Source organism: Dreissena polymorpha, chromosome 9 (genome assembly GCF_020536995.1).
Source record: "Dreissena polymorpha isolate Duluth1 chromosome 9, UMN_Dpol_1.0, whole genome shotgun sequence".
NCBI classification, from domain to species: Eukaryota; Metazoa; Mollusca; class Bivalvia; order Myida; family Dreissenidae; genus Dreissena; species Dreissena polymorpha.
In genome coordinates, this window is record NC_068363.1 from 76,398,596 (window position 1) to 76,453,418 (window position 54,823).

At 34.5% G+C, this 54,823-nt stretch overlaps 2 protein-coding genes across 2 annotated transcripts; both read right to left on the reverse strand.

The window, feature by feature from the left end:
- Nucleotides 1-8,525: 8,525 nt before the first annotated feature.
- LOC127843587 (magnesium-dependent phosphatase 1-like) lies at nt 8,526-23,385 on the reverse strand. Its single transcript, XM_052373270.1, has 7 exons — nt 23,291-23,385; nt 15,097-15,150; nt 14,817-14,877; nt 14,005-14,115; nt 12,841-12,948; nt 11,769-11,854; nt 8,526-9,961 (listed from the first exon to the last, which is right to left on the reverse strand). The coding sequence occupies exons 2-7, from the start codon at nt 15,146-15,148 to the stop codon at nt 9,861-9,863; spliced, it is 519 nt and encodes a 172-aa protein (XP_052229230.1). The 5' UTR covers nt 15,149-15,150; nt 23,291-23,385; the 3' UTR covers nt 8,526-9,860.
- A 16,220-nt stretch (nt 23,386-39,605) lies between these two features.
- On the reverse strand, nt 39,606-52,919 carry LOC127846516 (uncharacterized). The gene is made up of 4 exons (XM_052377813.1): nt 52,418-52,919; nt 44,144-44,310; nt 41,412-41,513; nt 39,606-40,129 (listed from the first exon to the last, which is right to left on the reverse strand). The coding sequence occupies exons 1-4, from the start codon at nt 52,440-52,442 to the stop codon at nt 39,803-39,805; spliced, it is 621 nt and encodes a 206-aa protein (XP_052233773.1). The 5' UTR covers nt 52,443-52,919; the 3' UTR covers nt 39,606-39,802.
- Nucleotides 52,920-54,823: the final 1,904 nt, after the last annotated feature.

A 54,823-nucleotide genomic window follows, 5' to 3' on the forward strand; every position in this document is an offset into this window, starting at 1 on the left:
GACCACACTGATTTCCTCCCGAACGATTTCACTATATATTGAACCTGCGAATAAAGCCCACCTGTGAACAAAGACCAACGACCACCCTTTTACATTCCCAAATCTCCATTTTGATAGCTTACAACGACGACTGCAATCATAAAAATCAACGATTTAGCAACTTTCAAAAAACAAAAAGGCCGCCATGACGCTGCGTAGTCACGTGATACACATCTTACCAGTGGACTCGTCGGTCGCTATGGAGATATTGACAAGTGACAGTTTATTGCACTCGATAGCAGTTGTTTGTTTATTTAACATGCATTGCTAATTGGTAGTCGCCTGCTTCTTTTATGCATTTGACAGTTTGTCAAAAGTGTAAAAATTTGCCTTTGTATTTAAGTGACTCGCGATTAATGTACTTATTGCCGAAAATATCAAAGACAAATTTGGGGCTTTCATAAACTCATTAAGGAAATTAACGGTTTCATATCATTGACGATGTCTATTTAAGACAAACATTTTGATAGTCATTCTTTTCTTAAATTTCTCCGTAATAAGACGTTCATAGATTATAGAAAAGTAAATTGTCAGTTCAAGTTAAACATCATGGCTTCCAAGCGTAAGTTATTGACGTAGGAAGAACGCGTTAAGGTCATTAGTCTGCTAGGTAAAGAACACAGTTGTAGACGAATGGCTAGTGATCTTGGTGTAGGAAAAACTCAAATTCAGAGCATTTTAAAACGTTAACATGAGATTATGGACGAATTCGAGGAGAACGTAAACTGTGAAAGTAAACGCCCTAAGCGTGAATCGGAATTCGCGTCAGTGAATGACTTAGTTCATAAGTGGTTTGTTGACGCATGTACATGTACGTTTACATGTATGTCAATAGTTATGTATACAGTATATGATAAATTAAATAAATAATAAAACATAGGGGAAATAGAAATACAACATATAATAAATATACAAATGTAAAACAAAACTGTGTTTTCAATCCTTTATTTCATTATACACGCATAAGTATTCAAACATTTAAACAATTGAGCACATACATAGATAAGGTACCTGTTAAAAAAACTACTAGCATATTTTGCAAAGTTTCGATCGACCCTGCGAATAAAGACCACCTGTGAACAAAGACCACAACAACCAAATCCCTTGAGTGGTCTTTATTGACAGGTTGGACTGTATACAGCATTCTTTTATTTTGTGAATGTGTGGTATTTATTTGAAAATGTGTCAATTCTGAAAATGTGTTTTAGTTATGTAATAAAATTATTGCATGACTTTCTGGATACTTAAATGTGTACCATTTTGTGCTGAGAATCACCTGTTAAAGGGACCTTTTCACAGATTTTAGCATGTTTTGAAGTTAGTCAGTAAATGCTTGAAATTGATAAATGAAAAAATTGCACCTAAATAGCTCTATTAAAGAAAGAATAAGATTTCTGATAGAAAAAGGTAACCCTAAACTAGGATCATACCACTGACCCTTGGAGTAAAAGTCAAGAACTAAACCCACTCAACCATCGGTACTCACACAGTGTATGGTGAATTCTATACTTCACAAAAGCAATCCACTTAATGTCACAAAATGTAACGATAAAAAAAGAACTCTCCAAATTATTCAATCGTTTTGTGTTTGTAATGCTTTATAATTTTCAGGTTTTTAAAATGCCACAAGATTCATGTTATGGATATTTTAGAGCATAGTAAGTGTTATGTTGTACTGTTTCCTCGAAAAATATAACTACATGTACAAAGAAAATTCGCAAATCTGAAACCTTTTTTCAATTTTGTTAATTTACCAACACGTGAAAAGGTCCCTTTAAAGACTTCGGACACAATGACTGCCCAATTTTTGTTCAAAAGAATTCCATTTGAAGGTTTTTAATCTTTGTGTATTTAATAAATATCAAGAGTTTTATTCATGGAGTAAAAATTATATTATACACAATTATTTTTAATTTTAATTGGAACTGTTGTTTGTTTGTTTTAAGTATTATCCACTTAGTATTATTTATTATAGCCAGTTTTTTGTTTAATAACACCTTATCATGGGAACACCCAAGCTGGCAGTCGGGCGCAGGGAAATATTTTCCAGAAGCAGCACATTGGATGCATTTTTAAATAACTGTGCAAAAGTGACTAGCATTATGGGGCAGAGTATCACATGAGCAAATTAAGGATTGTGAAACCCCTTTTTTTTTAAGTTTTGTCAGTAGTTGGAAGCATTCTTAGTGACGCACACTATTGCTCAACCCTTGATCAAAGATCATTGTCACAAATAAGGTTAAAGGTAAAGTAAGATATCAATTAAGACTTTTCAATTATGTTCCCCAACTTTATTTTGACTGACAGGCGTAACTTTGTGACAAGTTCCTTTTTGCTTGATATTCAATTGATTATTTAAGTATATATAGCATCTAGTTAAAAATTAACTGAATATTATTCAATATTGTATAGAATCTATTTACAATGCATCCATTGAAATTAATTTTTGAATAATCATTTTAATTTACTCCTTGATTCAAAATATTTACTGTACATTCATGTGTTGTTATTTGTTTTTACTATGTACACTACTTGATCAAATAAATACACAAAATTTTACATAACTGTTATTATTTGATGCCCTGTTTTATCCCCTGGAAACATATGCAAGTGTGTGAAGGCATTGCTTACAGTAGATATGATATTGATTTTTAACCAGTGTATTTAAGCATGATTGCATGGAAAGCCTAAGGCTAACATATAAGCTCATTACATGGGTAGAACCAGTCATTGGTGTGATTGTGTAAATGGTTGAGAACTCTCCCAGATTCCGGATCAAAACCTATAACCTAACTTAGCAGACTTTCATCAGACACAATTATGCAAAATCATAATGCAGAACATGTCCATCTAATGATGAGAAATACAAAACAAACTATAAAAATTCATTTGGGCCGTGCTCTGTGAAAAGGGGGTTGAATTCATGGGCGTTCAGTGTCATCTCAGATTAGCTTGTGCAGTTTGCACAGGCTAATCAGGGATGACACTTCCAGCTTTTTTATATTTTCTTGTTTAAGGAAAGTCTCTTCTCAGCAACAGTTTAAGTGTAAAGTGTTTCCCTGATTAGCCTGTGCAGACTACACAGGCTTATCTGGGAAAATACTACCCACATGCATTAAACCCCCTTTTAACAGAGCGCGGCTCATTTTTAGCTCATCTATTTATTTTTTTTAATTATAAGATATTGTCATCACCTTGGCGTCGGCGTCCGGTTAAGTTTCGCGTTTAGGTTCACTTTTCTCATAAAGTATCAATGCTGTTGCATTTAAACTTAATACACTTACTAACTATCATGAGGGGACTGGGCATGCAAAGTTAGATAACTCTGGCTTGCATTTTGACAGAATTATGTGCCCTTTTTATACTTAAAAAATTGAAAATTTGGTTAAGTTTTGTGTTTAGGCAATTGCTTTCATACTTGTTACACGTACTAACTATCGTAAGGGGACTGTGCAGGCAAAGTTATGTAACTCTGACTGGCATTTTGACGGAATTAAGGGCCCTTTATACTTGAAAATTTGGTTAAGTTTTGTGTTTTGGTCCACTTAACCCCTAAAGTATCATAGATATTGCTTTCATACTTGGAACACTCGCAAACTATCATAAAAGGACTGTAAAGAACAAGTTGCATAACTCTGGTTGTCATTTTTACGGAATTATGGGACTTTTTTGACTTAGTAACTTTGTATATATGGTTACATTTTGTGTTTAGATCCACTTTACTGCTGAAGTATCAAGGCTATTGCTTTTAAACTTCAAATACTTTCATGCTATCATGAGGGTACTGTACCTGGCAAGTTGAATTTTACCTTGACCTTTGAATGACCTTGACTCTCAATGTCAAATTATTAAATTTTGATAAAATTACCATAACTTCTTTATTATGCCCCCCTTCGAAGAAGAGGGGGTATATTGCTTTGCTCATGTCAGGTCGGTCCGTCCACCAGGTGGTTGTCAGAGGATAACTCAAGAACGCTTGGGCCTAGGATCATGAAACTTCATGGGTACATTGATCATGACTCGCATATGACCCCTATTGATTTTGAGGTCACTAGGTCAAAGGTCAAGGTCACGGTGACCAGAAATAGTAAAATGGTTTTTGAATGATAACTCAAGAACGCATACGCCTAGGATCATGAAACTTCATGGGTAGATTGATCATGACTTGCAGATGACCCCTATTGATTTTGAGGTCACTAGGTCAAAGGTCAAGGTCACGGTGACCCGAAATAGTAAAATGGTTTCCGGATGATAACTCAAGAACGCATACACCTAGGATCATGAAACTTCATGGGTAGATTGATCATGACTCGCAGATGACCCCTATTGATTTTGAGGTCACTAGGTCAAAGGTCAAGGTCACGGTGACCCGAAATAGTAAAATGGTTTTCGGATGATAACTCAAGAACACATACGCCTAGGATCATGAAACTTCATAGGTAGATTGATCATGACTTGCAGATTACCCCTATTGATTTTGAGGTCACAAGGTCAAAGGTCAAGGTCACGGTGACCCGAAATAGTAAAATGATTCTCGGATGATATCTCAAGAACGCTTTTGCCTAGGATCATGACACTTCATAGGTACATTGATCGTGACCCGCAGATGACCCCTAGTGATTTTCAGGTCACTAGGTCAAAGGTCAAGGTCACAGTGACACAAATCGTATTCACACAATGGCTGCCACTACAACGGACAGCCCATATGGGGGGCATGCATGTTTTACAAACAGCCCTTGTTTATGATTAGATTCGATTGATACTTTGACATAACAACTCTTACCTGACATACCTCAATAGACTCCACCCAAACCTTCCTGCACGCCCCCGAATCCCCCCCCCCCCCCATTATTTTATTTTTTTAATAAAAGATCATCTAATAAATGACCACTACACCCTCACACTTTACCCCCCCCCCCCCCCCACCCCCAAATAATAATTTGTATGCCCCCAGTAGGGTGGCATATAGCAGTTGAATTGTCCGCCAGTATGTCCGTCTGTGTGTCCGTCCGTTCGAAAAAAACTTTAACATTGGCCATAACTTTTTCACTTTTGAAGATAGCAACTTGATATTTGGCATGCATGTGTGTATCATGGAGCTGCACATTTTGAGTGGTGAAAGGTCAAGGTCATCCTTCATGGTCAAATGTCAAATTTATGGTGTCTGTCCATCCGAAAACTTTAACATTGGCCATAACTTTTTCAATATTGAAGATAGCAACTTGATATTTGGCATGCATGTGTATCTCATGGAGCTGAACATTTTGAGTGGTGAAAGGTCAAGGTCATCCTTCAAGGTCAAATGTAAAATATATGGCGTCTGTCCATCCGAAAACTTTAACGTTGGCCGTAACTGTTTTAATATTGAAGATAGCAACTTGATATTTGGCATGCATGTGTATCTCATGAAGCTGCACATTTTGAGTGGTGGAAGTTCAAGGTCAAGGTCATCCTTCAAGGTCAAAATTTTTTTAAAATTCAAAGCGGCGTTCTCATGAAGCTGCACAATTTGAGTGATGGAAGTTCAAGGTCATCCTTCAAGGTCAAGGTCATCCTTCAAGGTCAAACAAGAGCTGTCACCATAGGATGACTGATGCCCCCTATAAACGCTTGATAGAAGTTATGAGTTTGAACAATGAAGGTTATATCTCAAGAGACATAGAAGTTATGAGCATTTTTCGAAACCTAAACGCAGATTTTGAAACTTAAACGCGGACCCTAAGTTCAAGGTCAAGGTCACAGGGGTAAAAAAAAGTGTGCGTATGGAAAGGCCTTGTCCATACACACATGCATACCAAATATGAAGGTTATATCTCAAGGGACATAGAAGTTATGAGCATTTTTCGAAACCTAAACGCAGATTTTGAAACCTAGACGCGAACCGTAAGTTCAAGGTCAAGGTCACAGGGGTAAAAAAATTTGTGCGTATGGAAAAGCCTTGTCCATATACACATGCATATTCAATATGAAGGTTATATCTCAAGGGACATAGAAGTTATGAGCATTTTTCGAAACCTAAACGCCGATTTCGAAAAACCTTTTCTTCGAAAAGGGGGCATCATTTTATTTTTTTAATTCAAAGCAGCGTTCTCATGAAGCTGCACATTTTGAGTGGTGGAAGTTCAAGGTCATCCTTCAAGGTCAAGGTCATCCTTTAAGGTTAAAGGTAAAAAAAATAAATAAACAATTTCAAAGGGGCATTTTCATGAAGCTGCACATTTTGAGTGGTGGAAGTTCAAGGTCAAGGTCATTCTTCAAGTTCAAGGTCATTCTTCAAGGTGAAAGGTCAAAAAATAATAATTCAAAGCAGCGTTATCATGAAGCTGCACATTTTAAGTGGTGGAAGTTCAAGGTCAAGGTCATCCTTCAAGGTCAAAGTCATCCTTCAAGGTCAAAGGTCAAAAAATAATAATTTCAAAGCGGCGTTTCATAAGGCTGCACATTTTGAGTGGTGGAAGTTCAAGGTCAAGGTCATCCTTCAAGGTCAAAGGTAAAAAAATATAAAAATTAATCAAAGCGGCGCAATAGGGGGCATTGTGTTTCTGACAAACACATCTCTTGTTGTTTTTTTCAAACATGGTTAAAAAACACAAATATTTATTTTATTTTTAAAATACCGTCCAACCATTCCACCCAAGAATCCCCCCCCCCCCCCCAAAAAAAAAATATATTTTTTTTTTGCATTTTGTTTGCATTTTTGGAAGATAATGTAATAAATGACCACACCCCCACACTATACACCCCTCTCCACTCCACCCCTTTGTGATTGAAATTTAGATAGGTCCCTACACCTTTAAAAAGAAAAATAGATGAGCGGTCTGCACCCGCAAGGCGGTGCTCTTGTTATTAATCAATTAAAATGCTTTGATAACATTTGTAGGAGACAAAATCCAAAGTACTTGGAGCTTCATACTGGTTACCTACATTTAATTGTTTGCTTCACTGCAAAAAATCGGAATCAAAAAGAATTTTTTTTTTTCAGGAATAAGTTGGCAAAAAGTGAAGGCTGAAACCTTTGATATAAAAAAAAACGCTCTGAATAGGGAAGCGGACGACAACAAGCGAGACCTGGTATAGGGGAGATAACCCAGGATTATGGCAAGGGTTAGGGGTCGGGTTAGGGTTAAGGCTAACCCAAACCCGACCCCTAACACTACCCCTTACCATAACCCTCTAACCACCCCATGAACATTACAATAGTGGACATTGCTGGTTGTCGTTGTCAGCTTCCCTAATAACTCAGGGGTCCGCCAAGAATTGGGCCGAAAGTCAGCAAATGTCGCTTTGTGTTATGAGCTAGGAAAATCCATTTCGCCCTCATTTTCATTTCAATACAACCTTCTATTTAAATTCCAGCAAACACAATTTATCTAATCACACCCAATTAAAATCCGATTATCCAATTAACTGTCCAATAGCTTGGTTTCACACATGGTATCCTCTAAGAAGCCAATTCATGTATGCTCTATGGGACAGTTCATGCATGCATCATGTAATGTGGTATTGATTAATGCCATTCGAAACTGCCACCTGATGATGTGTTACAAGCTTACAGCTGTAACTCTCTAGGAACTGGCCCCAACTCAGCATTCACATCAAAGGCCTTTGATGTTGACCAACACCATTGACAGGTGTGGATAATAAACTGATTCATGCCAATTCCACATCATCTCCATACGCTTTACATTTGAATAGTTTCATGAAAATTATTCGAAGAATATAGGAGATATGTAGTTGACCCAAGTATTACCAACGGACAAAGGCATTCCCTCTTGCTTTGTGGAAAGGGTTTAAACAATTCAAAGATAACAGCTAGTTGTTTCGCAACTTTTGCCTATAGTTTGAAATAACAATGGCTCTGAGGAACTAATATAAATCAAAACATATATCAAGATATACATGTACAGCTGAAGTTTTTGGTTTTGTAACACTTAATGTAGATAGATGATGTTTAACTCTTTATGCCCCAAATAGAGGACGTGTAGTAGTCGTCCGTTTCTTCTGTGTAGTTTTTCAACGACTGGGACGATTTAACCCTTACAGTGCTGGAACCGAATTTTGAAGGCCTTTGCAAACAGTTTGGATCCAGATGAGACGCCACAGAACGTGGGGTCTCATCAGGATCCAAACTGTTGGCTATTCTGATAATATTCTTTAAAAAAATCGAAGAAAATGCTGATTTTAGAAATTCAGCAGACGACATTTTAGCTGACGACAAATTTCCCACCATGCAAAGGGTTAAATATTATCTTCAGATTATTCTTCCATTTTGCTGGCCAATATGTCCCATATAAGTCTTAGCTGTTCATAAAAGGTCAAGGGTCATAACATTTAGATTCAGCTGTGTACCTTTTTCATCAATTCTCAAAGTGTTGGAGGCTTTTAATTCTATCTCCCAATTACCAGACATTGTACAACTTTTTTGCTTCAATGTCAATGGTCAAGGAGAACATATGCCATGCTTTTTTTTAAAGTAAAACAATACATTGTGTTTTGACTTAGATTTTAATTTAACTATAATTGAATTTAGTACAAGTATTTACAAGCTTCTAGCAAAAGTCTCTTGTAAGACCTTACAAACTTAAATATCACAGCATGATCAAAAATGAGACACATACTTAAATTACATAAATCAGTTGTTCAGAACTGGCCGGTTATTAATAACTCATTCTCAGACTTAAGATTAAAGAATAGACTTAGAGCCAAGAAAAACACTTCAGAGTTTGAACATGTACAGGCCATTAATGTTGCTTATGTCATAAATATGGGCCGTGCTCTGGGAAAAGGGGGTTTAATGCATGTGCGTAATGTGTCGTCCCAGATTAGCTTGTGCATTCCGCACAGGCTAATCAGGGACAACACTATATGTCTAAATTTGATAATTGCTAAGAAGAGACTTTCTTGAAACGAAAAATATCACAAAAGCTGTCGTCAATGATAAGCCAGTGTGGACTTTTTTATTCTAAGCATCACCTGATTTTTTTCACAAGCATGGTGCACTGACCTGATATCAAAAACTCAGCTTGAAACAATAGTATTTATAATATGCAGATACAATGGAGTCACACTTGACCATTGATATAGTGTAAATCACCTCAATTGACTTGTAACAAAGTTGAATATGATGTCGAAAGTCAGAGATAAAAACACCTTGTATTAGGGAAGTGACCGAATATCATACTGGTAGATAAAATGTATCTAAATGTATCTATTTTATCTGTCATTGAATGTGTTATAATAAAAAAATCAGTAGTAGCATAAACAATGTCTTTGAATGTGTTACAATTACAAATGTTTTAATAAGAGCATTTACTCTGTCATTGACTGTTTAACAATTACAAATATTTCACAAAGAGTATTAACTCTGTCATAATTTTTTTACAAAAATAAATATTTCACAACAAGTTTTTATAAAAATATACAATTCCATATAAGTATGCTTTTATTTGCAAAACAATACTTATATATTACAGACTCAGCATCTCTAACATCTTCAGGTGTCAACAATTGACTCAACATTATACAAGTCTCATTATGGGAAAACTGGGCTTAATGCATGTACGTAAAGTGTTGTCATAACACATTAGCCTGTGTAGTCCACACAGGTTAATCAGGGACGTTACTAACCGCTTCTAAGGATTTTGTATTCAGAATAAAATAGAAAATGTAAAATTGTATTCTAGTTGACTGCACAGGCTTATCTAGGAGAACACTTTACGTTAAAGCATTAAGCCCCTCTATTCTCAGAGCACAGCTCATTTAAAGTAAACAATAACAAAAGGTTCTATTAAACACTAATTGTAAGTATTAAAAAACTACGGTCAAGACTTCTTCTTTATTCCATCATCAAACTGCTGAAACCCTTCTGCTATGACACTCTCTGTGACTCCAACATTTTCATCTACGTAGTAGCATGTAACCCCTGAAAGGACATAAATATATCACAAATTGTTGATCACAACTCTGATGAACTTATTTTGACCTGTTCATCTACACAGTGGGTTGTAACCCCTGTAAAGGTTCAAAATCAGATTGTGTGTTACAAATTTCTCCAACATTTTCATCTAAATAGCGGTTATATGTGAAAGCCCTGAAAATATTCAAATTTAAAATTGTGTTTTGCAAATCAAATTGACATGTGACCCATGCAGCCATTAATTCTTTAAAATGCCCTGTTCGCTGAAATGTTCAGAGTTTCAGTGCTAATTGTTTTTGTTTATTTGCAGGTCTACTACCGGTTTGTGCTTGTGGAACCAAATTGACACAAATTTCCTTTCTTTTAAGATTTTTAGGAATGGTAATTTTTCCTCCATTTGGGAAGTGCCTTTTACGGGTACATTATAAAGAAGACAAAAATATGCTGCCCTTTAATGATAAAAATGTATAAATGTGTTTATTATAGGGTGTAAAATATCACTCTTGTGTTTTCGTCAAGATAGAACAATGTAACCCACATACAGACCAAAATATGCATTTAGAAAAGATATACAATTTCATTCAGCATGCTACATCTTTGTTGTGATCTACATAGTAGCATGTAACCCATTTACAGACAAACATATTTAACAAAAGCATAGGCAAGGCGTTGAACATGCCAAATAGGCAGAATGTCACAAATTCAACATAAGTGCAAATTACAAAGTCATTTTCGTTTAAAATTTATAAACCTGTATATACAATTGTAGCTAAATATCATCTGCAAACGTTGGTCATACAAAAATTGGCCTCATTTCAACCGTTTAAGAATAGCAAACTGACAAATCGGACGAAATCGACAGTTTTTGCTAGGTAGGACAAAAACCCGCACTCCAATCTAACCATAACCATCCGTGTAAATACGTGCCTGCAAACAACACTATCACAATATATCCCTCAAAATTGATGAAAGAGAGTTAAATAAACAACTTACCTCTCAAAACTAATTCCAAAAGTTTATATTTTCTTTGCAACATCTGTTTAACCCTTTTTTATTTACTTGAAAACGAAAGTCGCCATTTATGCTCTTGAACCCGGCTTAGCAATGAATTACAAAATGTACACTGACAGAACCAGGCACAATCAACAACAACAACAACGCTTTGACAAATGGCAACCGCTGATTACTTTCACAAAATGGATGTAACTAAATGAAAAATACTAACTCATTCTGATTGTATTGGAATTAGTTTTTATGGGTAAGTTGTTAATTTAACTCTTTTTCATCAATATAAACCGATAAATTGAGATAGTATTGTTTGTAAGCACGCATTTACACGAAGGGTTATGGTTAGATCGGAGTGCGGGTTTTTGTCTTCCCTAGCGAAAACTGTCGATTTCGTCCGATTTTTCACTTTGTTATTCTTAAACGATTGAAATGAGGCAAATTTGTTTATGGCCAACATTTGCAGATGATATTTAGCCACAATTTATATATAGGTTTATAAATTTTAAACGATAATGACTTTGTAATTTGCACTTTTGTTGAATTTGTGACATTCTGCCTATTTGGCATGTTCAACCCCTTGTCTATATATTAAATATCATACATGATTTTTTTGTGCCGGATCCCTATGAACAAAAGTGGAACATATCACATCAACATTTTATATAAGAAGTAGTTTGTAACATATGACTTGTTACAAATATGACTTAAGATACTAGTATGTTTTAAATTTTATAAAAGACTCAACATTATTGAACAATGCTTCTTTTTTTCTTCAAAAACAGAACTTCCATTTCATTATACTCACCAACGTTTGAAAGATCTTTTATATTTCTGTATTCATCATCAAAAAACAGCATATCTTCAAAATCTATGCCACTGTATGACTTGAATCTGAAAAATTAACATAAGCATACATGGTTTGACATAAAATATGAAAGATAATCTAATACTCATTCTTAGGTAAGGGCAAAATGGCATTTCAAGTTAACCCTTTTCATGCTGGGAAATTTGTCGTCTGCTAAAATGTCATCTGCTGAATTTCTTAAATAAGCATTTTCTTTGATTTTTTTTTTCAAAGAATACTATCAGAATAGCAAACAGTTTGGATCCTGATGAGACACAACGTTCTGTGGCGTCTCATCTGGATCCAAACTGTTTGCAAAGGCCTTCAAAATTCGGTTCCAGCACTAAAAGGGTAAATTTCTGTCTGTCAGAAATACCCGTAACGATAATGAGCGCGCTCTGGTCAAACAGGGCTTAAAGCATGTACATAACGTGTCGTCCCAGAATAATCAGCGATGACACTTTCATGCATTAACTGGATTTCCCAAGAGACTTCTTAAAATTAAAAAAACTCATAAGAGCAGAAAGTATTGTCCCTGATTAACCAATGTGAAATGCACATGGCAGTCTTGATGACAATTCATGCACATGCATTTAACACCCTTTTCCCGAAGAGAGGCTCAAACATTGTTTTTTTACTTTTTATAATATGGACAAACAGAAAAGCAATTGATCATCTCTTTTGTAAAGTTTCAGGTATTTTAATTAGGTCTATTTTATGAAACAGTAACAAATGGCCTTAAAAAAAGGCTCCTTCATAAGTAAATTAAGTTTCACCAAAGTTTCTTTTTTCTTAATCCCATGATCTAGTTTTACTAATAGGCAACAAAACAGTGCAGTGACTTACAGTGACAGAAATAAGTCCAACAAAAGATATGTAGTCAGAATCAAGACTAATCTCAGTAGACTTTAACTTAATTAAAATGGTCTCTTAACTATGTTTCTTACAGCTAAAGCCCATACACACAGTCATGACAGCTAAAGGCTACTTCTATGTTGCATGAAACTTTGAAACTGGTAAAACAATGCCTCACTTGTTAAAGTGTGTGATTTTACAACCAGGGTAGATTTCCTTGTATGTGAAATATTTGTCCCAGTCAAACAGAGCGATCAGGCTATTGGCTTCTTTCGTGCATGATGTCCTGAAAACAGGCCAAAACAGGCTCATTAACCGTTTGCATGCTGGGAAATTTGTCGTCTGCTAAAATGTCGTCTGCTGAATTAAAATAAGCATTTTCTTCATTTTTTTTCAAAGAATACTATCAGAATAGCAAACAGTTTGGATCCAGATGAGACGCCACGTTCTGTGGCGTCTCATCTGGATCCAAACTGTTTGCAAAGGCCTTTAAAATTTGGTTCCCGCACTGAAAGGGTTAATTGTATAAGCCTAGCTCTGGAAAAAAGGAGCTTAATGCATTGTGTAAAGGGTTGTCCCAGATTAGCCTGTGCAGCTGCAAAGTCTAATCAGGGAAGACACTTGCCACCTTCATGGAAATTTGTCCCTGATTAGCATATTTGGAGTGCACAGGCTAATCTGGGACAACAGTACCCTCATGCATTAAAGGGGACTTTTCACGTTTTGGTACTTCAAAACAAAATTCAAATTTGCAAATTTTCGTTGTAGTTATGATATTTGCTCTAAAATATCCATTATATGCATCTTTTGACATATTAAAAACATAAAAATTATAAAGCGTTGCAGCTCGAAAATATTGTCATGAATAATTTGGAGAGTTCTGTGTCGTTGTCGTTATATTTTGTGACACTACGAGGATTGCCTATATAAAGTATAAAATACATAACTCATTGTATGAGCACGGATTACCAAGTGGTCTAAGCGTTAGACTTTTACTCCAGAGGCCAGGGGTTAGAGCCCAGATACTAGATTTCTAAAATTAGCATTTTCTTCCATTTTTTTTTAAGAATACTATCAGAATAGCAAACAGTTTGGATCCTGATGAGACGCCACGTTTTGTGGCGTCTCATCTGGATCCAAACGGTTTGAAAAGGCCTTCAAAATTCGGTTCCCGCGCTGAAAGGGTTAAACGAGGTCTCTTCTAAACAAATATCCCAGTAGTGTACTCGGAAAAAGTTGTCTATGTTTAACCTGTGCGGACTGGGCAGGCTAATTTGGTACAACACTTTATAAACATGCCTTATGCCTCATTTTCCCCTAAGGCAACTCATATATTCCTTACCTAGATGCCACCGCTAAAATATATCCCTCTGATTTCAGTCTTTCGAGGATTTTCGGAACATCCCTGTGATGTTTCACTAAACGTCCATGTCTATCTACTACCTCGCCCGATCTGAAATACAGCATTAACAGAACTGGCTAAATGCATGTGCATAAATTGTCATCCCTGATAAGCCTGTGCAGCCCCCACAGGCTAATCTGGGATGACATTTTTAGCCTGAACTGAGTTTTTGGTTGGAAAAGACTTTTTTATAATAAAAGCTGAAAATGTTCTCTGATGCGAACTGCATAGGCTAATCTGGGGTGACACTTTATGCGCAGACATTTAACTCTTTCAGTGCTGGAACCGAATTTTAAAGGCCTTTGCAAACAGTTTGGATCCAGATGAGACGCCACAGAACGTGGCGTCTCATCAGGATCCAAACTGTTTGCTATTCTGATAGTATTGTTTAAAAAAAAATCGAGGAAATGCTAATTTTAGAAATTTAGCAGACAACATTTTAGCAAACACAAATTTCCCAGCATGCAAAGGGTTAACCCAGTTTACCCAGAATGCCGCTCATATAAACTTAAAACCATCATTTTTTGCTACAATCTGTATAGATGAAATGGTAATAAATATAAATATACAAAGACCTAAAAGTTTTTCTTATACAACCATGAAAAAGTCTAATACAAAGAACTGGAAAGCTGGCTCATTGTATTTTAGCCGGTGCGATCATGTCTATTAAATTATGAAAAAAACGATTTCTGTAATATTTATGTCAGGTTAGGTCTGGTGTAAAAGAAAACTTTCTTTTTGCCCACACTTACTTGCGCTTTTGGAATGGTGGATCCACATGTGTGTCAACCCAGAATGGCCACAATGTGTAATCTGAAAAAAATATATGTACGTTAATGTTGTATCAAGTACATTTTTAATATATGCAATCAAATCCAGTCGCCAATTCCCAAAGATTTCTTGTCTGGCAAATAATTCTTTGAATTAAAATAAATTTTCAAACTAATTTTAACATATTGAGCAAATTGGCCCTTTGAAAAAAATCTTAGAAACACATTATTACCATGTATTTTTTTAAGCCATGGTGCTTACCTAAATCAAATACAATCATCTTTGGTTTTTTTCTCACCCTGGAAGCCGCCATTTTCTGAAAATAATTTTGCGGTTACTAACTGGGTCAGCAGTTTATATGCCATAGGAGCATAAAAAGACATGAACTCCGGCTGCCAATAAAGGGATTTAAAGTTTGAAACATGTCATAGAAGTTTAAAAGCATGTACCTGTAATAAATTTTAGTAACTTACTTAATTTATCTATCGTAATATTATTTTTGATGATCCACATACATATGTAGTCATTGTATCACAACAACAGGGCCAAACGTTATAGGTTGTTTAAATGAGACTTAAAAAATTGAACTGTTTTGATCGCGTGTTTGGTGTTTTAAGAACCATTTTAGAACTCTGCCAAAATATAATTAATTATTCCATGATGACTTGGTAAAAAATGAAGCCTATAGTGTTAACAAGCTTTTTATTTAATTTGACCATGTGACTCGTATGACCCCTATGACCCCTCATGAACCATTTCTGAACTAATGACCTAGTTTTGATCCTGTTTAAAACTTTGTCAGGATATCATTGGGACAAACGTTCTTACCATCTTTCATGAAGGTTGGAAATAAATGTGGCCCCTAGAGTGTTTACAAGCATTACCTTTTATTTGAACTAATGTCCCTGTTTTTGAACCCATTTAAACCAGTGTTAAACTTTGTCGAGATGATCTGACCGAATCTCATTAAGATTGGGCCATTAGTACGGCATGTAGAGTGTTAACAAAGTGACTTATATGAAGAACCCACCATGAATGACAAACAACAGTCAACAAACAAAACAAAAACAGTGATCACTAATGAAATTCGTGCTCATGCTAAAATTGAGTCCTCCAAAATGTTCACAGGGTATTTCTATAAGAACAAGCGATGTGTTTGTGAAACACTATGTCCCCATATATTTGACCTTTGACTTTGAAGGATGACCTTGACCTTTCACCACTCAAAATGTGCAGCTCCATGAGATACACATGAGATACACATGCATGCCAAATATCAAGTTGCTATCATCAATATTGCAAAAGTGTATACACTGTATTAAATGAGCGATTTTGACCCATATATTTTACCTTTGACCTTGAAGGATGACCTTAACCTTGATCTTTCACCACTCAAAATGTGCAGCTCCATGAGATACACCTGCATGCCAAATATGAAGTTGCTATCTTAAATATTGCAAAAGTTATGGCAAATGTTAAATTTTGCCCAAACAAACCAACCAACAAACCAACAGACAGGGCAAAAACAATATGTCCTCCACTATAGTGGTGGGGGACATAAAAATTGCTCCCAACATCCAAGTTTTAACAACAGGACATCATCCAATTAATGTGTCTGGTCAAGAAAGTACTAGTTGCAATAATCCAAATCACAGCTATTGGCTTTCAAGGTCACTGGGTGTTGCAACTTGTAAAGGCTTTTTTTCATTTATAAGTAATGAAAACTAATATTAGCCACATAAACTATTTGATTTTCTTGCATAAATAAACACACACAGATCATAAATCTCTAATGCGAAAATTAAAACATTTTACTTGATATGATGGAATAATGATATTAATACAAGTTTCAAACATGTCAATGGTTCATGAAAATTTGTAAGGTTTCACAATGGAAAACACAAAGTATTCCGAATTTGAAAATATGCTTATTAATAAATTGACTATCTTCAGAATGCATGGCAAGATAGATATTGTGTCTAATCAACCAATAGTGATACATAGACCATCTCCGCAACTTCTGTTAAAAAGATTGAATTGTCAATTCAAAACAAGGCTTTTGATTACGGTTAATTGTCAATTCAAAACTTAGGCTTTCCGTCAGATTAAGTTTTTGTCAATTTTTTGTTTTGAGCATTTATCCACAAAAAACACCAAAATTGATGTTGATTGGGCAAAAAAAAAATAGGTTCGTTTCCGGTCACCCGACCGTGTCTCCTGAATCTGCGCCGACCCTCAATTTTGTATTGGGGTCGCCAAAAAAAAAGAAATGTATAAAAAAAAAACAATCGTTCATGTTCGTTCATACATGATGTAATATCAAGCAAACAAAGCATATATATATATATATATATATATATATATATATATATATATATATATATATAGGGTAAAGTGATCGTGAGTCGGACAGTGTTTTCAGTTTCGAACGATTTGAGCTATATTTAGAACTGTCAGGACGGTTTCTTCAAACTGGTACCCAGCCTATTATTCCAGCTAGGCATTTCAACTGTTTTGCAGGCAAACCGGTTTAGATTGCGCCTATATGTGTAGTTGAATACAGCTACTCCAGTTCGATTGTGAGTCGGATAGTTTTGATATTGAGTCGGACAGTGAGAGATGTCAGAGTAAATGGCCATATATTATATGGTTTTATACTATTTTAAGTCAATAATGCAAAAATATTTGTTCTATTAATGCTTTTTCAATATTTGGTTTATATTGAAATGAATTAATCTAATTAAATGATGTAAAATTACTTATATACTAACGTTATCGACCAGTGGTTGCTACACGCGCTTCTAAGCTCGGCAACCCGGGTTCGACTTCTCTCCCGGTGCATACAAGTTCGATTGGTGGTTGCCATACTAGACCAGCGAGGTTTTGCTAAATTTATTTTCACACTATTTAAGAGTATCAGGTTAATATTGGGTAACTATATACTTATATAGTTACGATGCCTTGCTTAATGCACTACGTGTGTTAGCGTGTGTGAACATGAACGTCTATGAAGCCCATCGGGTATCGAAAACAAGTTGAAGATTGAAGATTCGTGTTTTCAAGCTAAAGACAAATACAATGTACAGCATAATTTCTAATTCGTATTTATGAGTAATCCAGTTACAAAACCACTCCAACTTTTTTTTCTTTTGGTGCATTACATGTCATGGCCGTGTGCCTGTTTGCTGCAGTTACCTGAGGGCTTCGAACTCAGGGTTCCGAGCTTTCAACTTTATCAATATCCACAACATATCCGAAGGCCTGCCACGCTTAAACGATGCGCCTTTCTGATTGGCGAAAATCCCCACGTACCTTAAAATGTTACCTTTACTAAACCCAAAACCCCTGGCCGCTTATGAAGTGGCGGCCTCAATAAGAGCCTTTTCATCAGTCGAGGACATTTTGGGCTTTTTACCCCAGGAAGCGCCGTGCTTTACCAGTCACCCTATCAGGCAAAGACGATTTGGGAACATTATATTCATCGCGGCGAACAGACATCCTGATTATATGGAGCCACTGAAGTATCAAAAATTAAGCCAATACGTTTTAAATACATCATTTTATTTATTGGCAAATATAAACAAACATAATGATAAAACATTGAAAATAAGAAACTGTCAACTGTAGCTGCACTGTCAAATTTCACAGAATGTTAATAGATTTTATATATGTATGAACTCTTTAATATCTCAGGCTCAGCTATGGAGTCTGCATTTGTTTCGCAGCAACGAAGCCGATGCTGCAATTCTGCATCGGCCCGCGCAGCTTTGAAAACTTTTCTGGGGACATTTTTGGCCCGAAGGTAACACGACCCTTTTGCAAAATTCAATACAGTCTTGAGCTTTAGGGCATCTTCACTGCGAAGATAATATCGGCCCTGGTGCAGGCGTGAGTCTCCATAAACTGCAATCGCATTACAGTCCTTTCGGTTACCAGGTTCATGACGACAATAATGCAATGGACCGACTTCTTGCTGCTTTGCACCTGTATGGTGCATACCGACAACACAAAACTTGCGGATTATCACATTCTTCATCCTATTAATTAAAAAGTGACATACGACAGCACAAACTATTAACTACAAAGTGCAAACAGTGTAAAATAGTGGTAAAATCCTATTATTACCAACGTAGCCCAATTTCTCACATGATATTTTTGTATGAATAAACATCGTTAGACATCAACAAATTTCGGAAAGCGCAACATGTAAGAATTTGGTTTACGTGCTCATTTTGTGCTAGAAATGAACTTTTAATCAAAAGTAGTAATAAAAACAAACACTTTGCACAAATTAATTAGAACAATCTAGCACAGACCGAGTAAACTGTATGATGAATGGAACATATAAGAGCTATTGGACTTGTCAACATTTGCATTTAGTTCCACGTAAACCCGTAATAGGCTTATTTCTGTATTTTAGACCTATCTATAAACTTTTATATGTAAATATAGGTTAAACATTGTTTATTCAAAACTGACAATGAGTCTGACAGTGTCCGACTCAATATCAAATTGCGTTGTTTTGCTGTCCGACTCAATATCTAAAATGGTTCATGTTGTCGGTGGGGAAATTTGTTGATCAATTCAAAGAAACTACGATTAAACTTAAATTTAGTTTACAAAAGGATCATAAATCTACAGCTTAAACAATGATGTCAATTGCTCAAACAGATTTCAACACTGCTAGACTGTTTCAAACGCAAACAAAACTTACTTCTTTTGCATTGTCAATTTTGAAATTCGCGCCCGTGAAGGTATTTTTAGAAATGAACTTCAGGAATGCTGGGAAGTACGCCACAACAGACAAACGACTTATTTGATTGGTTTAAATATTTATTTCGGTTAATGTACACTTGTTTACATGCTGAACTGTCTAAAATCGACAGAAAAACAGGTCCAACAAGGGACAAAATTGTCACAAAACCAGGTTTTCATTGTGAAAAAAAAATCTGATAAAGGGAGAAAACTCAAACTGAACTTTTGAAATGAACAAACAAAATTAACCCCCTTTGTAAGTTTGTTTTTAAAAAAATCTATTTTTAGTTGTGGCGACCTTGACATTGGAGATATTGACGTGATTCTTTCGTGCGACACACCGTCCCATGATGGTGAACAAATGTGCCAAATGATTTTAAAATCTCACAATGAATGACATAGTTATGGCCAGGACAAGCTCATTTATGGCCATTTTTGACCTTTGAACTCAAAGTGTGACCTTGACCTTGGAGATATCGACGTAATTATTTTGCGCGACACACCGTCCAATGATGGTGAACAAATGTGCCAAATGATTTTAAAATCTGACAATGAACGACATAGTTATGGCCCGGACAAGCTTGTTCCGCCAGCCCGCCCGCATTCGCCAATCTAATAACCAGTTTTTTCCTTCGGAAAACCTGGTTAAAAACGTCCGACTTCAGATCGTGTCCGACTCTAGATCACTTTACCCTATATATATGTGTGCATTTCTTATTATAAGCTTTAGTAGCCTTCCATTTTTGTACCTGAAAAAAAAATTCACTACTTATCGACCCTGTATTTTTTCGGGTGTCAGACAATTCACCCCCAAGACAATTCACCCCCTGGACAACTCACCCCCAGAATTTGATTTCCTTGGACAACTCACCCCCAAAGACAACTCACCCCCAAGACAATTCACCCCCATATTTTTATGAGATTTTAATGTCATTTTCATTTGTCATATTTGAACATAAGTTGTGAGCTGATGTTTTGGTGTTATAATTTTGACTTGGCCGCACAATTTTGACGTAATAATAATAAACTGTAGTATGTAAATGAAAGATGACATTGTGATTTTTGTCAAATGCAATTCAACAAATTTATTTTACTATAAACTGTGGTACAGCATGTTAAATAGAAATAAATAAATTTTTGTATTTTGTATAATATTTGTGCATTTGTTTTAATTAATATTATTAGTTTATTATTTTATAAATAGAACTTTGTTAAATATTGAAGTTGATTAAATAATTTCATTCAATTCTTCGAATTCGAACATTTTCATAATAATTAATGTATTCAGAATGAAAGGATAATTAATTTAATAAAATACAATGGTTTAATTCAGAAAAACCTTAATTACAGAAAGGAATTTAATCTGGTTGGAAGCCTGCCATTAATGGGTATTACAATCAAGCATTCACACCCCTGGCGAGGCTTTATCAAAGTGTCAAAACAGATTTATCAAAGTGTCAAAACAGATAAACAAAGAATTCAGTTACACACATTGACAAATTATTATGTTGGGCTGGGCAATTCAAAAAGTCTATTAACATCTCAGAAGATAAAACAAACAAGTTCATAAATATTAATTATGGCTTTTATTGCAAATGTCTATATAAATTTCACAAACATGATTTTCAATAACATATCTTTTATACATCTTCCAAGAATATTTACAAAAGACAAACACAACACATATAACAAGAGTATTTACATGAAAATACAACTATCCTCAGAAAACAGATATTCGTAATGAATAAATCCTTAACAGCTACAGAGCATTTTTTTTATTGGGAAAAAGACAACAAACTAGGAATGGGCTTCATGATTTTTGTGATGTTTTCTATCAAAACTATATATTTAATAATCTGATGTTATTTGTTTACTATTTGTTCTATATTTCAAGCTTAATAAGCAATTTTCTATGACTTTTTATTAAAAGTAATTGTTTTTTATAATTTAAACTGTATTTCAAATTTTATTAGGATTTAAACAAATCAATCAAAAATCCAGTTTTGTAGTAATTATATATGCAAATTTATATTTTAATTTTATTTAACTGCCTGTTAACATGAGTTTTTCGTAAACAAAATTAATTATTTTAATTGTTATTATCCATTTAGTTGTTGGATTTTCTCTCATAGAAGGATTATTGATAAAAGTTTCGTATAGTAATGTTGTGTATTGAAACATTTCAAGTCCACTTCAATCATACAGTATGTTAACTCATTCCATACTACAGCTTTATCTCTAGGTAACTCCTATCAGTAATAATCTTATCTACACTCTGAAAACCTGACAGATTATCTTTTTATTGTTACTTTTAGAGGTGTGAAAAGGGATATGGTGTTTTAAGTTGTTGTTACTTTGTTGACTGTTGTGACAAATATTTTATTATCATATTTCCCATTTAAAAAAATTAGTCTTCAAAATCTTGCATAACTTATCAAATAAAAAAAATTGCATTAAATAATGTATCCAATACCATAAATATTTATTTAAACACTTTTTACAAATATAAACTGTTTTATTGAATACAAACAATCTTTAATAAAACCAAACACCTACTTTATTATTTAATGACAAATAGACAATAAAAAGATATTGTTAATAAGTAAAACAAACATCAATTGATAAAAAGCACAGTTCTGTTTCAATTGCAAGTAATTTTATGACTGACAAATAAATTCAGAGAATATCTTAATATGCTTTGATTATAACTTTATAAAAATTAAACAGAATACAACTATCCTCAGAAAAGAGATATTCGTAATGAATAAATCCTTAACAGCTACAGAGCATTTTTTTATTGGGAATAAGACAACAAACTGCCTGGGAATGGGCTTCATGATTTTGGTGATGTACCTTTGCAATCAAAACTATACATTTCATAATCTGATTTAATTGTTTACTATTTGTTCTATATTTCAAGCTTAATAAGCAATTTTCTATGACTTTTTATTAAAAGTAATTGTTTTTTTTATAATTTTAACTGTATTTCAAATTTTATGAGGATTTAAACAAATCAATTAAAAATCCAGTTTTGTAGTAATTATATATGCAAGTTTATATTTTAATTATAATTTGAACTATGGTCATTAATAATTAAACGACTTCAAAGACATCTTTTGAGAAAATAAAGCTGCAAACAATGATCTCTCTATTTTGTCTTAATTCCAAGTGAAAGAAATTAAAAATCAACAACGATAATAACAAACATGTTATGGAATAATAGTAATCTAAACATAATGAGAAAATATCTGGGGGTGAATTGTCCAGGGAGCAGGGGTGAATTGTCTAGGGGGCGAGTTTTCTCCTAGGGGTGAATTGTCTTGGGGGTGCATTGTCTTATTCCCATTTTTTCCAAGGAGACCAGAAACGGACCTATTTTTTTGGCCTTATAACAGGTATTGTGTTTGTTACAATGTTTAAAGTTAATAAAACTCGATTTTATAGACATACTTGAAACTTATTTTTTACATGGGATTTGGTATTATCAGTAAGAATCTTGAGCTGTACGTATGTACTCATAAAAGGTCAAAGCATTAAAGAAGAATTACAGAGTGTAACAGAATTTCGGATATCATATTCATCCGAAGCAATCTTGACAAGTGATCAAAAGCTTATATTTATAATTTATGGCTAATTTTTACAAAAAAAAGAGGTAAGTGATACACATATGAAAGTTTTTATAATTAATTAATAAGCATACATAGATCATAGATAGTATCCAAATATGCGATACCAACGGTGTACATCGAGTCTCAGTCACGTTGACGATTGTCAAACAAAGCGTTTGGATGACTATAACACAAGGTTAAACTATACTACAATGAAGGAAAATCTAAACGATGTTAGCTTTAAAGGACGTATAGAACACATATTTTAACTGATAATGAAAAAAAAGAACATGTTTAAGAAAAAGATCACAATCAAATATGTGTTATATGTTTCAGATTATTACATAGGCCATGACACAAACTATCATCATCTCCCGGTACAAGCCACACTCGACTTAGTGATTATTTTGCAAAGTGGTTTGTCATTCAAGAACGAAATCAAAAATGAAATAGCGAAATATGAACAGTGAAAGGGAAATATAATGAGGCGGTATTAAGGCAGAATGTTTACCTGTGATGGCTCTAAATGGAGCAACATAGATGGCAGACTTAAAATATTTTGTCTAGAGAGAATGCTTTCGTGTTTGAAGCTTCTTCTTCCCATAAATTGAGTGCTCCTCTGGAGCATCGACGCAATTAGACTATTCAACGAGTCTTAGGACTGGGTAGAACCAGTAGTTGGTGTATTTGAGGGCAACCTCACGTACACTTCCAGAGTGGGCATCGAATCCGTGACATCCCGATCGCTAGGCGGACACCATATCAACTACATAAGGGCGATCTATTTGAGATGAGTTTCTGGGTTGATGTCAACTTCTTTGTTGACATTATTGTGTAGCAATAAAAGTCTATTGTTTTTCTTGTTTTGAGTCGTATCAATATTAGTTCCTTTTGATCTGTCTTCTCTTTAATTAATATCGACCCATCACGTTGTTCCATTTATCGTTTTAGTGCCGGTTTTGCATAGGGATCCCACACATAGCCTGCGAATCCTATTGTTCTAAAGAATGAATTGTAAGCTGTTTCTAAAGAAGATATTTAGAAAATAGTGAGATTTCCTGTTAAAAAGCTTATACTGTTATATAATATCTGAAACATGTTTCCCTCATTTCCAAGCTTGGAAAATTAACGGAAAGTGGATCAAAGCCCCTCACTAATGTCACTGTTATGTACAAAAAATGTAGAACAGAAATAGGCTTGTGCAGTATGTATTATATTGGACACTGGATATTACCAAGGCCCTAAATATTATATTTTGTTAAACGATGAAGAATATTTATAGGCAATCCCTCATAAATAAGAATTATTTTACTTTCCAGTGGGATTGACCGTAATACGTGGCCTGTGATGGCTATATATACGCCCATTGTTCCCATGTTTTAATAGGTTACTCAAGAGACAGCCAAATATAAGTATAGATAGAAGTATAGAGTGTTTAGACGGGCTTTGGACCGTTCTATGCTTATAAGCCGAGTTGTTAAGGCCGTTCCGTGCGTCCGATCGTATTAAAAACTAACAAGTCGCGAATGAAATAGAAATTTAATAACACCATGCCGTTACGTCTTGGCACGACCTCTCTTCGCATACAGTCGTCCTGAGAAAAGAAATATGCATGCATAGCCGCGCCTCTTCCGTTTTGATGCGGTACGAATCCTGGTCTGCCGTAAGTTTCGGTGACAGCCTTGTTACAACCTGAAGTGTAATAACGACCTGAATTGTAATAAACTTTATTACATTATTACAATTGCGTGACAACCTGAATTGTAATAACGCCCGAAAGTGTAATAAACTTTTTTCTTGCTTTAAAATTGCATCTGGTCACATTTCCAAACACAGATTATTGCAAAATATAATGCATACATGGATATAATATATATATTAATAGGGTAATACGAATTATGAATAACAAAAAGGTGTTCTCATACAAACTCAATTGTAATAAAGTTATTACATTATTACAATCGCGTGTCGACCTGAATTGTAATAACGCCCGAAAGTGTAATAAACTTATTTCTTGGTTTAAAATTGCATCTTATCGCATTTTTAAGCACATATGTTTGCAAAATATAGTGTATATATGTATATAAAAATGTATCTTAATTAGGTAATACGACCTATGAATGACAAAAAATGTGTTTTCATACAAAAACAATTGTAATAAAGTTATTACATTATTACAACTGCTTGTCGACCTGAATTGTAATAACGCCCGAAAGTGTAATAAACTTATCTTTTGGTTTAAAATCGCATCTTATCGCATTTTCAAACACAGAATATAGCAAAATATAATGCATATATGTATAAAAAATATTTATTAATCGGGCAAAACGACCTATGAATGACAAAAAAGGTGTTCTCATACAACCTCAATTGTAATCAAGTTATTACATTATTACAATCGCGTGTCGACCTGAATTGTAATAACGCCCGAAAGTGTAATAAACTTATTTCTTGGTTTAAAATTGCATCTTATCGCATTTTTAAGCACATATGTTTGCAAAATATAGTGTACATATGTATATAAAAATGTATCTTAATTAGGTAATACGACCAATGAATGACAAAAAATGTGTTCTCATACAAAACCAATTGTAATAAAGTTATTACATTATTACAACTGCTTGTCGACCTGAATTGTAATAACGCCCGAAAGTGTAATAAACTTATCTTTTGGTTTAAAATCGCATCTTATCGCATTTTCAAACACAGATTATTGCAAAATATAATGCATATATGTATATAAAATATTTATTAATAGGGCAATACGACCTATGAATGACAAAAAAGGTGTTCTCATACAACCTCAATTGTAATAAAGTTATTACATTATTACAATTGCGTGACAACCTGAATTGTAATAACGCCCGAAATTGTAATAAACTTTTTGCTTGGTTTAAAATTGCATCTGATCGCATTTCCAAACACAGATTATTTCCAAATATAATGCATACGTGGATATAATATATATATTAATAGGACAATAAGACCTATGAATGACAAAAAGGTGTTCTCATACAACCTCAATTGTAACAAAGTTATAACATTATTACAATCGCGTGTCGACCTGAATTGTTATAACAGCCCGAAAGTGTAATAAACTTATTTCTTGGGTTAAAAGTGCATCTTATCGCATTTTCAAGCACCTATGTTTGCAAAATATAGTCTATACATGTATATGAAAATGTATCTTTATAAGGTTATACGACCTATGAATGACAAAAAATGTGTTCTCATGCAAACTCAATTGTAATAAAGTTATAACTTTATTACAATTGCTTGTCGACCTGAATTGAAAAAAACGCCCGAAAGTGTAATCAACTTATTTCTTGGTTTAAAATTGCATCTGGTCGCATTTTCAAACACAGATTATTGTCAAATATCATGCATACATGTATATAAAATATATATTAATAGGGCAATACGAACTATGAATGACAAAAAAGGTGTTCTCATACAACCTCAATTGTAATAAAGTTATTACATTATTACAATTGCGTGACAACCTGAATTGTAATAACGCCCGAAAGTGTAATAAACTTTTTTCTTGGTTTAAAATTGCATCTGTTCGCATTTCCAAACACAGATTATTTCAAAATATAATGCATACGTGGATATAATATATATATTAATAGGACAATACGACCTATGAATGACAAAAAGGTGTTCTCATACAACCTCAATTGTAACAAAGTTATAACATTATTACAATCGCGTGTCGACCTGAAATGTTATAACAGCCCGAAAGTGTAATAAACTTATGTCTTGGGTTAAAAGTGCATCTTATCGCATTTTCAAGCACCTATGTTTGCAAAATATAGTGTATACATGTATATGAAAATGTATCTTTATAAGGTTATACGACCTATGAATGACAAAAAATGTGTTCTCATGCAAACTCAATTGTAATAAAGTTATAACTTTATTACAATTGCTTGTCGACCTGAATTGTAAAAACGCCCGAAAGTGTAATCAACTTATTTCTTGGTTTAAAATTGCATCTGGTCGCATTTTCAAACACAGATTATTGTCAAATATCATGCATACATATATATAAAATATATATTAATAGGGCAATGCGACCTATGAATGACAAAAAAGGTATTTTCATACAACCTCAATTGTAATAAAGTTATTACATTATTACAATTGCGTGACAACCTGAATTGTAATAACGCCCGAAAGTGTAATAAACTTTTTTCTTGGTTTAAAATTGCATCTGTTCGCATTTCCAAACACAGATTATTTCAAAATATAATGCATACGTGGATATAATATATATATTAATAGGACAATACGACCTATGAATGACAAAAAGGTGTTCTCATACAACCTCAATTGTAACAAAGTTATAACATTATTACAATCGCGTGTCGACCTGAATTGTTATAACAGCCCGAAAGTGTAATAAACTTATTTCTTGGGTAAAAAGTGCATCTTATCGCATTTTCAAGCACCTATGTTTGCAAAATATAGTGTATACATGTATATGAAAATGTATCTTTATAAGGTTATACGACCTATGAATGACAAAAAATGTGTTCTCATGCAAACTCAATTGTAATAAATTTATAACTTTATTACAATTGCTTGTCGACCTGAATTGTAAAAACGCCCGAAAGTGGAATCAACTTATTTCTTGGTTTAAAATTGCATCTGGTCGCATTTTCAAACACAGATTATTGTCAAATATCATGCATACATGTATATAAAATATATATTAATAGGGCAATATGACCTATGAATGACAAAAAAGTGTTCTCATACAACCTCAATTGTAATAAAGTTATTAAATTATTACAATTGCGTGACAGCCTGAATTGTAATAACAACCGAAAGTGTAATAAACTTTTTTCTTGGTTTAAAATTGCATCTGATCGCATTTCCAAACACAGATTATTTCCAAATATAATGCATACGTGGATATAATATACATATTAATAGGGCAATTCGACCTATGAATGACAAAAAGGTGTTCTCATACAACCTCAATTGCAATAAAGTTATAACATTATTACAATCTCGTGTCGACCTGAATTGTAATAACAGCCCGAAAGTGTAATCAACTTATTTCTTGGTTTAAAAGTGCATCTAATTTTATTTCCAAACACAGATTGTTGCAAAAAATAATGCATACATGGATATAAAATATATATTAATAGGGCAATACGAACTATGAATGACAAAAAGGTGTTCTCATACAACCTCAATTGTAATAAAGTTATTACATTATTACAATCGCGTGACAACCTGAATTGTAATAGAGCCCGAAAGTGAAATAAACTTTTTTCTTGGTTTAAAACTGCATCTGATCGCATTTCCAAACACAGATTGTTGCAAAATATAATGCATACATGGATATAAAATATATATTAATAGGACAATACGACCTATGAATGACAAAAAGGTGTTCTCATACAACCTCAATTGTAATAAAGTTATTACATTATTACAATCGCTTGACAACCTTAATTGTAATAACGCCCGAAAGCGAAATAAAAAAAAATCTTGGTTTAAAATTGCATCTTGTCGCATTTTAAAACACAGATTATTTCCAAATATAATGCATACATGGATATAAAATATATATTAATAGGTAATAATAATACACGGTTCCATGTCCGATCTTAATAAATTATTTCAAATAAATTATTTATTAAGATCGGACATGAAAACGTGTATTATAGAGACAATGACCGAGAAATATGATAGTTTAACAGTTAACTGTTCCCGAGCGAGGTTCCCGGCTTGCGCGATCATTTCAATAAGCGAGCGGGGAAACAACGCACTTCCGTTGCATTTTAAAATGGCGAGTGGCTTACCTTGTTAATAATTATATACATAGTCGAACTATCTTTTTTTAAGAGGACGTTTTGTTGGAAGATTTTTATTGATTTAGTATGTGTATGCATTATAATAAACAGGTTTATAAAAATCACGGCTGCAGCTGCATTAAAAAAAAAAGTCACGACGTATAGTCGAATGATTGAGTCATTGCCATCGAGCGCCTGTGGTCGTTCCAGCAGTGGAATCGCTACCTCACTTTAAAGTTTATCATGGTCAGTTCGCGGTCAGTGTGTATGTATGTCAGAGTTTATTTACAGGTCATCGCTGCGTCTTCACGACTGCCGTATGTGCTGACCTGTACTCCAGTTCTTGGTCAGTACAGGGATAGTTATATAATATAGACGGTATCGCGTGAACTAGGTGAACTGGAATTTTATTTAGACCAGATGTTAAATGAAGATATTTGCCGATATAATTATGGTATCTTAATAATAGATTCTTAATGTGCTTTCAACATAACCATGATAAATATTATTTTTTATTAATTTAACAAGAATTATCCCACCATATTGACCAATGTCTTAAGAATAAGCGAGATGATTCCCGGTACTGTTAATAATGGAATCAAATAGCAATGCCTGACAAACCACTAAACAGGGTTGTCCGAAGAACGCGCGAATAAATATTAAAAATATGTACGGATACTTCGCGTGTGGCCGGTTGACTAACATGTTTTAATTTCACTTCCAGTCTTTTTTTTGTGTCTATAGATATATGATCAGCAATATGTAATAATGTAAAATAAACTTCGAAAACTACGCGTAACATCACGTACTGCGTGAAATGCAGCTAAGAACTGCACAGAAAAAAACATATGCTATCTTCGATTTCATTCATTAAACTCTTTAATTTCCACCAACTCCAACCACAATCAACGCCGTATATCTTTTTTTTAAAGATATTTCTTGTTTATAGATTAAGAAGGAAAAACGGATTAGGTTACGGTATCACGATCGTCTCGATTATTTATTTTAAAAAAAATGAAAGAAAATGCCTTTTTAGGTCTTGAACTCAATAACGAATTGAAATATTGGTTATACATATTTATTTTATTCAAGGTTTAATATAATACATACTGAAGTGAGTATTGATACCGCGCGGTTTATTTGTCATACCTGAGAAATGTACGATGGATTCATAATTTTGAAAACACTAGGGATTTGTTTGTAGTTAAATTATATTTAAGTGTGCAACACCAAAAATAACAAAAACAATTGTGAACAGAACAGGGTTTTATATATTTATTCATTCATTCATCCGTCAATTCGTCCGATCGTTCGTTCGTTCATTAGTTCGTTCGTTCGTTCGTTCGTTCGTTCATTTATTTATTAATTCATTATGATTCATTCATTGTTTTATTCATTCATTCATTCATTTCTCTGTCCCTCCGTATGTTCGTTCGTTCGTGCGATCGTGTGTTCGTTCGTTCGTTATTTCATTGATTGATTGATTAATTGATTCATTCATTCCTTCATTCATTCATTCATTCATTCATACATTCATGCATTCATTCATTCATTCATTCATTCATTCATTCATTCATTCATTCATTCATTCATTCATTCATTCATTCATTTATTTATTTATTTATTTATTTATTTATTTATTTATTTATTTATTTATTTATTTGTTTGTTTGTTTGTGTGTGTGTTTGTTTGTTAGTTTGTTTGTTTGTTTGTTTGTTTGTTTGTTTGTTTGTTTGTTTGTTTGTTTGTTTGTTTGTTTGTTTGCTTGCTTGCTTGCTTATTTATTTATCTATATATTTATTTATTTATGTATTTATCTATTAATTTATTTATTTATTTGTAATAGTTAATTAATTCATTCACTCACTCACTAACTCACTAACTCACTCACACACTGACTCACTCACTCACTCACTCACTCACTCACTCACTCACTCACTCACTCACTCACTCACTCACTCACTCATTCATTCATTCATTCATTTATTTATTTATTTATTCATTCAGTCCACCGTACGTTTGTTAGTTCGTTCGTTTGTGCGTTCATGCGTTTGTTCATTGGTTCGTTCATTCCTTTATTTATTAATTTAGTAATTAATTTTGTTTTGAACTTTATGCAATTCTTTTCTTTATAAATATCTGTGTGTAAAAAAATACTACACAAGAAAATGTTTGTATAAAAAACGTTCCAAATTGAAATACCGTCAATAACTAAAAATTATATATTTAATAGAAGCGCGATAAAACCATCCCGGTCATTCATTAAGATGCTTAAAAGTATTAAATTGATATAATTATTTGCCATAATGTATGTCTATGTTCATGTGTGTACATTCAAAACTTGTTCTTATGTAGAAGTCTTCAGGGAAATATCATTTGTGAAGTAATATTGGTGCTTTTCACAGTTAAATACAAGTTTAAACTGTCAAAGACGAGAACATATTTCAAGGCACGTTATGAAAGAACTAAGTAATTTATGCGCAAATTCGGTTTCTAATTTACAGCACATACTGCATGTGAAATAAATATTCGCTAGCGAAATATCTAATGGGACAGAGACGCAATTATATTATATTCCTGTATACGGTTTTTAGTCTGAACTTATCTGTTCACCTTTAAGTAAGACATAAACTGCCTCCATGCTATGCGAATTAATTTTTTATTATTTATTTAATTGTATTTGTCGTCCTCATTAAACTCGCGGTGTTCTTTGTTTCTTTCAGAAAATCAATTCTTCGACTTTGATGTCGTCTATACTCTTCAATTTAAAAGTCAACGGCGCTATTTTCAGATGTTTATTTCAAAATTGGAATCCATGCTATTTTGCATATGCTGTATAAACAATACCCCCAATAAAACAGCGGAAGTCTGCACTGTGTATTAGCAACCCGCTGCGGTGATCCCTTTCTTATCCTTTTGAGCGTCAGGTTATCACACACAGATCAGAGGTCGGCCGGTTCCCCTCATAACTTAGTCTGACTTAAATTTTCTGTCGTAAAGTATTGTGGTTATATTTTTCATTAAGAAAACGCAAGAAGTCATAAATGTATGATTAAAATGTGTGGAAAGACAACTGCGTCTCTACAACAAAATATTTATCGCTTCCATTATCGTAGTTAAGGTATGTTAACAACTATTTTAACAATTAATGTAATTTCATATCTTAAAAATAAAGACAGCCACACCTGAGTTAATTTATATACTTTTTTTATATAAATTGCAACATAGAAAGGGTCAGAAAAATAAGCCGTGACATTTGTTTTCGAATTTTCGTATTGCGTAACAATAGAAATAACGGTTATCACCACTATTAAAAGCGGCCTAATCATATTTCGGGTCCGATTAACAGGAAATTGTAGCATGACACACCCACATAAAAAACCCTGTTAACACGAGATGTCATAAAGTACCCAAGACCCCCCTCCTGCTGCTACGAAACGATCATTTTTTAACCTTCATCCATCATTTATTTAATCATTGTTTTAACGTGGCAGCATTAACATAATATGCATATTATATAATATAAAGTACAAATAATCATAAAAAATATATCAAACATAAAATAAGAAATTAAAATAAAAAATAAAAATGATGATGATGATGAAGATGATGATGAAGATGATGATGATGATGATGATGATGATGATGATGATGATGATGATGATGATGATGATGATGATGATGATGATGATGATGATTATGATCATAATGATGATGATGCTGCTGATGATGAAGATGATGATGGTGATGATGATGATGATGAAGATGATGATAATGATTATGATGATGATGATTATCATCATCATCATCATGATCATGATTATAATGATGATGATTGTTATGATGATGAACATGATGATGATGATGATGATGATGATGATGATGATGATGATGATGATGATGATGATGATGATGAAGATCATGAGGACGATTATCATGATGATGATGATGATGATAGTCTAAAGGCCTTAGAATCAAAGAAAATTATTAAATAACGAACGAACGAACGAAGTAACGAACCAACCAACGAATGAACCAACGAACAAACCAAAGGACAAAAAACGGACGGACGGACGGGCGAACGAACAAACAAATAATAAATAATTAAAAACATAAATCATTAAATAAATAAAAATGAATGAGTGAATGAATGAATGAGTAAATGGGTTAGTGAATAAATGAATAAATTAATAAATGCAAAAAATGAATAAAAAAATCAATGAATAAATCAATAAATGAGTAAATGAATAAATGAATAAATGAATAAATGAATAAATGAATAAATGAATAAATGAATAAATGAATTAATGAATTAATGAATGAAAGAAAGAAAGAAAGAAAGAAAGAACGTGCGAACGAACGAACGAACCAATGAACAAATGCACGAACGCACAAAAACGCACGAACGAACGAAAAAACGAAAGGACGGACGGACTGAATAAATAAATAAATAAATGAATGAACGAACGAACACACAAACGAACGAACAAACGAACGAACGAACAAACTAACAAAAGAACGAATGAGCGAAAGAACGAACGAGCGAACGAAAAGAACAAACCGAAGAGCGAACAAACAAATCAATGAACAAACGCACGAACTCACAAACGAACGCACGAACGAACGAGCGAACAAACGGACGGACGGATGAATGGATGAATAAATGAATAAGTAGATAAATAGATAAATGAATAAATGAAAACAAACGAATCCCTAGTGTTTTCAAAATTATTAATCTATCGTACATTTGTCATGAATGACAAATAAACTACGCGGCAACAAGATTCAATTCAGTATTTATTATATTCAATCTCAAAATGTTCCGAATTCCTTAAATAAAATAAATATTTATAACCTATATTTAAATTCTTTATTGAGTTCAAGACCTTAATATGCATTTTCTTGCATTATTATTTTAATAAATAATCGAGAAGGTCGCGATACCGTAGCCTATTCCGTTTTCCTTCTGTTTAGTTATAGAACTTTCAGCAAGGTTATCTATCGAAATGTTATGGCGTTAGCCTCTTACCCCATTCCAAATGGTATGATGGTAATACCATTGCTAGTCCGTACAACGTAATTCCGTTAACCTAAGGCCTGTTGAACAGAACAACTCGAGTCGTATCGGGTGAGTTAAAACATTTTAAATAACTCTTTTGACCAGTAATTCTTTTCAGCTCAATTCAACAGTGAAAAATGCATCTTATATCACTTTAAACCAAGAAATAAGTTTATTACACTTTCGGGCGTTATTACAATTCAGGGCGACACGCGATTGTAATAATGTAATAACTTTATTACAATTGAGGTTGTATGAGAACACCATTTTTTGTCATTCATAGGTCGTTTTGCCCTATTAATAAATATTTTATATACATATATGCATTATATTTTGCTATATTCTGTGTTTGAAAATGCGATAAGATGCGATTTTAAACCCAAAGATAAGTTTATTACACTTTCGGGCGTTATTACAATTCAGGTCGACAAGCAGTTGTAATAATGTAATAACGTTATTACAATTGTTTTTGTATGAGAACACATTTTTTGTCATTCATAGGTCGTATTACCTAATTAAGATACATTTTTATATAAATATATACACTATATTTTTCAAACATATGTGCTTAAAAATGCGATAAGATGCAATTTTAAACCAAGAAATAAGTTTATTACACTTTCGGGCGTTATTACAATTCAGGTCGACACGCGATTGTAATAATGTAATAACTTTATTACAATTGAGTTTGTATGAGAACACCTTTTTGTTATTCATAATTCGTATTACCCTATTAATATATATATTATATCCATGTATGCATTATATTTTGCAATAATCTGTGTTTGGAAATGTGATCAGATGCAATTTTAAAGCAAGAAAAAAGTTTATTACACTTTCGGGCGTTATTACAATTCAGGTTGTCACGCAATTGTAATAATGTAATAAAGTTTATTACAATTCAGGTCGTTATTACACTTCAGGTTGTAACACAGCCTGGTCGAGTTGTTTCGTACACATAACTCAGAACCTCCAGGATTTTTTAAGTGCTAAAATATAAAGTATCGACGATGCTATATTATGTTAATTCTAACATGGTTATATAATTGTTTGTGCTTTTAAAATGAGATTATGTTTTACTTTACTGTTTACACCGTTATGACTCTGTCCGCAACGAGTATCATAGAAAGACAAAGTTGTTCTCGCTTAGATTTACGTTTCTTAACGAATACGCTATTTCTTGGTTATTACCAACCAATGCGAAAGACATCGGACCTCGGACAAATCCGATAAAATTCGACGAGGTCCGATAATATTTCCCAAATTGTCGGACCTCGTGTCCGACAAGAAAAAAAAAAAAAACAACAACATAAAACTTAATTTTACTTAATTATCAATTTAAATTGTTTAAACTTACTGTTCTTATTCATAAGTTATTGTATTCGGAATGTTTAAATTTTTAAATAATCCTTTACAGATTGTGTGGAAAAGCCCTCTGACTCCGATGAGACAGATTCAGAGTATCAATCCGACGGCGATTCACAGGATGGAATCAACATGCATTAAACGTTTTTATTTCAATGTGTGGTGATGTTGTTTTGTTCATTGCCAATAGACTCAATAAACAGTTTTTACATTCTCAATTTATATTTTTATCTTGTGTGAACAGTATAAGTCAAAGGAAGTCAAGATGGCGACGTCCGTGCCGAGACAAGCAATTTTTGCCGTGTTATACCCTTTATTACTTTTTGTAATTTGTGTATGCCGCTCACTTCTCAGCCATATCAGCAAGAAAGTGATTAGCGTTTAATTCGTACTAATATTCGCTCTATATATCGACTTTACTTGCTACGGAATTTCTTAGCTGGATCACAAAATTACAGCTCCCGCGAATAAAATTCGTAGCGAGTCAAGTCGAGATATGAAACTAATATTAATACAAAATAAACGCTAATCACTTTCTTACTGATATCATGATATGGCTGGAAAGTGAGCGGCATTTAAAATTTAACAACTTTTAATAAAACGGCGAAACATACTTGTCTCGGCACGGACGAAAAACGAGGTCCGATAAAATCTGGCGAGGTCCGACAAATTTTAAAAGTTATCGGACCTCGTGTCCGACAAGATTTTTGCGTCTTTCGCATTGGTTGTTATTACACAGCTATGCTGTGCCAAAAATCAATGTATTTTATAAAGATTGTTCCTGACAAACACGAAACTTATGAATATTCGTTATGAAAAGGCATTAACAGATTGCATAATTTACAATCCTATCCATTTTAACACATTGCCAGCTATTTTTATGTAATGGGTATAACGAAATAAGTTAAATTATGCGCCCACTTTCAGACGGGCGAATAGATTCTCTTTTCCGTCATATTATTATTCACTCCTTCAGATAATGGATTCGCGCATACTCAAACAAGTATGACTGGTAGTGATACAATTATATAAAAAGTAATGATACAAGTATTTATTATATACCTGTTTAATGCTTTTAACAAAATACAGGTTGTATCAATCGTTGAAATAAAAAATCCCGTATTACGCTACTCGCTGTTTCCAGTTCCGTATTACCATACTAGCCGGACTACTTCAACCCATTTAATAACGCCACATTACGCTCACCGAAAATAGAAATATTGTATATAACGAAATATATTACGTAGTACATTCTGTGACGAAACACAATAGTTTTATCTAAACTCTCTGGAATTTAAGGACATGTCGGACGTGGTGTTTTTTAACAGTAAACTATATATTTGTTAAAAGCAACGAACGAATTCAAAACGTACTTTGGAGTGGGTGTTTATTATGCATAAATGTATATTTCGATAGGAATACAATAAAATAGTGTGGCTTAAACTAAGTTTCGATAAAGACATGGAAGAATAGAAGTGGAAGTGCATATCGTTTCAACGCTTTTGTCTTATATAAACTATGGCGTACCGTTTTAGTCATTGTTTTGTCAGTTTTGTTAAAATAAAAAATACAATTGTTAACTGTTTTCGTTAGTTGTTGTATATAATAAAAGGAATATTACGCTAGTCAATTGTTCCAAGAGTTTGTATCACTCTTACTTCATCACACAAGCCACTCGAGTGATACAAACTCTTGGAACAATTGACTAGCGTAATATTCCGTATGTGTTTCCCGATTACAGCGTAATATCGGCCATTTTTGGAGAAAAACTGATTTCGACTTTCGTTGCGTGTAACTGACAATGTGTACCTGCTCTTATGTATATATTCATACAGAATATATATAGACATGTAAACAGACGTTTATATAGACATTTATATTGACATTTATAGAGGCATTTATATACCAATTTATATAGACATTTATATAGATATTAAATTTATATTGACAATTATATAGACAAGCACATACAAATGTATATAGACGTGTATATACACATTTGTATATATATTTATAAAGACACGTATGTAGACATGTATTAAGTCATTTATTTAGACATTTATCTAGACATTTATATTGACATTTGTATAGGCATGCATATCGGCATTTATATAAACATTTATATTGACAATATATATATATACATTTATACAGACGTGTACATAGACATGGGTCATTGCCGACCTGAAATGGCCCACAAGTCACCCTGTGGTGACTTCAAGCCGATTCTTGTCACCCGGAGGTGACTAGAAGCCGATTCATGTCACCCTGGGGTGACTTTAAGACGATTCTTGTCACCCGGGGGTGACTAAAAGCCGATAAATGTCACCCTGGGGTGACATGAAGCCGATTCTAGTCACCCGGGGTGACTCGCGTCGGCTTTAAGTCACCCCAGGGTGACATGAATCGGCTTCTAGTCACCCCCGGGTGACTTGTGGGCCAATTCAGGTCGACAATGACCCAATGAGCATTAACATTCGTATTGACATTTAAATAGACGTTTATACGGGTATTTAGGATAAGCACATACAGTGTGTTATATCATGGATATGCTTTTGTTATAACCAAATGAAGGTTGGGGCATCCTTGTTCTATGTACAGGTGTTTGATTTAATATTCATTTATAATTAATGCCCACGTTGTAAATCGAATATAAATATTGTATAATCTGAAAGCCTATCTTAACAATTCCAACCTATTTTGCTGGCGTTTGTTTGAATTTTCTAACTAAAAGAATGACAACATCACGCAAGAAAATTCAGAGTCATCAATAGTGATCTCCCCTATCTGGTTTTACATGGCGATGGGTCATTAGTCATTGTTCGATTTTACGCATGTTTGTTTACATATTTATATAAACTAGATTTTTTATTTCGTAAATAATTTAAAACAAATGCTTAAAAAAGTTAAACACAAGTTTTAAAAGTTTAACGTATGCTAATGAACATGTAAAATACAGGTTCATTTTTCATGAGGGCATTTATTTACGTGCATTGTCTTTCAATAATACCTTTTCATTGGAACGTTATGCACCGTTTATATTATTTTATCATTTTATGACTTTTAAAAGAAACTGTCTATACACAGACAAGTCCGCGGGTTGCTTAGCGTACTATCAACTTGCCAATAGGGAATCAAATGCCAAAAAGTTTAATATTTCCATTAGAATGTTGTCCCTTTGGCTTTTGTGTATATATGACAAGATGTAAAAATAAATGCTATTATATCATTTTTGCTGTATTATTATTTTGCCGCAGTACACTTCTGATTTTCTTTGCAAAAATGACCAATGAAAGTACAGCAATGAAAATATATCAGATGATCACAAAAACTATAAAATAAACAGTTTATAACGCTGTCATTTAACCATATTTCAGATTTAAAAAGGTTTCATTGAAAATAAATAAATATTACCTATAATAAAGTGATGTACACAAAAGCACTCACTATCGCCAATACAGGATCACTGTTTACAGCATTATCTCCCCCGTCAGATCAACAGTTGGAGCATCTTTTCACATTCGTTAAAATTGTACATTTATTCAAGCAGGGTTTTTTGGGGTTGTGGGGGAAGGGGCCTTTAGCCCTTATGTGGGGGACATTTTACGCGGGATTTTCCACTTTGGAGAAGAAATGTGCGCGTGGGAATTTTCGCGGCGTTTCCCTTTTTGGGGGATTTGTTTACTTACTTTCTCATTATTACAATACATTTGTACATGTTTGAACTATATTCATTGTTTTTTTCATAATGTATTACGTTTGGCAAGATTAAATTGAAATAGAATTGAGATAACATAATCATGAAACACATCTTGTTATTAAAAAAAAAATTGTTTTTTTTTGTTAGGGGGAATTTTTGGTTCTGAGAGGGGAAAAACCCAGCCTAGTTTGGCGGGGGAAGACGCCGATATTCGGCGTCTGTTATATAAGGTTAAAAACACCTGATTCAAGGGACACACTATGCAACAATTGTTTTTGATTTGATTATACTTTTTCATAAAATACCCGATAGTAACCCCCTATTGGTGTGACCCCCTATTGGCGAGTTGACTGTACTATCACTTCAAAGTTGGCTTATCAACTTTTAACCCTTTCAGTGCGGAAACCGAATTTTAAAGGCCTTTGCAAACAGTTTGGATCCAGATGAGACGCCACAGAACGTAGCGTCTCATCTGGATCCAAACTGTTTGCTATTCTGATAGTATTCTTTGAAAAAAATGAAGAAAATGCTTATTTTACAAATTCAGCAGACGACATTTTAGCAGACGACAAATTTCCCAGCATGCAAAGGGTTAAGAATGAAATGTCGATGTTGACACATATCACAAGATTCGAACATTTATAAACTGTATACACACAATATCTAAGCGCTATGACTGGTCGGTCTCGCTTTCACTCAAGTTCTCATCACTTTTCACTTCACTTTCGGTGTCCACTTCAGCCGGTGCGTCGATACGATGACATAGCGTTTCTATTCGTAAATATGCGCATGTTTTCCATGATAATAAGGCGTTTCCAAGAATTGTAAACAATCCAAATCCTTCGAGCGCAAGAAGGTAGGCGGACATTCCAAAATTCATGTCTATTTTGGACGAGTACGAACACTTCGCTACACAGAGTCCGAAGCAGGCCGTTATGATGACGCTGAACAAAACGAGGGTAACCACGATTGGTGATGAGTAGAGTAAAAACTTGACCTGAAATTACGGAAAGATCTAAACGATATATATGAGACGCGTTCTGAGAAAACTGGGCATAATGCATGTGCGTAAATTGTCGTCCCAGATTAGCTTGTGCAGTCCGCATAGGCTAATCAGGGACGACACTTTACGCTTTTGTGGTATTTTTAGTTTCAAGGAAGTACCTCCATACCAAGAATCAAATTAAGGCGGAAAGTGTTGTCTCTGATTAGCCTGTGCGGAGTGCACAGGCTAATCTGGGACGACACTTAACGCACATGCATTATGCCCAGTTTACTCAGAACGCGGCTCTTATCATCATTAAAATGCTCAATTTGGCAGGTTCAACATGTGTCAATAACTCGTTGATATATGGGATTGTCTATGAATGCGAGATACGAGTAGCTTTTGGTCTTGAAGGACAACTGCTGCTGACAATCGATCCACCCCATGCTACAAATGTTAGTCTTCACATACATTTTTCTCCCCCCAAAGATGTTCGTCGTTTGAGAAAATACCAACCTCCGACAAAAATTACATAAAGTTTTTTAATAATCCCATCAATTTCTAAAAACATTGAATAATAGCACGAACGTATTTATCTTTATAACAATTTATTTATTTTTAATAATGAAGAACAAAACACGCATGTTATTTTGGTTCCTACGTAAAACAAATCCTTTTGTCGGAAAAGTCTGCATCTTTAATGCTTCGCAACTTGAGACCCAATAGCGAAAAAAAACTGCTGTTCACCAACGAATTAAACAAAATCTCGCTCTTCTTAAACACATGTTAGATATATTATTATGTTCATTTAATTTTTTAAATGCCAAACACAATCAATCGTAATATGGGTGCTGTCTTAACTGTAAAACCATTAATATTCGCCAGCATAAAATTTCGTGGTTTGAAAATGTACTTTGTGATTACGAGAATTCGTGGATTTCTTATTTGGAAAAACAGAGGAATTTGCGTCGGTCGTTTTTCGATGTGTTTGTGTCAAATTCGTGGATCAGGCAATCCACGAAATCAAAGTACACGAATGCACCACGGATTATAAAGATTTTACATAGGTATGCTAAATGGCTAGAAAATTAAATTTAGGTCGTATTTTGCATATTTACTTATAAATCATTTACTTTATGGAAATAACTAGGAGACAAAAGTATTAATATTAGTAACAATATAAACATAAGTACATCTAAAAATGTCGTCACATATTATAGACCTAAAAATACATAAAATGACATAATGCGTACATATTTACCGCAACACAACTATGAACTGTAACTTTTTATACCGTTGTTTGAATTGCATGGACGGTCATTTTCTCTTGCTTCTGTACTTCAGTATCCGTACCCTTGTAATACAGTGCCACACAAACAAGTGTTGGAACCATTGCCTGAAAGTAAGAAAACTCGTGAGCCTTGTCCGGCGGAAAACGGAGCTTAATGCTTTTGTTTAAATTGTCGTCCTGGATGAGCCTGTGAAGTCCGACAGGCTTATCAGGGTAGACACTTTCCAGATGTAATGGTATTTTTCGTTTCGGGAATTATCTTCTTAGCGAAAATCCAGTTCAGGCGGAATGTATCGTCCCTGATTATACTACATGTATTTGGATTGCAAGCACTAATCTAGGGTGAATCTTTTCGCTAAGCATTAAACCTTATTTTAACCCATTCATGCCTAGCGTCCTGAAAAAAGGACATTGCAAACAGCGTAGACCCAGATGAGACGCCGCATGATGCGGCGTCTCATCTGGGTCTGCGCTGTTTGCTAAAAGGATTTTCAGTAATAAATATTCTAAATATAGAAATAAGTAAACTAGAAATCCCTAATTTTCGAAATAAATTGATCCAATTAAGAAGGATGGGAGAGTCCACTAGGCATAAATGGGTTAAATAAGCGAGGTTCATGAACATGTTACACAGGTTGAATAATCAGAGCTTTTTTCTTTCTATACTTGTGGCATTAAAGCGTTCGTCCGCTCATAATTATTCTTTTATATCATGGACTTTTCCCTCATTAACCGATCTCAATCCACTATAGGTAATAGCCCCACAAAATTGTAAAAAATTACATATTTCAGAGGCATTCCGGGGCATACGGACTTACACGCGTACGAATTGTGGATTTATTAAGTCGAACATTTGAACTAAATAAAAACTATCACCGTAAGGCATACAGTTGTAGTCATAATATGTTTTGACGCAATGGCTTAGACATTTAACCCATTTATGCCCAGTGGACTCTCCCATCCTTCTAAATTGGATCAATTAATTTCCAAAATTAGGGATGTCTGGTATATTTATTTCTATATTTAGAATATTACTAACTGAAATTCCTTTAAGCAAACAGCGCAGACCCAGATGAGACGCCGCATCATGCGGCGTCTCATCTGGGTCTACGCTGTTTGCAATGTCCTTTTTTCAGGACGCTAGGCATGAATGGGTTAAACAGTATCATCTCTAGTGGTTTTGATTTTAAACTATATTTGTTGATATATGCGTACACGTCAAACTCGTTTACGCGGCTTCAAAGAGAAATCTCTTTTCGCGGGGGTTGGGGGTAGGGAGGGGCATGCCCCATGCACCCCACATACGCCCGTGTAATTTCTAAATGTCTAATGAAAGGTAAGTTCTACAAAAAGACTCGCACATCTAAGGGCATAATGATATTTAAGTCCGAACAGTTTTCACAATACAGGTACTTATTTTAAAAGCTTGTTCACATATATAAACAAAGTTTATATGATTTATATATGTATACTACCTTGCAGACTGCAGAAAAACTCTAACTAAAGTTATTCATGATAACAGTTAACTACAGCTCACATAAACTAAATTCCTTCTATAGCCATTCATTGCATGCTTTTAATTGTGCATTTAAGTGCAAGGGGTGTTAGAATAGATATATGTTTGCTTAGCGTCAAATAAAACCATTACAGCTAAATAAATAACACCAGGTGATCACGTATACGAGCGTACAATATATTGTGTGTACTGAGTAAATATTAACTTGCGATTTCAACTTGATTAAGTTCAATTTCCGCTGTTTGAAATCTAGGTTCATCCGAAGAAAAAACGGCACTACCATATAAAATATCGCCTTTTGAGATGTAGTCGGTTTATTTATTCATAAATTGACACACAAATTGAAATCTCTCAGTTTATCTTTAGCAAGCAGACTTGATTGTATAAATCGACAGCAACATGGCTGATGTTGTAGAATGTTATGATTGATTTCCAATTTGACACTTCGAAATAACCATTCAATATATTTCTAACAAAAGGGATAATTTTCATTGAAATTCAAGCCATATACATTCATTGCAACTGATGCCATTCTAGAATGCCTTGAATTATTTTCGGTAAAACTGGTCTTTGATGTTGCGGTATTTCATACAACATTTAAACCAATTATTAATGTAAGGCGTAAACCATTTGTTTTTCCACTTACCAGACCGAAACTATTTTTTTGTGTTGACCCTTTACTTAAATTGTTCGACCACGTTTAGCTAAAACCGATTATATTTATCAAATATATATTAAGATTACGATCATTTAGTTTCTATATTGAACATACATGTATTCGCGAAGTCAACGTTAAATTTACTAAAATTAACAAAAGAAAGACGGGTAAATAGAGATTTTTAATATTTCCGCATGTCATTCTATAGGGAATCGTAAAAAGGTGCACGAAAAAGAAGTTTAGCCGATATACCAACTGTATATTTGTATGCCCCCGGATCGATTCTGGGGTATATTGTTTATGGCCTGTCTGTCATTGTATGTGTGTGTGTCTGTGTGTCTGTCCCAAAACTTTAACCTTGTTCATAACTTAAGCAATATTGAAGAAAGCAACTTGATATTTGGCATGCATGTGTATCTCACAAAGCTGCACATTTTGAGTGGTGAAAGGTCAAGGTCATCCTTCAAGGTCAAAGGTCAAATATATGGCTTCAAAGCGCATTAGGGGGCATTGATCTTTTTTTTAGATGTTAACGGATACCAATGATATATTTGTCCTTACCGAAAAACCACTTATGATGCTGCCAATGTAGTACGGGACGGTACCGGAAACTACTTCCGGGGACTGGAGGCCGATACAGTAGAAGCCGAAGAATAGCTGCAGAAATCCGGTCACGAACATGAATGCAGCGAATATTCGGAACCCATTGATAAATCCTTGTCTGTGTTCTGAAAATAATAGTTCAAGTAATACATATAATGAAGATGAAGAAGATGATGATGCTGATGCTGATGATAGTTATGATGCTGATGATAGTTATGATGATGATGATGATGATGATGATAATGATGATGATGATGATGATGATGATGATGATGATGATGATGATGATGATGATGATGATGATGATGATGATGATGATGATGATTAAGAAGAAGAAGAAGAAGATGATGATGATGATGATGATGATGATGAGGATGAGGATGAGGATGATGATGATGATGATGATGATGATGATGATGATGATGATGATGATGATGATGATGATGATGATGATGATGATGATATTGATGATGATGACAATGATGATGATGAAGAGGATGATGACGATGATGATGATGACAATGATGATGATGAGGAGGAGGACGACGACGACTGGACGACGACGACGATGATGATGATGATGATGATGATGATGATGATGATGATGATGATGATGATGATGATGATGATGATGATGATGATGATGATGATGATGATGATGATGATTATGTCGTCGATGATGATGATCATGATGATGAGTCAGGGGTCGGGTATTCGTCACACCTGTGACAAGGTCGTGTTTTGGAAAGATACTGGTCATACATGAAAGTCGGAATGTGTTCTGTGGTATCCTATTGATTAAATAAATAAATGAAATTGGTTAACAACATTTAACATATTTAGAATACATAATTTATAAAAGATAAAAAAAGGCTTCGAGACTTTCGATAGCTTTAAGTACCACAAATAATAATGTGATTATAAAGAAATAACTAAAAACACTTAAAATCCAAACGATAAGTTTAAGTACTATATATACTTTTGGAACATGTAACGACAAACAACTCTCTTTAAATTACCAGTGATAACTAAATGTTCACTTAAAATTACTTTTGATTATGCAGGTCAAATATGATCTCTATTATTCTTATGATATTGTGCTAAACTTACGAAGTCTTTAATTCGTTTTATATAAAGCTAGGAAGAAAATCCGCTTATACAAATGTGCACAATAAATGGAGGTCAAGATAAAGGTGAAATCAAGTTCAATATAAACTTTCTTATCCACTACTTCAAAATACAAATTGTTACTGTACATTAACGTTCTTTAACGGAAATTTCGGTTATTCTAGAGATTGAAAGCCGCCACTCGCGCGGGTACCGAACTCCCCGAACAAAGACATTAAAAACAAAATAATAACTAACAAACGAGTAAACGAGGTGACTAAATATATTCAGACTTTACCAAACACCAATAATACACTTTGCCTTATACTAGTTCACGTTGTTGAATACCATAAACGATCGCAAGATAATATGAGTCGCGTTCTGAGAAAGCTGGGCTTAATGCATTTGCGTAAAGTGCATGTGCGCACTGCACTTGCTAATCTGGGACGACACTTTCCGCTTTTATGGATTTTTTTGTTTAAAAGAAGTCTCTTCTACACGAAAATCCAGTTAAGGCCGAAAGTGTCGTCCCTGATTAGCCTGTGTGGACTGCACAGGCTAATCTGGGACGACACTTTCCGCACATGCGTTTAGCCCAGTTGTCTCAGAACAAGGCTTATATGATTATTTTGTATCCATGCCATGACTTGTATTGATATCTTAACAAAGAATTAAACAAAATCGAAGGACTAGTTTAGCTTGAAAATTTGAAATATGAGCATTCCAGTAGTGTACATGTAGAACAGTTACAGTCATTTACTTACAAAAAAGTGAATCCCAAACATTCAACTACCTCTCAATGATGACTTAGAATATATATGGACCGTGCTCTGTGAAAAGGGGTTTAATGCATGTGCGTTAAGTGTCGTCCCAGATTAGCTTGTGCAGGCCTGTTTGGACTGCTTAAGCTAATCTGGGACGACACTTTACGCACATGCATTAAACCCCCTTTTCACAAAGCACGGCCCATATTACAAATATGTTACTTCTGCTTACAAACATCTTTACAAGACAGGTTAAATAATGCGTCCCCATATTTTGGTCAGTGTTTTTAGACGTTATTTTTCATAGTTTGACACCTAAAATAATTAATCAATTACGATTAATTAGGTAGTTAACGTGCGACAATAAATCCATCAAAAATAAAATAAAATATTTATGCAATTTTTAATAGACTGATTACACGTTGATGAACCATCTTTAACAAAGATTGCTTATTTAATGACCTTTATTGGCACAAAGACATTAGCAATGCATCTAGAGGAAACCATTATAAGAACTATAAATCTCTACTTAACACCGAACGGTATTGCAGTTGCAAATTCCGCTAAAATATCAGATAGCCTTTGCTAAGTTAAGATGCTCAAATCACAAATTAAATATTCAAGTTGGTAGGCAGTTACATATTGCATATAATTTGAGAATTTGTAAATTTTATTTCAATGAGAATAATGTTTCTATTATTTATTGTGAATACAACGTGTTTTTTTAATGTAGTAAATATGACGTTTTCAGTAGATAATTTGTATATAACTAGTATATGGGTGGAAATACTGTACATTACTTTTATAATCTGATGAGCAAAACAGATATTGACACACTATTGAAATTATATATGTATGCGTATCACAGTGCTCCAGCTAGAATTTGAAAAGGGCAGGGTGGCTTTTTTGTCAAAAAGGCACTTTCGACGCGCAGTATTTTGTGAAAAGGGCACTTTCGACGCGCAGTATTTTGTGAAAAGGACACGTTCGAGCGCGCGGGTGTTTCTGGAATGCTTTCTATTGCATGTTAATTTATATGTTATAAATAATTGTATTATTCCCATTATTACTAAACCATTCAAATATAATGTCTACAATGAGGATTAAACTAATTACAATGTAATAAGAGATTTATGAATTATCATATGTAAAAAAAAAAAAAAAAAAAAAAATTTTTTTTTTTATTTTTTTTTGGGGGGGGGGGGCGGGGCGGAGGTTCGGGAGGGCAGGGCGGAGGTTCGGGAGGGCAGGGCGCGGCGCCCTTCGATTTAGGCCTAGCTGGAGCACTGCGTATCATCTTTTGAACACAATTTAATAAGCTGATATATTTTTAATGTAACATGAACACAATGTAATGCGTTGATATATTTTATAATTAAGATGATGTGTTCGCATCTACAAAGATGTGTTATCTTTTGTTTCAAATACTGCGTATGTTCGGCCAACGGCCTTTATTTACTCAACTTAGTTGAGTTGAGTATCATTGGGATTTAACCCATTTATGCCTAGTGGACTCTCCCATCCTGCAAAATTGGATCAATTTATATCCAAAATTAGGGATGTCTAGTATATTTATTTCTATATTTAGAATATTTCTTACAGAAATTCCTTTAAGCAAACAGCGCAGACCCCGATGAGACGCCGCATCATGTGGCGTCTCATCTGGGTTTACGCTGTTTGCCAAGGCCTTTTTTTCTAGACGCTAGGCATAAATGGGTTAATTTACACATACAAATGGCGTTTTTTTAAAACAATAGTAAATGCCAGGTATAGCAAATATGAGTGATACATATGAAAAGGTTTTGGAAAAATTATGGACGAAGATTTTGTTTGTACAATGAAACGTGCATCAAACAGCAACAGCTTCCCATGACGGAGTCAAACTCTGATTGTTCAGATTCACTGGGGGCTGACGAGGTCAAAGCGTAGTCCGTTTCGCTACGACGTCGGGTATATGTTTTACTACGAAAACATGGTGTAAATACACTACTTAATCAGGCGAGTTTCATATTTTCTGGTGTTTATGGATTAGAGAACGGAACATCCAGTAATGGTAGGTACTTATTTTCAATAACAAACTAATAACAAATGCGCGTAGTTGCAACCTTTAAGTTTATTTTGAGCTAAAATCGAAATATTTTGATTTGAAGCAATGCATAAGGTGGTTATTCTGTTAAAATAGCCAATTACGGTAACTTAAATTAAATAAAACTACATTTTACTTCGATTCAGTGTACATTACACATTTAAAGTACAAAACAGGTTACGAACATATATTTTAATTATGCAAATTCTTTGTTTCGAAGGAAATTACAAGTCGTTTTATGTAAAGGTTTCGCACAGAGTATGTATTGGTTGCGCAACGAAGTACAAATATAATGTATAGGTTGCTCAACGAAGTTTCTGTATCCATTTCTGGACATATCACATGCAGTTTTCAGTTACTGCAGACTGCCATTTCCCAGTGCAAAAGATGCCGTGCTTCACTGTGCGCATGAACATCCAAACGAAAAGGTTGAACCCGGTGAAAGCCTGCAGAGTCCCGGCAGAGCCCCGGTATACCGTCACTACGCCGGCACTCACCGGGGTTATACCGGCATCAGACCCCGGCAGAGCTGCGGCAACGCCCCGGTTTAACCGGGGACAACCGGGGCTTCACCGGGAAAGTATTCAAATGTTTAATACCTCCGGGATGAACCAGGAGTTACCGGGAAGGACCGGCAATAACCGGCTTGGCACTGGAACCAACCGGGACTGCATCGGGAACAACCGGGACGGTACCGTCAGAGCACCGGTTTACTTATGTAACGTAGCTATAAAGGGACTCTGCCGGCATTCACCGGGGCATTGCCGTAGCTCTGCCGGGATGGTTTTGGGCCCCGGTGGAGCTAAGGTGCCGTCCCGGTTGTTCCCGGTACAGTCCCGGTTGTTCCAGGTGCCACGCAGATCGTTGCCGGTCCTACCCGGTGACTCCCGGTTCATCCCGGAGGTATTAAACATTTTAATACTTTCCCGGTGGAGCACCGGTTGTCCCCGGTCGTCCACGGTTTATCCCGGTGGAGCACCGGTTCATCCCGGTAGGGCCCCGGTTCATCCCGGTAGATGCCTGATCACGCACTGGGGCTCCGCCGGCATCATAGTGAGACTGGGCCTTAACCGCATTGTAACACGAAGTAAATTTACCGGCCGTCATGTACGCAGTTAACAATAACCTGTGACAGAAACCCACTGCCACAACTTTACAACAATATATTGATTATGCAATTGCGGTTTTGTGCCATTGGGGTCCTACTTTCCACACCTTACGGCTGTTACAGGTGTGGATTTTACAGGTACAATCATGTATACGAACATGAAATTCACCTCAAAATTAGTTGACGATAACCGATTTTCAAGAAAATCGCTTTGATATATACAATGTAAAAATCAAAATCCGTATGAGATAAATAATGATCGAAGTTGGAATATGGGATTTACTTTGACATAAGCAGAGTTTCGAGATAATCGAGTTGGGAATAACGAGAATCGAATGTCATTTGATAAAGAGTACCGTATGCTGAAAACCTATCGTCGGTCTCTATCAAAATGAACGTATAAGGGATTGTCAAAAGGTGAAGATGCGTCATTTTTATTGAGACCGACGACATTAGGTTCTCGACTCTCAACTGTCATCTTATATATGGATTTTCGATTTTAATCGTTTCCTTTGGCCTAGTCGTGAATGTAATTATATCATAATAATGTGCATTACCATGTCGACTGTGCGCTTCGGATCATGTTGTGTAGTTGTTACTACCTCTGTCTCAAAGGAAACATCCAGCCACTCCATGACTCTGTATTAATTTTTTTTCTTCTTTATTTTGCCTTTGAGAGATAACCAATACGTCTTCTGTGAGAAACGCATGCACGATAAAGCGTTGTCGTAGCGAGGCATATACGTATGCTGTCAGAGACATGATCATGCCTTATAATAATATGTAGCCTTTATTTCTGATAACTGGGTCACCCTACACATTTCTAAACACACCAGTGGCTTAACAATACATAGATCAATATGGAAATTGTAAAATTGTGTCAATTAAACACAGTTGTAAACCTTAATTGCATTTTTTAAAGTGAAACTTGACTTCGGTTTGATAAATCAGCGGTCTATTTCATGTTTAACCGCATAAACCAGACACATCTTGGATTATAATTTGATGTAACAGACCTATGAAATGACATTGTGCTTAAATTCAGAGTTTTGTTATTACAAAATCATAATCTTACATGTTTTAAACACAATTTTCGACTTATCCGTTCTCGATGTCATGTGTATTTAAACAATGTTTTCGTAGTAAAACATATACTCGACGTCGTAGCGAAACGGACTACGCTTTGACCTCGTCAGCCCCCAGTGAGATTGCCGCCTGGTTTTACTGCATAATTCGTAGACAGCTCCATATATGAAATACTTTTTATTTTCGTCAAGATATGCATTGCCGAAACGAATGCTTCTAAAAATGGACATCTTTAGTCATTCTGGAGATTCTCTTAGTTATAGCAGTACGTATTACATTATGACATATAGAAGTACGTATTACATTATGTCATATAGCAGTACGTATTACATTATGACATATAGCAGTACGTATTAAATTATGACATATAGCAGTACGTATTTCATTATGACATATGTTTGGATGCTTTTGTTAACACCGTAAAATTATTTACAAATGTGAGCTACACCGTGTTGACATAAGTTTGAAAAAATAAACCGTTTGTATAAGAGATCATAATGCGCAAGATATGAACATTGACAGTGCTCTTTCCATAAAAAAATCGGCGCTAGTTCATCTAGTGTATCCATCTGTCTTTTTGGTTTCGTATACTTTTCATCGCTTCATGAAAGTAGAAGCTTGGTTAATTCAGTAGCTCCAGACAGAAAAAAAATGACTTGGCGATTGGTATGATTTTTTTCGTACGAAGAGTTAATAAGAATTGAAGCGTTTGCTAACTATACCGCGTATATACGACCGTTGAATACTCCAGAAAAGTTGGGATAAACCGTTTATCATGCGAAGTGACAATACCAGTGCAATCTCATTTTCTTTACAACGAAAATTTTACTATGACATTACGAAAAGCAAAATCAAAATTCGAATTCTCGAAATCTTGATAAAATGTTCTGTATTAGCATCATAAGTCATAATGGGAACGAAAACTGATGTAGTATTTGAATATTCGTTTTTTTCGTATTCGAATATATTTGAATATTCGATTTATAAACCCCTCAATTAAAATGTCCTCATAGTACCAAACGTTCTTCATTTGCCATAAATACTCTAATCGAGAATATCATATATGTATATTTGAAGAAGTAAAACAAATCAATTATTATTTCAAAACAATAACTGAAGATTCATGCGCAATTCGGAGGGACCTTTTCACGTTTTGGTAAATTGACAAAATTAAAAAAAAATGTTCAAGATTCGCAATTTTTTGTTGTAGTTATGATATTTAAGAGGAAACAGTAATACCGCACATTAACCATTCTCTAAAATATCCATTTTATGCATCTTTTGACGATTTTAAAACTTGAAATATATAAAGCGTTGCAACGCGAAACGATCGAATAATTTGGAGAGTTCTGTTGTTGTCGTTATTATTTTGTGACACCAAGAGGATTGCTTATATAAAGTATAAAATACATCACAGACTGTTAGAGAACGGATGGCCGAGTGTTCAAAATGTTTGACTTTTACTTCACGGGTAGTGGTTCGAGCCTAGTTGAGGGTTACTTTTTCCTTTCTTTAATTTTATTCTTATTTTTTACTGGAGCTTTTAAGATCTAATGTTTACATGTATCAATATAAAGCATTTAATGGCAGTTAACTTCAATACATGCCAAAATCTGTGAAAGTGTCCTTTTAATACATTTGTTTGCTTTAATACGATGTATTGAATATCGTGTTTAGATCCGTTTAACAAAAAATATTTTGCAACAAAACATAACTTGTTGAAATTTGAAAACTTTAAACCTGATATGATTATACTTCAAGTAAGACATGACCAGAAGGTTATTAGTCTTTAAAACTGTACGTTAACATGGTGAACTAGGTCCATTAACATCCTCGCTTGGTCGCTAATAGTCACAGTGGTTGTTTATTTAAATAGCACCAACGCGCAAAATCAATTCGTAAAACGTTTCATCATACGCATTCCGACCTAATTTGAGTACAGCGCAAGACAACTTTTGAGAAATAAAGCCCGTTAACCGAGTGAAATATACATTCAATAGCTGTACACATGATTCCGCAATGTCACGAACAACGCCAAACAAACAACATTTTAGTGGTATTTGATCATAAAAGCCACATACCTTTGCGTTCGAATGCATTTTCCATATCTCCTAACGGCGGTTGTTTAAGCCAGGCGCCGTATTAAATCCATTATTTAAATGAAAACTTCCTTTTACGTACGACGAGGTTTTTTACATTGAATGTTCTGGTATCATCAACAGATGCGTATTAAAAGTTTTATGTTGAAACAGCTACGATCAAAGTTCTATCCGAATCTCTCATAGTGTTTGGATTTGGATTTATAACTTATGTTTTATCCCAAACTTGTAGTAATCTACAATACATAGGAAATAAAATACAATGTCTTGTAAATGCAACGTGTGTGTTCGATGACGCAGAAAACAACATTAAGTCAACACCATAAAACGCGAATAAAATTCCCAGTAAACAAAAAACAACAACACGACAAACAAACATAAACAGTTCGTTAAAACGTCTTCAGTTTAAATGCAACGAAATCTTTAATCCCTTCTTGGGAGCGAGTCAAAATTTTACATATTGAACACGTTTGCCAGCGCAGCTTTGTTTGCGATTTTTAATTGAAAACCCCCGAGTATTGATTAAACTTGGTGTATTAGAATGTATCGATTAAAGGCAGACTATATAAATATTAAATGACCGCAAAGTGTTTCTGTATAAGCTTTAATAAATACTAAAACGGAATCAGGCTGAATCACTGGTTCAGAAACACTCTTAATAGAAAATGTTTCGACGCAACGATGTAAGACACGATAAGTTCGTTTCAACTAAGCTTAAGAAATATTAAAACAATAGTTGTTTTTTAACATGCACGTTTGTTTTTTTAACATGCACGTTGTTTTTTAACATACACGTTTGCCCCCCCCCCACCCCACGTTGTTTTTTAACATACACGTTTGCCCCCCCCCCCACCCCTCCCCCTCCCCCATCCCGTTATGACAGCAAAGGTTAATATTTGCAATCGTTAAGTTCGTATGACATTTGATTTCTAGATATCGATCGATAACTGATAGTGGCTGACCTATTAATTTTTTATTTCTTGGATTTGCTCCTTTCCTCAAGAATATCATCCAGATTACATGCGATGATCGTATAACAAAGTGGTATCTGAATATCCAGCGAAGGCATATCGGTATATGGCGAAAACAGTGTTTATGTTAGAAGCCAATGTGGCCTTGACCTTTGACTCTATAGGCTTCTTCATTATCAGACAGACAGAAATACGGGCATTGTTTGGCTAAGACAAGCAGTACATAGCCATATAAACATAGCAAATATTTCAATTACTATTTCATTATCTCTCGAGTAACTAGCTACAAATTTGTGGGTCAAAACGTTCCCTATATATATTCTGAGCGACCGAATTTCATAATACAAGTCATAGGGGCATTGGCCTCAAATTCATCAGGCATCTTCCTCTTATCCGAATTAACATACCTATTTGATGATCACATGTTAACGCGTTATTAAAACATCATGCGGAAACGAAGACCCTGAAAACGCGACAGAGATTGGAACTAGGCCTAGGTACAGTCAAGACAAACGTTCTAACCAGGTTTCATCAAGATTGGGCCATAAATGTGGTTTCTAAAGTGGTTTATCTAAAGTTAGACCCGATGAACCCAGTTTTTGGACGAACAGAAACCAGATTTAAAATAGGCCTATATATTGTAAAGATAAACATTCTGACAATTATAATCAAGATATGTGGCATAAATGTGACATCTAGAGTTGTAACGAGGTTGTTTCTTTAAGATTTGACCTCGTGACCTAGTTTCCGAACGCACGCAACCCAGATTCGAACTCGGTCAAGATATAGTAAAGATAAACATTCTGCTTAAGTTTCATCAAGAATGTGTCTTAAGTGTGGCCTCACAATGTAAACAAGATTTTCTTTAGATTTGTTTTAATGACCTAATGTTTGGACGCACGTGACCCGGATCCATATTCGGCCTAGTTACTGTCCAGATAAATATTATAATCATATTTTATCAAGATTGGATTTAAAAAAATGTGGCCTTAAGATTAGTATCGAGCTCAACGTTGACGATTGGTACCGAGCTCAGCGTTGACCATTGGTACTGAGCTCAGCGTTGACGACACACACCGCACGACGAACGCCGGACATAGGATGAACGCTATGGCTCACCACGGGCACATCCTGCTCAGGCGAGCTAAACATATACAAAACTCAGCAACACAAAACACATGCAATATGAAACATCAAAATGAGTAAAGAATACAATAATAAAGAAAATGACGGCAACACGTCGCGTTAGACAGAAATTCCCCCGAAATGCTGAAACAAAACTTAAAAGCCTATAAGCACTCAAAATCAACGAATATTTCGTACATTTCGGAAAAAATAAATAAAGTTAACACATAAAAAATCAATGTTCCTTTAAGCTATTGCCAACATGTCAACGCTAGATGTTGTCTGGATTTAA

Coding starts and splice junctions, on each gene's coding strand:
- LOC127843587 (XM_052373270.1), bottom strand. CDS start 15,148: ATGGCGGCTTCCAGGGTGAGAAAAAAACCAAAGATGATTGTATTTGAT. Junction 14,116..14,816: donor CCACCATTCCAAAAGCGCAA/GTAAGTGTGGGC, acceptor GCTGTATTTCAG/ATCGGGCGAGGTAGTAGATA. Junction 11,855..12,840: donor AAAATCACACACTTTAACAA/GTGAGGCATTGT, acceptor TTAATTTTTCAG/ATTCAAGTCATACAGTGGCA.
- LOC127846516 (XM_052377813.1), bottom strand. CDS start 52,442: ATGGAAAATGCATTCGAACGCAAAG. Junction 41,514..44,143: donor GCATCATAAGTGGTTTTTCG/GTAAGGACAAAT, acceptor TCTTACTTTCAG/GCAATGGTTCCAACACTTGT. Junction 40,130..41,411: donor TCCATGCAATTCAAACAACG/GTATAAAAAGTT, acceptor CCGTAATTTCAG/GTCAAGTTTTTACTCTACTC.